This window comes from Thermobia domestica, chromosome 14, assembly GCF_964235325.1.
Source record: "Thermobia domestica chromosome 14, izTheDome1.hap1.1, whole genome shotgun sequence".
Classification (NCBI taxonomy): domain Eukaryota; kingdom Metazoa; phylum Arthropoda; class Insecta; order Zygentoma; family Lepismatidae; genus Thermobia; species Thermobia domestica.
In genome coordinates, this window is record NC_137467.1 from 131,696,627 (window position 1) to 131,768,715 (window position 72,089).

Genomic DNA, 72,089 nt, shown 5'->3' on the forward strand with positions numbered 1-72,089 from the left:
AAAACCTCAAAAAGTCCTCAAGAATATTCAGTCTGGAAGGTTGTTAAATGCAATATGGCCGCCGTTGGTGGTCATTTACGGCAGACATAATAACAAATGGAGTAATTATGTGATTTTGTAACAAAATTACAGGCTCAACATCCATCATAAAAGTTGTTCACCACTATGTGTCTTTTTGAATGAGGCATTGAACATATCTCTAATATACAGAGTGTCTCAAAAGTCCTCTGACATAGGGTAACTCTGCTATTATCAGAGTTACAACAAAATGTAAGAGAGTAAACCGTCTCCAAATATGATGTTTTCAATCTAAAGTGAAGGAATTTTTTAAAATCGCATGTGCCGTTTGTGCTGTACACTCTTTATACGCCCAACGTTAAATGAAAATGCAACGTTGCCATTTACCGGGGGGTGAATAAATTTTGTAAGAGTATTATGAATGGATGCATGTTTGAAATGAGGGCTGGCCATTGACACGTTAGCGTAAAAGACAGTAACTTTATTCACTTATGTTGTAGGTCCCGGTAAATGTCAACGTTGCATTTTCATTTAACACTAGGCGTATAAAGAGTGTATAGCCCAAACGGCTCGTCCGATTTAAAAAATTCCTTCACTTTAGATTGAAAACATATTTGAAGACAATAAACCTATTCCTTTTTACATTTTGTTGTAACTCTGATAACGACCGTGTTACCCTATGTGAGGGGACTTTTGAGACACCCTGTACTTTATTCATTATCTACACATAGTACGCTCTTTATATATCTTGTGTGTGTAAATGTAACTCTGTTTGTGGTTATTGTTTTCAAATGGCTGAATGGTTGAATACTGAACTGTAACTAATGATTTTAATTTTATTTATCTCAGAAGGAATGCCAGAAATTCAGTGTTACCGTATGTAAGTGGAAGAGAAGCGAGTGAGTTATGTGAAACTGCACTGACAGCCAAACCTGAAAAAGGTGCATCAAGAATACCGAAGGAAGTATGTGAATTTCAGTCAAATCAAGAAGGATATGCAATCTAGAATACCGTCCGATGGAAAGACATCTGCAAGTATTCTGTGTTCAAATTCGTCAGCATTTCATTTTCTCTTAACTGTTTGTTTTGTGGTTATCCTGATAGATATGACGCTAAGTGGAAGGATCACTGTCTAATTCCATTAAAAGCTAATACTTTTCAAGAAACAATATTGAAATTATGTGAAGAACGCAATGATGATTGGGCCATGACTATAAAAAGTTGTATTGAATATGGCAGAGATTTGTTTGTGAAAGACGAAGTGTACCACACTACTTGCAATGTAAGTTTTAGAACAGGAAAGGAGATTCCAGGAAAGATGAGGAAACGGATGTCTATTTGGGGATGAACGGTAATAGCAGGGCAGGAATCACTATAACTGAAATAAATAGTAAAGTAGAGTTGTTACTTTCAAAGAGACATCTGCTAGAATCCTTCAAGACTTTTATGAGGAGAACATCAGAAAAAAAGTACTGTGGAGGAGTAGTTGAGATTAGTGCAAACTGCAGCAGTTAATAAAACTATGCAATGAAGTCCATGGAGACATCAAAATAGTACTACCCTTGCACTGACGGATAAAATCTTGAAAGTGCTAAGTCATTTTTCCTGAGGTGTTAAGAATATTTCTGAAAAGAAATCGCTACAGTTGCGCACATTGAAACCAAAATCGCTTCCTTCGGTCAGCATATAATCCAGTTAACTCGACCAAAACTGATGCAAGCTTCACTACAGGTTGGTTTGGGCTTGCAGATGCACCACGTTTTTGATTTCCCCTTTCTATTGGACACCCTGTACCGTCGCTGGTTTTGCGTTTCATATTCTGAGATGCAGTATCTTTTCTGATGTTCTCCTCATAAAAGTCCTGAAGGATTCTAGCAAGAATCTCTTTGAAAGTAACAACTCTACTTGACCATTTATTTCAGTTATAGTGATTCCTTCCGCAAATAATTCCAATAATTTAGCTTTTATGTATCTGACAGAGTGCGTTTGCTCTTCTGAATAGCACAGCTCCTGTTCTATAACCTTTGATAAATCACATATGCTAACCTGCTATCATCATTCATACCCAAATACTCAACTACTCGCAAGAAAGCATAATCTTTCAGTCTGCAAGGGCCTGCCTTTTTCTTCCGTTCGTATTCACCTGATGACATCCACTTCCTCATCTTTCCTGGAATCCCCTTTCCTGTTCTAAAATTTACATTGCAAGTAGTGTGGTACACTTCGTCTTTCGCAAACAAATCTCTGGCATATTCAATACAACTTTTTACAGTCATGGCCCAATCATCATTGTCTTCTCATCCATTCATCATACTCTTACAAAATTTATCCACCTCCCGGTAAATGGCAACGTTGCATTTTCATTTAACAATGGGCGTGTAACGAGTGTACAGCACAAACGGATTATATTGAAACCATCATATTTGGAGACAGTTTACCCTCTTACAATTTGTTGTAACTCTGATAATAACAGAGTTACCCTACATCAGGGGATTTTTGAGACACCCTGTATATTAGAGATATGTTGAATGCCTCATTCGAAAGGACACATAATGGTGAACAACTTTTATTATGGATATTGAGCCTGTAAAATTGTTACAAAGTCACATAATTCCTCCGTTTGTTATTATGTCTGTCGTAAATGACTACCAATGGCGGCCATATTGGATTTAACGACCTTCCAGACTGAATATTCTTGAGGGCTTTTTGAGGTTTGCTTAGAATGTGCTCAGCATCATTTTGACGCATATTTCATTTCTATTGCAATTTGTTCAAAGTAAAGTGTTGTAAACTTAAAGAGAATCTAGAAAAAAAAGTTTTTGGTTCGGATTGCCAAACTGTATTATGACGTGATATTATGAATAAATAATGGCACGTGTACGGGCGACAAGTTTCTAAAGAGAGAAATTTGAGACATGTTAATTTTGGATTAACTCTGATTTGCACATTCAACATTAACTAGAAAGAATAATTAATGCAATCACGGATTAGCCTAACATTGCATAAAAAAATGAATAACGGATATTCTATTTAAAGAGGAATGGTATCGAAAGGTGGTGACTCATCTGTCTATCCCACAAATAAAAAAAATGAATGAGAGTTTGGAGAAGTGAAGTTGACTCCACGGGGCTCGAACTTCAGTTCTCCAAGTTTAAAGTAGGGGTTTCGAATAATTTCAAGTTAAAGGAAAAATAAAGTTAATACCGGGATCTAAAAAGGATTATGAATTAAATTTAATCGATTCTGTTTTCCCTATAACGGTGTCTCCAAGGCGCTGGGAAAACAGGTGCGTAGTTAATTATTAAATGTGTCCATCTATAATATTGCTGAATCTCACAAGCTGCAAGGCTGAAAGAAAGATATTTCGCTACTGGAGTTTTCCTTCAGGTTGGCTACACTGGCCATCACTTTTAACACTACAGTAATTACATAAAGCAGAAATTATTCAAAAGCAGAAAAAAATAAATAAGGTATATATAGAAAAAAAAATAAAATTGAAAGCTAGAAAGGTATGAGTTAATTCGGAAAAAGGTTTCTGATGGTCAATGTAACCGTACTTTGATTTACAGAAATGCTTTTGTCCTAACGTCAATAGTTTTTTTTTTTTTTTTTTTAATAAATTCAACGAGAAGTAAGATTATTTTCCACAAAAATAACAACAATTACATACGAAGGAGATGAAATGAATGAATCGAATTTGCCGAGAATGAATCAGATTTTTCTACTGTTTTGATAAAGTGATCAGGTTACTCTCAACACATTTTTTAACTGAAGAATGCAATGTTTAAGTTATTCAATTTTACAGAAAAATAGCAACAATCTTACACTGCTTAATGAATTGACAACATTCGAAATTTTATAATTACTGTTTAAGTAGCTCTACAAAAGATAATTTCTATCAAGTTAAAGGAAAAATAACAGTTATTATGTAAGCCACTTATGATTAACACCTTTCGAAACAAGAAATGAAAACGAAATAGGTCAAATGATCAAGGTGACCAGAACTTTTACTTTTAAAAACGGGACGCATACGAATCGGCGATGGGGGGGGGGGGAAACTTCCACATTGCATTTTGGGACTCAGCAGTGCTTTCAATTTACAAAATACACAAGAAAGAATGATAACACACCGTTTATAACTTAAGTACTACCCAAAAATACTTTTAACTACTTCAACACTCAGAATTACCATTCAATTCCCACTTGAACCACAGAACACTCAATGTTCATTTGAATATTCAGAAGTTCTAGGCACGGCTGAACCTTCCCAATGAGTGTTGGTACGGAGGAGAATATAGAATTAACATTGGCCATTTATATTTTGAATAATAATTACGGGACACCTGGGTCATGTTAGCTTTAAAACGGACATTTAGGCGTCCCGTTTGAGAATCAGAAAAAAACGGGACAACGATTGAAAATAAGGGACTGTCCCGGCTAAAACGGGACGTCTGGTCACCTTGCAAATGATCGGATTGATGAATGAAAGAAATAATAATTCTGTTTGCTTGCAAGACTTATGTACGAAATATATTAAGTGAGAAGTGATAGACTATTTTGAGAAAAATTAGTGCACTTGTCTCTAATGAGTTTTTGTGAGTATATGCAATTTTTAATATCAAAAGATTCATGACTCCTTTTACACAAGCAATATATAACTTTATACACATACAAAATATACACATATACAAAATAAATGACGGTCCTTGAATTTCAGAATTAATTGAATTTAAATATTTGTTTTCATCTAAATACGTGAATAGTGAATTATGTGAGAGTAATTGTCAGTGTCTTTTTTACGTACGTTGACTGGACTATAAGTTAAGGAAACACCCCTGCACGGATTTCGCACCCTAGAACTTCAGTAGATGTTTGAAGCATTACTTCATATTCATCATACTTGTTCAGAGTATTAATGATAGACATTGGGTCACCTCCTATGTTTCACAAATCTTACTGTTTTCATATATTTATATAGAGTATACATTCCGGCATATACATTCCTCTGATCTGCAGCTCAAATCATTCATTGAACCGAGTTTAACTTATGAATTTTAAGTTATGAATTTTCTCGTCTATCCTTCCTGTTTTCGCTCAATGAATTTGGCGAGAATTAGGCGCGCACCGAGAAATTTTTGTTGGGAGGGGTCCAAAGTTTGAGGGATCCAATACTACAATTGCTTGGCGTTTTTTTTTTTTTCTGGGGGTCCAATACTACAAGACATTATGTCATTGTAGTATTGAGCCTTTGTTGTTCTACACCAGAAAAGAGGAAATAAAATGAAATTAAATCTTCGACTTTTACGTCCGACGATTATACCGGCTAGGCTAAAGAAGACGGTAATGATGAGGCATGAATGAAATGGTGGAATGAAGAAGGAAGAAACGGGAGAACCCCGAGGAAATCCACGCACATGATGTTTGTTCACCACAAAGTTCACTTGGCGCAAGCTGGGGTCGAACCATGGACCCCATGCACTAGAGGTGAACGCTCTACCACTAAGCCATCACAGCCCTGCCCGAATTACAGCGACAAAATACAAAATGGTTATACTAGGATAAAGACGAACTTTTAACAGTTCTATTGGTATAAATTAAAAGATAATTAATTTAGTTTATATTTCCAACATGGACAATGGATATTCTAAATTTTATGAAAATAACACTTTTTACGATGCGAATAATTCTGTCAATTTATTTATCATATTTCTAGATGGGAAAAAACCGAAAACGGAAAGAGGAGTTAGCGATCTGGCAACACTGTGCTAAATATCGCGTACCATTTGTAACTCCTCATGTTGCTTGTTATTTGGAAAGAAGTGTTTCTTCATTTCGTTATTCTTTGCCGTTGTGGCTGAGATTATTCTGGGCCTGGCAAAGGCGCTGATTTCTCTGTAAATTTGAGGGGGCCCATTCAGATGCAGAAGGCATATATGAAGATTTTAAGACAAATTGCATTCAAACTATGCCAAGTATTGTATATTCTTAAATATAATATGGGTATCCACATCAGCTTTGGGGGGCCGGGCCCCCTCGCCACCCCGGGATCTGTGCCCTTGTTTCCTGGGCTCTTTCCTTCAATGCACATACTGATGAGAGTAGCCCAAAAGTCTCAAACATTTTAATTAATGGTATGGAATATCTGGGATACATTGTCAAGAAAACTCGGTGCAGATTGATTATACGAATCCACATATTTGTAAAATTTACGGAAGATATTCGTACACCTCAAAAGTGATTGCTGAAGATACAGAAAGTGAATGCAAAGACAAAGAAGTATGTCTTTCATGAATTTTTGTATGGATCCGTATAATCAATCTGCGCAGAAAACTCTACCTGCAATAAGAAGTAGAAGACGTAGATTGTTAATGAACAAAGCATTACGTTGATTTATAATTTCAAACATATACATTTTTGCAGCTATTTCTTCAACTTTTCCACCATACGTGGTAAACCAAATTACAGTAGTATGGTGATGCCATTGCAAATTATGTATTTGTTCGACCACTAGTGTTACACTTGCCGCCAATATATTTACTTCTATTCAGTGATTTATACAGAATTTTGAACTTAGGGGGGTGTTCAAGAAATCTGGGGGGTGCAATCTTGCATTAAGGTCGTATACTATTATGATCTTTTAATTAGTTTTTTTTTTTTTTTTTTTTTTTTTGCACAAACTAAAATTTGTTGATTCAACGAACGTTTGCATTGGATTTCTTTCTCAGCAAGAGCCAATTAGCGTCGACTTTCTCATGCTTGGTGTAACGTCGAGATGAAATCGTTGGTAATCGATTGATCAAACGTTGTTGTGACGATCACAGGCGTGTAAAGGTTGATTTCCATTCATTCTTGCGTTGCGTGCTTTGCTTGAAAATTTATCTTTTCGAAAGTAAGTTGTTTTATTCTATTGGCTCTTAAAAACAAGAATTCAACATCTTTTAAAAACCAAAAGAGCAAGTTTTTAATGGTGTCTTCCCGTTCTGCCTAAAGGCCTTCCAGCACTTTGTAGAAAATATTTTAAATGATCTTATCTTTAGGCAGAATGGGAATTCCTGTTCTGCTTAATTTTTGGAGACAAGAAATTCTGTCCAGGGAGGGATTTCTTCAAGAGAATTTTTCTTTAGTAATTGTAACATATTCTCTAAAAAATAATATTTATTTAAGTTCTATCGTAAACTTTAGATGTTGTTTAACTTGTTCTTGGAAAAATGATTACATACAGATCTGTTATTAACAGTGTTATTCACATCTATTTCAGTAAAAATGAGTGTGATTTTAAAAAAGAAAAAAAAAGCTACCTGCAGAGAAATGGAAAATTCATTGACTCAGTTGCAAGAAAGCTTTTTGACATTGTAGCTGAAACGAAGAAATAACAAACTTACTTCGGTCTAGTACGAAGACCGAATATTGTATTCATCTTTTCAGTAGTTCACCTCCAACATGCTAAGGCTCGCAGTCAGGGGCGGCTTTAGGATTTTAATTTTGGGTAAGCCCGCTCCCTCGCTTATGGATACATATACACATTTGATTGATTAATAACTGTAGGGAATTACTTTTACAGTAGTGGTTGATGCTGTTTATTAAATAATTATTTACCATTAATATAAAAAGTAGAAAATATATTTACTCTTTATTGTATCTTTTAGTGTTTATATATTCTTCAAAATTTTTGGGTAGGCCCGTGTCTACCCGCTAAAACTGCCAGTATTTCAATATTGATATTGATATTTTGTAATGCTGCTATTTATATTGACAATATAAATATGAAAATAGAAGTATATATGATACTATTGCATATAGTATAGAATTATGTATATAAGACAAATCAGCAGCTGATAAGCTGATGCCGAAAAAGGAGTTGTGATATAGAACACTAACATTCTTTCTTAAGAGTCGCCTTACGCATTCTCTTGCATAGTTTACTTAATATATGGCCAAACATGTCTTGAGGATGTGAACTGTGGCATCTTTTACGTACTGCGATTCTTAGCATGTTAGAGATGAACCACTGAAAAAGTGAATAAGATCTTGATATGAAATAATTAGATATTACACCGAATTAAGTTTATTTTATGTTCGTTTCAGTTACAATGCCAAACGGCTTTCTTGCAACTGAGTCAATCAATTTTCCATTTGCCCGCAGGTATTTTTAAAAAATCACGTTCATCTTGACCAAAGTAGATGTGAATAACACTGCTGATAAAGAACTGTATCCTCGTCATTTTTCCGAAAAGAAGAAGAAGAATAACACCTAAAATTTATGATGATACTTGAAGAAATGGTTATTCTTCTTACAGCCTCTGTTAGAATTACTAAATAGATTATTTCGAATGCAGGACAAAATTCAAAAGGACAAAGCCCGAGGAAAATTCAGATAAAACGGGTTAAATTCAAGCGAAGAATCATAAGCGCAGATCAATAAAATAATTAATATTTTTTTATTTCAATCATAATGCATCTAAAATGTTATCTGGAATTCTTCACTTTACGGAAATAACTTAAAAAAAAAAAAAAAACATGCTGAAAATCCAATAAAAGACGTAAGACTGTTACAGTAAGTATATATATTTCGCACTTCGATCTTTGCTTTAAAAAAAAATCTTGACCACTATTTCAGAACTAACCATTTTAGGATTTCCACTTTTCGAGGTAAATTTTAGACTTTCACTTAAACAGCTACTGATTCCTTACTATTTAGCGTAGATCATGGTTCATACTTAGTGTTTTTCAGGATAGAGCATACTATCCACCGGTATTACTCGCTTGTCCGTATTATACACCAGAAAAACATGAAAGTCGGTTAAAACCGGGAGATTTTTCGAAAAAGAACGTTTCGAAATTTTTGCGGCTCTCTGGCCCAGGCCTGGGTTCACGTAGGATCTGATTTTTTTTTTAAAGAGTACATTGTTATATACACAATACGTATGCAAAATTTCAATCTTGTATCTTGGAAACTAATGTCGGGAGAAATTTTTGAAAGTCTGAAGGTGACCCATGTTTTTTTCATTTCTCTATATATACATATATAAAAATAATTCAAAAATATACTGCGTCATTACTACTTGACCTAGAGTCATGGTTTAAACGTCATTTCCTTCAGTATAATAAGCCCTTTCCTACGTAGGTCCTCATCGTCCTCATCACTCATAGGTCCGTATCGTACATCTGAACCAGAAAAATCGGGAAAAACCGGAATTTTTTCTGAAAAACAAATCACCTCCTCGGAACACCTGCGTCCGTCGGGCCCGGCCCGGTTTCGCGTAGGGATCTTTAAAAGAATTTGAGAAATACCCAGAGGTACACACAATCTGTATGCAAAGTTTCAATCTGGTATCTTGAAAACTAAAGGCGTGAAAATTTTTTGAAATTTGCCTAAAGAAAAAGTAAAGTCACGCTCCTCCGCCCTTACTTGGCGCCGCAAAGTTGATCATCCGGTTTCGAAACGCATCTGAGGTGTTCTTTAATCCATCCTTGACTTGACCAATAAATAAAAACCTGGCTTAAATACCTGTTGTAAAACGATACTACGCCATGGTAAGTGCTTGGCGTCCCGGGGTCGATTCTAGCCCCACCAAGCGAACTTGGTGGTGGACAAACACCGTGTGCATGGGTTTCCTTGTGGTTCTCCCCTTTCCTCCTAATGTCTTCATTCCACCATTTCATTCATTTATTTTTCATCATCACCGTCTCCTTTAGCCTAGCCGACATAAGCCTGGGACGTAAAACTCAAAGATTTCATTTTACGCCATGGTAACAAAAGTTACCGAAAATCCTAAAAGGGTTAAAATAAATATATATGTATTATTCAAAATAAAAGACTGCAATATGCTACTACACAAGAATGACGTTTTTAAAATTAAATACCATCACAGTTACTTTTCGTAATTAAAACGAATAGTATTACTGCAATATGCTAAAAGTATTTCAAACGTATAATAAATAGGAATACCCAGAACTTTTAATATGGGCATGTGTGAAAGTAATTAAAGCTAATCTGTCCTTTTATTGTAACATTTTTACGTTTTATTCAGTTTTCAGCATTTTAAAAGAAAGAAAAAAGTTATTTCAGAGAAAAATACAGATAATATTTTAGAATATATGACAATTGAAGAGCAAAAATAATAATATAAGGCGTGCACTGATACATCCAACATATATTCCTGTGATTTTGTGCTTGTCAGAATTTTCGTTGCATTTTGACCGCTTGGATTTAGTTCCCACCCTCGTTACTACAGCCATTTTATACATGAGTTTCGATCTGCATACAAACACGCTAGGAGTCAAGCTTTTCGGTGCTGCATATCCCTAAAAAATTCCTCCTCACATAGAATTCCCTGTCTCCAAAGATTAGACAGAACGGGAATTCCCGTTCTGCATACAGATAAGATCATTTAAAATATTTTCTACGAAGTCCTGGAGGGCCTTTAGCACAAGGTGACCAGACGTCCCGTTTTAGCCGGGACAGTCCCTTATTTTCAACCGTTGTCCCGTTTTTTCTGATTCCTAAACGGGACGCCTAAATGTCCCGTTTTTAAGCAAACATGACCCAGGTGTCCCGTAATTATTATTCAAAATATAAACGGTCAATGCTAATTCTACACTCTTCCGTACCAACACTTATTGGGAAGGTTCAGCCGTGCCTAGAACTTCTCAGTATTCAAATGAGAATTGAGTGTTCTGTGGTTCAAGTGGGAATTGAGTGGGAATTGTGAACGTTGAAGTAGTTTAAAGTATTTTTGGGTAGTCCTTAAGTTAGAAACGATGTGTTATCATTCTTACTTGTGTATTTTGTAAATTGAAAACACTACTGAGTCCCAAAATGCAATGTGGAAGTCCCCCCCCCCCCCGTCGCCGATTCGTATGTGTCCCGTTTTTGAAAGTAAAAGTTCTGGTCACCTTGCTTTAGCAGAGCGAGAATGAATCTTTTTAATATTGCACCCCCTAGTTGGGGGTGGAAGGAATTTATTTCCGGATTGTGTCCGAAAATTTTAGGAGGGTGTTGGGGAGGAGGGGTTAGGGGCGTGTAGATAAATCAATGCTTCTATTACAGTAACAACAGGGAGTTCCGATTACATAATTTTTATGTCAATAAAAATGATTATAAAAAATATACAACGAAGTTCAAAATAATTACAACTTTTTAATCGTTTGACACTTGAAAGGTGCTACAAAAATATATTATTTCTTTCCATTTTTCAATTCGTGTTTTTAAATGGATGAATTGTTAGGTTAGGTTTTGTGAATAGAAAGATGGCTACATACATTCAGCTTTAACGTGAGTCATCTGTACACTATAACTAAACAATGAATAGTAAAGATAATTTATGTGGCATTCAGTAGCTAAACTACAACAATAAGAAACAAAATAGAAAGAAAGAATTCGATTGTCGATTGTGTTTCGTTAGAAGAAAAATGCGACGCGTTAAGCTAAACCATAATTTATGAAGTATTTCTTTTTTTTTTTTTTTTTTTTGTTATTTATTTATTTACCACGCGATGTAATAATGTGGCTTGTTTTCGCTCCCTTGTACAGTTTCCGTTTTGTCCCCTTGTACTTTTTTTCTTTAAAACTTCCTGGTAAAGGAAGCTAAAAACCAAAACTGCTACTGGTGTTACGCCATTCGTTATATCTTTTTTCTTTTTCTTTCTTCCATACTGCTATTCAACTTGCCTGTTAGGCTGTTCCCCCTTCTACGAAACCACTTCTTTGTTCAATTCCAGTAGCACGGTTCATCAAATCACTATCTTGCGGTGTTGTATTCTTTTTTTTCGTCTTTCTACTTTTCTATCCAAACCAAATGATTCAACGTGGTCAAAAACAGGTGAATAACAACCTGCTTCTTCTTTCTTATTTAAGTTTCATTATTTTTTTTTAGACTGAAGTCAACACAGGTGGCTGTAATTTTCATTGTGGTTTGGCGTTTAAAAATCTTCTGGAATATTATCTTTTTGATTTCTCTTCTTCTTCTCTGGTGATAATTAAAAGTTGATTAATGTTGTTCTCTTTTGTTTAATTTGCTTTATTCTTTTCTAATTCATTGCTATGTGTAGTTATCAGATTAGCAATTGATACGGGTAATTATTTTAAGGCCTTTTCTCGCCGTTTTTGTCTGGGAGATCCGATGTGCCACACGATATTATGTCAGATGGCCCGGACGAAAGGGCGAGAACAGAAAGGTCCAAGACAAAACAGCCTCGCAACAAAATGGCCCGAGCGAAAACGGCTCCACATCAAAAGGTCCCGATCCAAAACGGTTTGGTCGCAGAAGGGTCCTACAGTGAAAAAGCCCTACGTGAAAGAACACCGATGAAAATTGCCTCACATCAGAAAGGTCCAAGTTAAAAAAAAAGGAAAGAAAAGTGGTTTGTGGTGAAGGTGACCCAAGTCAATGAAAATACTAGGCCAAAAGCGTCTAGGGTTAACTCAGAACAGTCATTTCAAGTTTTCAATTGAAATGAAAATATGGAGTTTTACTTCGTGTTGTATTTTCGTCCTACAGTTTTACATCTTTCTTTTAAAATTTTTAAATCAAGTTTAAATTACTTCATATATAGGGTGGCCCAAAAGTAGGTATACAGTCCCGTGCTGATCAGCTCACCGTATTTCATATCATTTCTTATTATTACCAAACAAGTAGCTCTAGTTTTTTTTATTATTATTATTTGTTCTTAACGTCTTTTTACTTATAACTTAAGCTCGGAAAAACCGAAGCAAATAAACCCATAAGCTAGAATGTTATACTTGATCAATGCATTAGTGTATGTATACCTACTTTTAGGCCACCTTGTATAATATGTACAGCCCGGATTTATATGCAAAATGCATGTTTATATTAACATGCAGAACGTATGGAAAGTACTTTTTTCTTTCCGACGGACTTGTAAGAATTCGTTTGAGACGAATATGTTAGTGCATATAAGTGCATATTTTGAGTGAATCTCGATGTGTATGCATATTTCGCGAATTTTGCGGGATACTACATATTTCCGAATTTTATTGCTGCATACTAGCATATTTCAGAGTATATCACAAGAAAGTAGGTTATATTTAAAGTGAACTGAGTCACTTTGTAAACGCAAATATAGAACTTTTATTTTTCTTAAAGAAAAATAAAGTGTTGAGTTTGTTGTTTACGCATATTTTAGCGAAATAGTGTTGTGAAAATAGAGTCAGATAAACTTTGCCAAGTATTAGGCAAAAATCCCTGGTACAAAACAATCTGTAACATTGTACTTAATGGTGAAAACATAGAATTGGAAGACGATCTTACACAGGAAGACATTTGGTGTTTTTTCACATGCACCAGTAACTTCTGCTGATACAGAAATAAACTTTTCAATCTACGAAACGTTTCTCACTGATAAACGTAGAGGGTTTACAGAAGAAAACCTAAGGAAGGCATTCATAGTTCATTGCATCAGAAATCATTAGGGTATTGAAATAAATTGAAATTTTATTTTCTTAATACATGTATTTCAGTGCATGTTAAAATTTTAATGCATATATTTTTTTATATTTTCGTGCATATTTGCATGCATATTTTGGGGTTTGTTTGTGCATGGAAATCTAATAATGTAAATGTATTTCGTCAAGGCAAGAGACATTTAATAACACTTGAAGAAGAAATCAATAAAAATTCACTAAAATTCTTATTCATTTCAAAGAAAAAATAAAAGTATTTTTAGCATACCAATCAATAAGCTAGAAAATAAATATGACACATACTTAACACAACTAATATTATTGATTATTTTGCACAAGAAAAGAAAAATAAAATATAAATAATAAAATAAAAAAAACAATAGACTCAAATACTGTGTGTAGGGGATTTCTGGAGCCTCTCCTGTATCCTTTCATTTTCTTCATGCCATTATTTCATTCATTTTCGTCATTTCCTCCTTTAGCCTATACGGCATAAGTGTGGGACGTAAAACTGAAAATTTTGGTTTCATTTCAATAAAAAAAAGAATAGAAAATATTTATATTTTCTTAGTTATTCACTTTATTGTTATTAGATTTACTTTAGTTATTGCCATGTTGCACCCACAACTTGAAATAATATATTACATATAATTCTTATTAGTTGTTCTTCCAGAGCCTTCGGCCCGGTGTACTCTACAGGTTAAATCGTGCGTAATTAAAAGCTCTAATTGTTCACAATCAGTTTTTTTTGCAATAGTTCGCCCATTAACCACTAGAAAATCCATCATAATATGCAATTAATCAGGTTCTTCGTTATACATGTAAGCGATAGAGAAGGCTGCGACATCCATCAGCGTCAAACAGTCAAACAATAACGCAGATAGCGACATCTATTACTCATTATTAGGATTACCGTTACGAACACACTGTGACGTTTGTCCTTTATTATTACAATGCATCATTTCTGTCTTTTTTTATGTTTACGTACTTCATTACTTTGGTCTCTCACGATTTATGAATTCTGAGCTCCTTTGTGGCTATGTGGATAGCGTACGCACCTTTGACGTGGGAGACCTGGGGTCGGTTTCCAGCTGGAATTCATGAGTTCAGATTCCACGTTAAACTAAAGATCCACGTCTCATATAGCCTTGCTGCTGAACGTCAAAGCTGCATTTAAATCAGATAACTAAAAGTACCTAACTTTACGGGCTATGGAGCCCGTATGTTCAATGCTGCGTTCACCAAACCTCTTCATTGACTTCTGTCTTTAGCCAGCTGGATCCAGCTTCAACATTGTATTCCTACTTCTGGGAGATCCATCCTAATATTGTCCTCCCATCCGAGCCTAGGTCTTCCTAATAGTCATTTTCCGATTGGACTTTCAGTTAAAACTGAAAGCGTTTCTACTTTCTTCTATTCTGGCTACATGAACCTAACTCGAACCCCTTTTGACTTGACGATGACCCTAACAATGTTTGGTAATCGGTATAAATTATGCAGTTCCTCGTTATGAAGTTTCCGCCATTCCTCATTCCGTTCCTCTTGGGTCCAAATATTCGTCTCAGAATCTTATTCCCAAATATTTTCAGTTTATATTCTTCCCTCAGAGTAAGTGACCATGTTTCGTAACCATCCATACAGCACAACAGGTATGATTATCATTTTATGTATTTCTAAATCAGGTAACAAACATTAACAATTATGCCCTTGATCCTTCACAACAATACTATTTTAATACATAAAGGGATTTAGAACCAATTCTCACATTTCTGCACATAGTCCGTATCTCTGCTGTTGACAAGTTTTCATAGCAACTTTTCAGTAGGCAGTACCTAAGAACAACCTATCGCAGTTCAAAGCAATTTGATAGTTAAGTAAAGCCTGCCGGTATATTATTATGACCATTACAACAACTCCTTACATACTGTTGGAGATCAAATGTAGGCGGAAAATGTTCCGATTACGAATGTTGAATTTTGAGAACTTAATTTTACGTGACGAAATTAAAATATCGTTTTTCGATAATTGTGATTTTGTGGACGAGTTGAACCTTTACTGTGAGGAAAGAAATATGTGTAGATATTGTTTATTAACTGCGGATCATAGTCTATTTAGGACAAAATAAAAGAGGTGCTTTAAAACAGTGCAGAATTTCTTATTAGTCTTCGACCTATCTTACTAGTAAGGCTGTTCATCTAGTGTTCTATTGAAATTAAGGTGACACGATTACAATGGCGCTCTGCTAGGTAGTAACGTACCTACAAGTGTAGTAAATAAGAATAGTCAACTTATATTGGCTGGTGCAGGAGGTAAAGAAACAAGACACATTGATAGCTGAAATTAAGAACAGGTACTGTCATTACAACTTAGTGTAAACAAGGGAAGACAGAGATGCATTTACACCGAGAGTTAAATCCAGCGCCTCACAAAGATAATGAATGCATGGAAGCAATGAAACACTTAGATATCTTGGAACAGGATGATTTGAAAGAGAAGTGTCGACAACAGAGGGAGTTAAAAGATATTAGAATTAGATAAAATGGTTGTTCCATTTTATTAAGCAATGTCCAGGTTATAGAAAAATGTTTCTGGTGAGGAAAGTTGAACCATTGAATGGGTGGATGAAGCAAAAACAATCGTGTCCAAAGAAGAGAAAAGAATGTAACAGAATGCTGAAAGAATGAACTTGCGTTCCACCAAGATAGGTGATATCAATAAAATAACAGCGACACATTTACCAATTTGCCAGGGAAGGTAAATTTGAGGAGAAACTCAAAAGAGATAGAAGTTGATGTTGGGGACAGAGACGTATAAGCTGCTCACTTGGTGCGACAAATTGAAGTTGTGAAAGTTGTAGGACACTATTAATGTTCGAGGTTCGGCAATATTTATATGAGAAAAGTTATGAAGCTCACGAGTAGGGAAGAGACCTTTTCCTCGGAAGAGTTACTATTATGGTCTATTAGAAAAGTATTACAGGGTAATGGAGAGAGCGTACAACTAAATAGGATTAGGGATGTTGGAATATGAGAATGATACAAAGTGCTTAAGAATGTGATACTGACTGTTACTAGGTAAAATGAGAGAGAACCTGTGCAAATAGAATGCATATTAAATACAATTTTTGAAGATAGTTTGATCTTGTGATTCAAGATTACGCGGAAGTTTATGAATGTTAGAAATACGATTACTATTGGAAGATATGTTAAGATAGTGAATTTATGAATGGTTAAGAGAGTTAAGAGATTCAGAAGATAGTCAAGGTATAGATTGAAAATAAAGGGATTAAACAAGATATTGCCTTTAGTGGCTATAGAAGAGTTTTGGTAGTGTCACGATAGTCATACACTTTGTGTAACGCAAAAGATTATAGAACTGATCTTCCTTTCTCTTTTTTTGGTTAGAATCAAATAGATTAAGAAGGGAGAAGATTAAAAGAATCGTACATGGAGATTTAACTTACGGAGAGAGGAACGAGAATATTCATTTGTTTATTCGCTAAAGGGAGGCGGTGTTGCAGATAGAAAGTAGACGGAGAGTGTTCTGAATACGAATGCTGAACTTTTGAGTACTTTAGGTAACGAAATTAAAATATCCTTGTTCAGATGTTTTTATACATCGATGTTGGTGTATATAACAATATAAGGTTCTAATACATTGTAATTGTAAATATGTGAACGGGTTGAATTTTTTATTGTGAGGAAACGCATATATGTGTATTGTTTAATTGTGGATCATATTTAGAACATAATTAAAGAGGTGCATGAAAATAGGAAAGAATTTCAATTATATAACAATCTTAAGCCTACCTTACTACTAACGCTATTCATATAGTGTTTTCTTTTTTAGATTGAGTGCGACACGACTACAATGTTAACATTAAATAGGCGTTCTTTTTATTTTTTGCTTTGCAGTTTAAACCATGGCGTAACGACATTTCATTGAGGAAGAAAGAAAAATAGCCGACAGGATGGAGGTTTTTTAGTCCCCAAGCATCGTACAAGGAAATTTCATGACCTGGACCGGACGGAATGCATCTTCGCGCCTGACAATTGGTAGGGCCTACGAGAAGTGTGTAAGGACGGAGTCCGTTCAAGACGATTGCAAGGGAAACGGTGGTAAAAACAGACTGCCCGAACTAAAAAGAATATCATACTAATCCAGGAAGCGATGGTAGCCAGCGTAACAAGTCCTCGCTCAGACTTCCCTTAGAGACTAACATTTCTGAAAGGTTAGGGGTTAGAATTTTACATCGTGGTTTAGGAGTGAACATACCACTTGCAGATTGTGCAACATCTCAAAAACGCATACAAGCAGGCACGTGCGAATGCTGCACAAATTATCTTGGAAATGGTGCGCATGGAGCCGGACATTCGTTCATGTTTTCTGAAGAAACAACATTCCACATCAGCGGTCTTGCGAATAAACACAACTGACACAGTGACCGATCCAGGAAATTCGCGAGCACATGCGGGATTCCCCCAAGGTGAACGTTTGGTGTGCAGTGAGTAAATTTGGAGTGATTGGGCCCTTCTTTTTGAAGAAGAGACCGTCATGGGTGAGAATTATCTTGTCATGCGCAGTACGTTCATGGAGGAGAATGTAACACTTGCCATTCTCCAGCGCGGGTACTTTCAGCAAGATGACACCCTTGTCCATTAAGTCAGATGGTTCGAGTTTACCTGACCGACACGTTCGGTAAACATTAGATTCGTAAAGGTGTTTCTTTCCCATGGTCAGCATGTTCTGCGGATCTGGCGCCATGTGATTTTTGGTTGTTGTGTATGGTCAAGGATAGTGTATACACCAGCAAGCTTAGCAACTTGGACGACCTGAAGCACCGCATCACTCAGGTCATCGTTGTTAGCAATGCCGCAATGGACAGACTACATAAGTGCATTGAGTGGGAAGGGTGCCAAATTGAAACCCTGTAACCAAATCCTTGCTAAAAATCGATAATTTCACGTGAGTAAAACCCCATTTAATGTTAACATCTTTTTCCCTAATCCAGTACTGAATATATACATTTCTATATTTATCACCTAGGCAATTGTTTCATTCCCCCGAAATATAAACGTACTTTCGAAAGTAAGTTTTTTATATATACATATGTCAGCGATGTATAGGTAGATTAAGATTGATTGATTGAATGAGGTTTAATGGAGACATCGGCGTCTAGGCTATTTGTCCCTGTCACGCGGTAGATTAGGAGGGTTGATACTACTGGTGGGCACAAAAACCGGTATTTTTGGTTTCCAGTTTTTAGAAAAAAACGAAACCGGTATTTGAAAAGTTTCAAAAATCGGTTTTTCGCCGAAACCAGTTTCGGTTTTCTCCAAAACCGGTTCGGTTTTTCACCGGATCCGGTTTAGTTTTCTCCAAAGCCAGTTTCAGTTTTTCCAAAACTGGTTCTATTTCTGACCAGAATAATGCTTCGTTGTTCTCCGGAAACCGATTCCATTTCCACAGAAATAGTTTTGTGTGTTTCCCAAAACAGTTTTCACCGAAACCGGTTTCGATGAAAAACCGAACCGTTTTTGGAGAAAACCGAAATTTCGATTTTTCGGATTTCAGATTTTTTAGAAACAGGTTTCCGTTTTTTATAAAAACCGGTTTTGCCCATCCCTAGTTGATACACTCTAAAAATGCTAAAAATATAACTGCACGGTTTATTCCTCGGCAGCAATGCCACCAATACCCTTACGTTTTAGTAAAGTCTCAGTTTTTAAGGAAGAGTCAATACTTTCTTTGCTTACTATGTATGGGATTTTTGTTTTAAAAAGAAAGAATTTTACTTAATTTATACGAAATCACTATAGTCACTGCGGCCGAGAAATGCACAATAAAGTCAACCATTATTTTTTAGTGTGGAGAATCATTAATAAACAGCTTTGCCTCATATGACAGATTAGGGTAACAGAAAGTTAAGTCCTTAAGGTGTATGATCAATTCCAAATAATTACAAAATACAAGTTTTTTTGCAAGTAAAAATCAACAAGATAGAAAAACTTCACCAATTTATACTTGAAATCATTGTTTTGGAAGTATGTTTCTTTTTTTCTAATGACTACGAAACCATACCAGTCAAAAAACGAAATGTTTCAGGGTATAACAAATGTGTTCAAGAGTCTGGTCTTCTTTACGTAGAATTGTCCATTTTGGGATCAAAAGATCTAATATATTTCAGTCAAAAATTTTTTTGTAGGCCTTATATCTGGAGAACTACATATATTGTAGCCAAACCCAAACTATCACTTAACTCTGTATGATGTGCTTATTCCCTAAAAATACGAAAACTCGATTTAGGGGCCGTTTAAAAATTTTGTGGCCCCTGATTCAAAAACTAATTATTGGCCAAGATCTCAATCTTTTGATCCATTTCTTAGATCATTTCTAAAATTCTTGTTCAAACAGTGGCGCAGGCTGACTCTAAGTTTTTTCCAAACAATGTTTTTCGCTGGAAGCTAGGTGTTTTTTTTTTGTGTGTGTGTGTGCAGATGACATCACTGTTTCAATGGTTTTTTCTGTGTGTCTTTTTTTTCGTATTTCACTTAACAAAAATGCGTTAGTTCCTAAGACGTAGATCTTTGATTTTATCAGCTTGTGTGTTCAATCACTTAAGAGTTCACATGATGGTTCGTGTAGGAAGACAGAGAAGTTGGCTATTCGCGTATTTCGATATGGAATTTACATTTCTTACTTCATATATGAGTGTCGTACTATAATGATATATATTTTCTTGTATCGTTCCAGGTGTAATGCATCACTGAAGTTCGTAAGGCAATTACAGGCACCTAGGATTTTCACCTACAAATTAGGAGCGTCACTGGCAACAGGGATGAAAACAGCGCCCTGTACAGTTTCACGGTCTACATTGTTCGTGTGCCTGTTCGCGGAGCCATTTTTCACGATTACCTTTACCGGGGTTTGAGTCCGACTGGAGTCGAACCTCGGTTCAGCTGAAAACGCTACAGATACGGGGATTCGTCCGCTGGGCCGTCTGAATATGACTTCCCCTCCTACTTCACTCCTAGACCAACCCCTCTCCGAACGGATTCCAGGGCTTTGGAGAAAGGAAAGTCTTAAAAGTGGAATAAAAAAAAACTGCGAGCGCCAAAGAAAATGCTTTGCTCCCGATCTTCTCTCATATTACACATGCTGCATAGCTGAAAAAGGAAAATGTTTTTCTAGTTTTGACTTTCTGGAAATAGCTGCACTGACTTTCATTGTGCTGTATAATTTATACAAAAAGGAAAATGGGTAGCCAGAAAAATTATTAGAAATTAATTAACGAAGAATATTGTCAAGTTACTTATAAAAAAAATAATGTTTTAAGTGAAAGTCAGTTCAGCTAGATCCCTATGTAGCAATACTCAAAGTTTTGTTGTTCTGCCTAAATTGAGATTAGAGGTAATCTGAACTTGATTGAATAGAAAAGATAACACTGAATTTGGATAACATTGATAGAATTTTTAATTTAGATAAGAAAAATAGCAACAGGTAACAACATCTGATGAAAACATTTGCATTTTAAAAAAAATGACATACTTATTCCATTGAACTTTTGCTGCAAAGGTGGTTAGTTAAAAAAATGAATTTACTACATGGACATTGAAATATCTTTCTAAATTTTGAATGTCTGCAAAATAACATAATGCTGATATGTAATATTAATACAAACGGCATTTTAAACCAAATTACGATTCTTTAATTAAAATTCAAGTTTGTAATTAGATTTTACATTACAAGTTAATTATCATAATTCCATTTGATAAATTTGAATAGTTTTCCTATCATATACAAATTACTTGTATTGACAATACCAGAATCGAATCTATGAAGAAGCTGATTGATTAGTTTGATCAGTTACTTAAATGACGGAAAACTTTTAGAAAAGTAATTGAAAAATAGTAAGATAGAATATTGCTTAATGAAAATTTAAAGATTATACGGGTCATGACCTTTAATTTTGAGAGTTACTTGGAAGAAGATTGACAAGGAAAAGAAAGTATAGTGAATGATATATTCTTGGGATATATAAAATTCAGTTTCATAATTTGCTTTATATTTATGAAAGCAAACTAATAATACTAGTCAATACTAATACGAAAATACCATAGTTGTATTTACACACTTCACATAGATGATTCACACTTGACATAAACATACATTACTATAGATCAATACACAGGAAATTAAATCACAAATCTACTTCTAGAGATCGATCTTTCTTGGCCAATATTTATACTCTAAATTACTTTAGGTCGTCGACGCCTAGTTTACCTAACAACTATCTATAGAAAGACTAAAGTCTAAATATGATTTTAAGATTAAACGTAATATTTTGTTCGCTTACAAACATTCCGTCATATGTTCTAAACATTTTCTTTACTTCGTACAATAACCAAGAATCATCTGTAATATTTTCTTTCCAACATAATGAAAATGTAGTAGTAGTCTATAATAACAAAACAAATATTTCTGATTTTAAATAAAATCTATTCCTCTCCCTTGAAATACCTTTATCTTAGCGGACTGAATAACTTAATAGTGACCAATTGTATTCGGAAGATGTTTAAAATAATTTATCGTGAGTAGGTTACATTTCGATTTTTTTATATAGATAATATTAATTAATAATGAATATGCATAATAACTGATGTTCCTAATCTTCTAAAGTAAAATGATATTTTAAAAAAATAAAACTAGTTTCCGTAGTGATGAAGATACACTGCACTTGAAAATTTTATAACTCATTTCAGGATTCTCTCTAAAATACATACAAAAATGTATTTCAAATTAGTTTATCACTGAATGATCAAACTATGAATTAATAAAAAAAAATGAGTAGCGTTTTTGGGAAGTTTGCCACTAGAAATCCCTCAAACATTAATGTTCTTTCGTCACTTCAATCGTGGGCAAAGGACTGTTGAGTCAGTAGCAGTCAACATCTGAATAAGTGTGCCAAGAATAGGAGTAATGTAAAATGATAACAGAAGTCATGAATAGGTGCGGCAAAATGCACTGAAATGGATGATAACCACCGTGGCCATGAAACCGTGATCCATCGCACATCCAACAGTCTGATTAATGACAAAATATTTAAACAGCCTACCTCAGTTTTAATGTGTGAAAACTCTTGATCCCTTACTTCGCTATTACTCGTATACACTCGAGATTGGAGGCTGGGGGCTGAGTCCTCTCCTTCCCTCTGCGACAAGCAAGTCGTAAGCTCTGGTACTGACATTTCTTTGAAGCTTACTAGCCAAGCCATGTTACTGCACACAAATACACTGTCCAATACACACATCATCAGGAGAGAGTGAGTCTAGATAATCCAGGACGTTCGGCACATTAACTAGGACGACACTACCGTCTGTAACTATTTATGCATGATGATGATGTTTAGAATATATATATAAAAAATGCACTACAAACAAAGAAGGCACTATCCACTGTGGTGTCTTTTCCAAAGTTTCCGTACAACTGCCTTAGTTTTTAAAATTTTGTCTTTCTCTCTCTCTCCTGTTTATTTTAAAATTTGTGTGTGTGTGCGTGTGTAGTTCGTTAAGATGGCTGGGGTTTCTTCGTCACCCGAGAACAATAAATTACCCTAGTGACAAGCGAGGGTGACCTGTTGGATGCTGAACGCGATGACCACTGCCCAGTTTCGTGAAAGAAAACGTGGACAAAAAAAAATACATCCAAATTGAAACAAAAATAGGAAAACAAAAATACAAATTTTTAATTAACACTATATATACAATTGTGGGAGGTGACGACCGTCATAATTACCCCCTCCTAAGATGAAGCATGAGATTTAGTGTAACGGAAGATCTGCTTCATCTCAACGGAGTCTTTGTAATTGACAATGAGTCATCTACAACAATTGTTGCATCAAACCAAAACAAATATGATAATATTGTATCCCGACAAATTATTCCTTCTGTGTTTGCTGGCTAGTGGATGCTTCCGGATCCAATTGTTTGTTCATGTGCTGCATCCAATGCTCTTTTCTCTCTTGTGAGCACCTCCAAGCCTTCATATTTTCTACATGCTGTAGCACTGTCTGTTTCCCTGTTACACAATCCATGAGTGTGTATACGTTTTGTCCAATTTTATTCTTGACATAGTATGGGCCGGAGTATAGATCAAAGAATTTTTTGATTGTCTGATCTACCATTGCACTCAGTTTGTGAGATGGAAGGAATACTAGATCTCCTGGTTCTATTGTTGGTCCAGCTCTGGCGAGTCTCTGATTCCTCTTATTCTTTATCTCTGTACTCCTTCTTATTGCATAAACTAACTTATCCTGCAACGTTTGACTTTCTTCCCTGGGAATTCCAAAATGATCAAATATGGGGTTTCTTCTTAGGGAACCTAGAAATAACTCTCCCGGCGAGTAAGATAAACTTTCACTCACCGCATAGTTCAACAAGATTACTATCTTGGGTAGATGTTGTGCCCAAGTATTGTGATTTCTCTGACAAAATATTCGAAAAAGACGATGAAGTTCTGCGTGTGTCCTTTCCACGAGATTGGCTTTTGGATGATAGGGTGGAGCGTAGAGCACTTTTATTGACAAGCTCTGCATGGCATCCTTCCATTGTGTACTTGTGAATTGCGGGCCTTGGTCGCTAAAGATTGCATTTGGTACACCTACTACTGCAAAAACATATCGCTGTAGGTATTTGAGAATCATGTTCGTGGAGATATTGCGAATAGCTAATGCTACCAAATATCTTGTACATCCGTCCATTACTGTGAGAATATATTTTTCCCCCGTAGTTGCCCTAGGCAAAGGTCCTACCAAGTCAACGTAATAGATATATCTGGGCTTGGTGGCTACCAGTGAAGTGAGAGACCTCGCAGGAAGACGGCGATCTACTTTAGCTTTAGCACAGACTTCGCAGTCACCTATCAATATTTTCAGATCGCGTCTCATTCCCTTCCAGTAATAGAGGCTACTAAGAGTCTTCCACGATTTATAGAAGCCAAAATGTCCATTTGCATCGTGTGCATCATGTAAGGCCTTCTTTGTAAGTTCTTTCGGAAGACAAATAATCACCATTCTTGGATTGTGAAAGTTTTTGAGACAAAGAATTTCTTCCACTAATTGGTAACTCTGACTCTTGCATTTGTTTTTCATTTGATCTCTGCAAGTTTTGGGTCTGCGTCTCTACGTTCGAACAGATCTGCCGCACATCTTGCAGCAACTATTCTTGCTTCCTTTCAATCTGCTGCACCACCCTTTTCTCCATTTCTCTAATTTTCTTGCTTAATCCCTCTTCAAACTGTTGTAGCTTGTCTTCTAATATCTTAATTTGTTCTTGCCGTTCTTTCTTTCGTTTTTCTTCTTGCTGTTCCACGTACATGCGAAACCATACTGGCATCTCTATGTCGCTCTGTGTACTGTTGTTCGGCGTGACGCCTTCCTCGGATGTATCTCCTACATCCATAGTGTTCCCTACTTGTTCGTTGCCTAGCTGTGCCGAATTTTCCTCTGGTGACAATTTTCTGCGACTTTGTCTTTTCCTTATCTCACCACAAATGACGCAGTCAAAGTTTAGCTCTGTGCACTCCGAATCCTGCTCCCACAAGTCACGTTGACATTCCGAGCAACGTTGTTTTTCTCCGAATATTATTTTTCTTCTTTCTTCTCTTGATGAAGATCGCAGTTTCGGCATCTGTAACTTTTTTTAAAATCAGGACCGTTATCCCTTCACACACAGTATCATCACGACAAAAATTAAAGTAATATATATATGTATATATATGCAAGCGTATAGTTGCACTGACCAATTAATAAAAATGATTTCATAAAATAGGTAGTGCCGCCTTCGTTCCAGTGCCGTTTGAACATCATAAATTATCTAATCTCTCTCTCTCTTTCGTGTAAATACTTACTAATATTAGATATTTCTTACATCATATACAAATGAATCAAGATATCCTAGCAGTAACTACTGTACATTTAACATACTAACAGTCATAAATAGAAAATATAAGACCAGTAAATATACAATACTTAACAAAAGTAAATAAAGATATTGGTGCTTTTTTTTAATATAATGTGGAGCATAAAAATTAATGCTTAAACCTAAAACGTTACTAGACTTACGAGTATACAAATACCTCTCGAATAGAATAATACTAATAAATGATTAACTGGGTTCGAAGTAGATACATATAGCAAAAGATAAAAAGAATAAATCAACTTAGAGTTAATTCTACTTACTTTTTTTATTTACCTGTTTTTTTTCGGTGTCCCGTTCATTTTTGTCTTCTACTTTTTTTTATCCAGTCAAGTCCAGGCAAAGGACAGAAACACAATGGACCATTTTAAGCTTAGCCAATACAGTTCTCTTTATCTTACTTTTTTTTACAACGGTCAAAAGGTTCACCCCCTGTCGCAAACGAAGTCTTCTTGACATGAGCTTTCCTCCCTTCTGTGGTTCAAATACTCAGAAGAGTAACAAAAAAAATTGAACGGTCGACAGAATGTGATCCTTTTTCTTTCTTTCTTCTTTTTTAACACGTAAGTCTTTCTGGGCTGTTACGCTGAAACTGTTTTATCCCAAATAAATAGAAAAATTTTAGATTACCGAAAATAAAAGAGCAATGTAATGAGTGTTATGACACTCGTCGAGTTTGTACTTAGGAGAGAAACTATTTTTATTTACTGCGAATCAACCTAATATTCCCGAAGACTTTTTTCTTTTTTTTTACAAAATACACGGGTCCCTGTTCGGGCGCCATTTTTCACGGTCTACATTGTTCGTGTGCCTGTTCGCGGGGCCATTTTTCACGATTAGCTTTACCGGGGTTTGAGTCCGACTGGAGTCGAACATCGGTTCAGCTGAAAACGCTACAGATACGGGGATTCGTCCGCTGGGCCGTCTGAATATGACTTCCCCTCCTACTTCACTCCTAGACCAACCCCTCTCCGAACGGATTCCAGGGCTTTGGAGAAAGGAAAGTCTTAAAAGTGGAATAAAAAAAACTGCGAGCGCCGAAGAAAATGCTTTGCTCCCGATCTTCTCTCATATTACACATGCTGCATAGCTGAAAAAGGAAAATGTTTTTCTAGTTTTGACTTTCTGGAAATAGCTGCACTGACTTTCATTGTGCTGTATAATTTATACAAAAAGGAAAATGGGTAGCCAGAAAAATTATTAGAAATTAATTAACGAAGAATATTGTCAAGTTACTTATAAAAAAAATAATGTTTTAAGTGAAAGTCAGTTCAGCTAGATCCCTATGTAGCAATACTCAAAGTTTTGTTGTTCTGCCTAAATTGAGATTAGAGGTAATCTGAACTTGATTGAATAGAAAAGATAACACTGAATTTGGATAACATTGATAGAATTTTTAATTTAGATAAGAAAAATAGCAACAGGTAACAACATCTGATGAAAACATTTTGCATTTTTAAAAAAATGACATACTTATTCCATTGAACTTTTGCTGCAAAGGTGGTTAGTTAAAAAAAAATGAATTTACTACATGGACATTGAAATATCTTTCTAAATTTTGAATGTCTGCAAAATAACATAATGCTGATATGTAATATTAATACAAACGGCATTTTAAACCAAATTACGATTCTTTAATTAAAATTCAAGTTTGTAATTAGATTTTACATTACAAGTTAATTATCATAATTCCATTTGATAAATTTGAATAGTTTTCCTATCATATACAAATTACTTGTATTGACAATACCAGAATCGAATCTATGAAGAAGCTGATTGATTAGTTTGATCAGTTACTTAAATGACGGAAAACTTTTAGAAAAGTAATTGAAAAATAGTAAGATAGAATATTGCTTAATGAAAATTTAAAGATTATACGGGTCATGACCTTTAATTTTGAGAGTTACTTGAAAGAAGATTGACAAGGAAAAGAAAGTATAGTGAATGATATATTCTTGGGATATATAAAATTCAGTTTCATAATTTGCTTTATATTTATGAAAGCAAACTAATAATACTAGTCAATACTAATACGAAAATACCATAGTTGTATTTACACACTTCACATAGATGATTCACACTTGACATAAACATACATTACTATAGATCAATACACAGGAAATTAAATCACAAATCTACTTCTAGAGATCGATCTTTCTTGGCCAATATTTATACTCTAAATTACTTTAGGTCGTCGACGCCTAGTTTACCTAACAACTATCTATAGAAAGACTAAAGTCTAAATATGATTTTAAGATTAAACGTAATATTTTATGTTCGCTTACAAACATTCCGTCATATGTTCTAAACATTTTCTTTACTTCGTACAATAACCAAGAATCATCTGTAATATTTTCTTTCCAACATAATGAAAATGTAGTAGTAGTCTATAATAACAAAACAAATATTTCTGATTTTAAATAAAATCTATTCCTCTCCCTTGAAATACCTTTATCTTAGCGGACTGAATAACTTAATAGTGACCAATTGTATTCGGAAGATGTTTAAAATAATTTATCGTGAGTAGGTTACATTTCGATTTTTTTTATATAGATTATATTAATTAATAATGAATATGCATAATAACTGATGTTCCTAATCTTCTAAAGTAAAATGATATTTTAAAAAAATAAAACTAGTTTCCGTAGTGATGAAGATACACTGCACTTGAAAATTTTATAACTCATTTCAGGATTCTCTCTAAAATACATACAAAAATGTATTTCAAATTAGTTTATCACTGAATGATCAAACTATGAATTAATAAAAAAATGAGTAGCGTTTTTGGGAAGTTTGCCACTAGAAATCCCTCAAACATTAATGTTCTTTCGTCACTTCAATCGTGGGCAAAGGACTGTTGAGTCAGTAGCAGTCAACATCTGAATAAGTGTGCCAAGAATAGGAGTAATGTAAAATGATAACAGAAGTCATGAATAGGTGCGGCAAAATGCACTGAAATGGATGATAACCACCGTGGCCATGAAACCGTGATCCATCGCACATCCAACAGTCTGATTAATGACAAAATATTTAAACAGCCTACCTCAGTTTTAATGTGTGAAAACTCTTGATCCCTTACTTCGCTATTACTCGTATACACTCGAGATTGGAGGCTGGGGGCTGAGTCCTCTCCTTCCCTCTGCGACAAGCAAGTCGTAAGCTCTGGTACTGACATTTCTTTGAAGCTTACTAGCCAAGCCATGTTACTGCACACAAATACACTGTCCAATACACACATCATCAGGAGAGAGTGAGTCTAGATAATCCAGGACGTTCGGCACATTAACTAGGACGACACTACCGTCTGTAACTATTTATGCATGATGATGATGTTTAGAATATATATAAAAAAATGCACTACAAACAAAGAAGGCACTATCCACTGTGGTGTCTTTTCCAAAGTTTCCGTACAACTGCCTTAGTTTTTAAAATTTTGTCTTTCTCTCTCTCTCCTGTTTATTTTAAAATTTGTGTGTGTGTGCGTGTGTAGTTCGTTAAGATGGCTGGGGTTTCTTCGTCACCCGAGAACAATAAATTACCCTAGTGACAAGCGAGGGTGTCCTGTTGGATGCTGAACGCGATGACCACTGCCCAGTTTCGTGAAAGAAAACGTGGACAAAAAAAATACATCCAAATTGAAACAAAAATAGGAAAACAAAAATACAAATTTTTAATTAACACTATATATACAATTGTGGGAGGTGACGACCGTCATAATTACCCCCTCCTAAGATGAAGCATGAGATTTAGTGTAACGGAAGATCTGCTTCATCTCAACGGAGTCTTTGTAATTGACAATGAGTCATCTACAACAATTGTTGCATCAAACCAAAACAAATATGATAATATTGTATCCCGACAAATTATTCCTTCTGTGTTTGCTGGCTAGTGGATGCTTCCGGATCCAATTGTTTGTTCATGTGCTGCATCCAATGCTCTTTTCTCTCTTGTGAGCACCTCCAAGCCTTCATATTTTCTACATGCTGTGGCACTGTCTGTTTCCCTGTTACACAATCCATGAGTGTGTATACGTTTTGTCCAATTTTATTCTTGACATAGTATGGGCCGGAGTATAGATCAAAGAATTTTTTGATTGTCTGATCTACCATTGCACTCAGTTTGTGAGATGGAAGGAATACTAGATCTCCTGGTTCTATTGTTGGTCCAGCTCTGGCGAGTCTCTGATTCCTCTTATTCTTTATCTCTGTACTCCTTCTTATTGCATAAACTAACTTATCCTGCAACGTTTGACTTTCTTCCCTGGGAATTCCAAAATGATCAAATATGGGGTTTCTTCTTAGGGAACCTAGAAATAACTCTCCCGGCGAGTAAGATAAACTTTCACTCACCGCATAGTTCAACAAGATTACTATCTTGGGTAGATGTTGTGCCCAAGTATTGTGATTTCTCTGACAAAATATTCGAAAAAGACGATGAAGTTCTGCGTGTGTCCTTTCCACGAGATTGGCTTTTGGATGATAGGGTGGAGCGTAGAGCACTTTTATTGACAAGCTCTGCATGGCATCCTTCCATTGTGTACTTGTGAATTGCGGGCCTTGGTCGCTAAAGATTGCATTTGGTACACCTACTACTGCAAAAACATATCGCTGTAGGTATTTGAGAATCATGTTCGTGGAGATATTGCGAATAGCTAATGCTACCAAATATCTTGTACATCCGTCCATTACTGTGAGAATATATTTTTCCCCCGTAGTTGCCCTAGGCAAAGGTCCTACCAAGTCAACGTAATAGATATATCTGGGCTTGGTGGCTACCAGTGAAGTGAGAGACCTCGCAGGAAGACGGCGATCTACTTTAGCTTTAGCACAGACTTCGCAGTCACCTATCAACATTTTCAGATCGCGTCTCATTCCCTTCCAGTAATAGAGGCTACTAAGAGTCTTCCACGATTTATAGAAGCCGAAATGTCCATTTGCATCGTGTGCATCATGTAAGGCCTTCTTTGTAAGTTCTTTCGGAAGACAAATAATCACCATTCTTGGATTGTGAAAGTTTTTGAGACAAAGAATTTCTTCCACTAATTGGTAACTCTGACTCTTGCATTTGTTTTTCATTTGATCTCTGCAAGTTTTGGGTCTGCGTCTCTACGTTCGAACAGATCTGCCGCACATCTTGCAGCAACTATTCTTGCTTCCTTTCAATCTGCTGCACCACCCTTTTCTCCATTTCTCTAATTTTCTTGCTTAATCCCTCTTCAAACTGTTGTAGCTTGTCTTCTAATATCTTAATTTGTTCTTGCCGTTCTTTCTTTCGTTTTTCTTCTTGCTGTTCCACGTACATGCGAAACCATACTGGCATCTCTATGTCGCTCTGTGTACTGTTGTTCGGCGTGACGCCTTCCTCGGATGTATCTCCTACATCCATAGTGTTCCCTACTTGTTCGTTGCCTAGCTGTGCCGAATTTTCCTCTGGTGACAATTTTCTGCGACTTTGTCTTTTCCTTATCTCACCACAAATGACGCAGTCAAAGCTTAGCTCTGTGCACTCCGAATCCTGCTCCCACAAGTCACGTTGACATTCCGAGCAACGTTGTTTTTCTCCGAATATTATTTTTCTTCTTTCTTCTCTTGATGAAGATCGCAGTTTCGGCATCTGTAACTTTTTTTTAAAATCAGGACCGTTATCCCTTCACACACAGTATCATCACAACAAAAATTAAAGTAATATATATATGTATATATATGCAAGCGTATAGTTGCACTGACCAATTAATAAAAATGATTTCATAAAATAGGTAGTGCCGCCTTCGTTCCAGTGCCGTTTGAACATCATAAATTATCTAATCTCTCTCTCTCTTTCGTGTAAATACTTACTAATATTAGATATTTCTTACATCATATACAAATAAATCAAGATATCCTAGCAGTAACTACTGTACATTTAACATACTAACAGTCATAAATAGAAAATATAAGACCAGTAAATATACAATACTTAACAAAAGTAAATAAAGATATTGGTGCTTTTTTTAATATAATGTGGAGCATAAAAATTAATGCTTAAACCTAAAACGTTACTAGACTTACGAGTATACAAATACCTCTCGAATAGAATAATACTAATAAATGATTAACTGGGTTCGAAGTAGATACATATAGCAAAAGATAAAAAGAATAAATCAACTTAGAGTTAATTCTACTTACTTTTTTTATTTACCTGTTTTTTTTCGGTGTCCCGTTCATTTTTGTCTTCTACTTTTTTTTATCCAGTCAAGTCCAGGCAAAGGACAGAAACACAATGGACCATTTTAAGCTTAGCCAATACAGTTCTCTTTATCTTACTTTTTTTTACAACGGTCAAAAGGTTCACCCCCTGTCGCAAACGAAGTCTTCTTGACATGAGCTTTCCTCCCTTCTGTGGTTCAAATACTCAGAAGAGTAACAAAAAAAATTGAACGGTCGACAGAATGTGATCCTTTTTCTTTCTTTCTTCTTTTTTAACACGTAAGTCTTTCTGGGCTGTTACGCTGAAACTGTTTTATCCCAAATAAATAGAAAAATTTTAGATTACCGAAAATAAAAGAGCAATGTAATGAGTGTTATGACACTCGTCGAGTTTGTACTTAGGAGAGAAACTATTTTTATTTACTGCGAATCAACCTAATATTCCCGAAGACTTTTTTTCTTTTTTTTTACAAAATACACGGGTCCCTGTTCGGGCGCCACTTTTCACGGTCTACATTGTTCGTGTGCCTGTTCGCGGGGCCATTTTTCACGATTAGCTTTACCGGGGTTTGAGTCCGACTGGAGTCGAACCTCGGTTCAGCTGAAAACGCTACAGATACGGGGATTCGTCCGCTGGGCCGTCTGAATATGACTTCCCCTCCTACTTCACTCCTAGACCAACCCCTCTCCGAACGGATTCCAGGGCTTTGGAGAAAGGAAAGTCTTAAAAGTGGAATAAAAAAAACTGCGAGCGCCAAAGAAAATGCTTTGCTCCCGATCTTCTCTCATATTACACATGCTGCATAGCTGAAAAAGGAAAATGTTTTTCTAGTTTTGACTTTCTGGAAATAGCTGCACTGACTTTCATTGTGCTGTATAATTTATACAAAAAGGAAAATGGGTAGCCAGAAAAATTATTAGAAATTAATTAACGAAGAATATTGTCAAGTTACTTATAAAAAAAATAATGTTTTAAGTGAAAGCCAGTTCAGCTAGATCCCTATGTAGCAATACTCAAAGTTTTGTTGTTCTGCCTAAATTGAGATTAGAGGTAATCTGAACTTGATTAAATAGAAAAGATAACACTGAATTTGGATAACATTGATAGAATTTTTAATTTAGATAAGAAAAATAGCAACAGGTAACAACATCTGATGAAAACATTTTGCATTTTTAAAAAAATGACATACTTATTCCATTGAACTTTTGCTGCAAAGGTGGTTAGTTAAAAAAAATGAATTTACTACATGGACATTGAAATATCTTTCTAAATTTTGAATGTCTGCAAAATAACATAATGCTGATATGTAATATTAATACAAACGGCATTTTAAACCAAATTACGATTCTTTAATTAAAATTCAAGTTTGTAATTAGATTTTACATTACAAGTTAATTATCATAATTCCATTTGATAAATTTGAATAGTTTTCCTATCATATACAAATTACTTGTATTGACAATACCAGAATCGAATCTATGAAGAAGCTGATTGATTAGTTTGATCAGTTACTTAAATGACGGAAAACTTTTAGAAAAGTAATTGAAAAATAGTAAGATAGAATATTGCTTAATGAAAATTTAAAGATTATACGGGTCATGACCTTTAATTTTGAGAGTTACTTGAAAGAAGATTGACAAGGAAAAGAAAGTATAGTGAATGATATATTCTTGGGATATATAAAATTCAGTTTCATAATTTGCTTTATATTTATGAAAGCAAACTAATAATACTAGTCAATACTAATACGAAAATACCATAGTTGTATTTACACACTTCACATAGATGATTCACACTTGACATAAACATACATTACTATAGATCAATACACAGGAAATTAAATCACAAATCTACTTCTAGAGATCGATCTTTCTTGGCCAATATTTATACTCTAAATTACTTTAGGTCGTCGACGCCTAGTTTACCTAACAACTATCTATAGAAAGACTAAAGTCTAAATATGATTTTAAGATTAAACGTAATATTTTATGTTCGCTTACAAACATTCCGTCATATGTTCTAAACATTTTCTTTACTTCGTACAATAACCAAGAATCATCTGTAATATTTTCTTTCCAACATAATGAAAATGTAGTAGTAGTCTATAATAACAAAACAAATATTTCTGATTTTAAATAAAATCTATTCCTCTCCCTTGAAATACCTTTATCTTAGCGGACTGAATAACTTAATAGTGACCAATTGTATTCGGAAGTTATTTAAAATAATTTATCGTGAGTAGGTTACATTTCGATTTTTTTTATATAGATTATATTAATTAATAATGAATATGCATAATAACTGATGTTCCTAATCTTCTAAAGTAAAATGATATTTTAAAAAAATAAAACTAGTTTCCGTAGTGATGAAGATACACTGCACTTGAAAATTTTATAACTCATTTCAGGATTCTCTCTAAAATACATACAAAAATGTATTTCAAATTAGTTTATCACTGAATGATCAAGCTATGAATTAATAAAAAAAATGAGTAGCGTTTTTGGGAAGTTTGCCACTAGAAATCCCTCAAACATTAATGTTCTTTCGTCACTTCAATCGTGGGCAAAGGACTGTTGAGTCAGTAGCAGTCAACATCTGAATAAGTGTGCCAAGAATAGGAGTAATGTAAAATGATAACAGAAGTCATGAATAGGTGCGGCAAAATGCACTGAAATGGATGATAACCACCGTGGCCATGAAACCGTGATCCATCGCACATCCAACAGTCTGATTAATGACAAAATATTTAAACAGCCTACCTCAGTTTTAATGTGTGAAAACTCTTGATCCCTTACTTCGCTATTACTCGTATACACTCGAGATTGGAGGCTGGGGGCTGAGTCCTCTCCTTCCCTCTGCGACAAGCAAGTCGTAAGCTCTGGTACTGACATTTCTTTGAAGCTTACTAGCCAAGCCATGTTACTGCACACAAATACACTGTCCAATACACACATCATCAGGAGAGAGTGAGTCTAGATAATCCAGGACGTTCGGCACATTAACTAGGACGACACTACCGTCTGTAACTATTTATGCATGATGATGATGTTTAGAATATATATAAAAAAATGCACTACAAACAAAGAAGGCACTATCCACTGTGGTGTCTTTTCCAAAGTTTCCGTACAACTGCCTTAGTTTTTAAAATTTTGTCTTTCTCTCTCTCTCCTGTTTATTTTAAAATTTGTGTGTGTGTGCGTGTGTAGTTCGTTAAGATGGCTGGGGTTTCTTCGTCACCCGAGAACAATAAACTACCCTAGTGACAAGCGAGGGTGTCCTGTTGGATGCTGAACGCGATGACCACTGCCCAGTTTCGTGAAAGAAAACGTGGACAAAAAAAATACATCCAAATTGAAACAAAAATAGGAAAACAAAAATACAAATTTTTAATTAACACTATATATACAATTGTGGGAGGTGACGACCGTCATAACAGCCAATTTCTTGAACCTTTGTGATTGTTACTAACAGACAATATTGAAAGTGATTTTGGAGGACAGCACTGGAAGCTGGCACGTAGCCAGGATTTCGTAATATGGGGCGGGGTCCGTGACATGAAATACTGTGGTTACACACCAGGGGCTCGATCAATCTAAACTATTTTACTGGCAACATACCCATATTAGTTTGTTAGGACAATAAAATAAGGATATGTTAACATTTTAATAACAAACTATAAAGAAATCTCGAGTAAAAGTATATTGAAAAAGATGTAGTCTTCCGAGGTTATTCGAACTCGATTTTTCTTGTCTTCTTCCTTCTTCTTTTTCTTATCTTCGATTAATGCCATCAAAGATCACAACGAGATCTCTTTCGGCGGTAAGCACATCCTATAAAATGGATTAGTGTTGCCGCGAAATTGAAAATTACTTTAACAAGTGTAATTGGAATTTATGTTGCTAGGCTCATCTTATTGGTGATTGTGGGCATTTATTAAGTTCTACCTGAGAATCTATTTGATAGAACATCTATATCGATTGTCATTTGTAGCCCATAGGATTAGCATGGAGCTAAATTGGATTCGGAACGGTCCGTTCCAATAATATCAATTTTTAGATTGAACCCCTTCCGTTTCCTCCATACTAATTTCGTCATAAGAAAGAGTAACCAAACGTTTGCTGTAGTTTTATATTTTTAATGCTGATTCTTCTCTTCTTTTTTTCATCCTTCCTTATTTTTTTGTACATTTATGGTTTCGAGGGTGGGGCCGGACCCCCCGGACCCACCCCTTGGTTACGTGCCTGGCTGGAAGTCATAGTTTCTGTGGAAAAGGGGTGAGGTCACTGCTGAAATCCATAGGGAATATGTGGCAGTGTGTGGAGAACTTGCACCGTGGCGGAAACCATTGTACAACTGTGTAGAAAGTTGGAAAATGAGTAGCACCTCAACGAAAAAGAGAGCAATTCCAGTGCCAATGACAACATCAACCATATTCGCTGTGTAACGGAGGACCATTTAAGAGAACAAATTCATCACATTCTATGCAATAGAGGCTACCACAAGATAACCAGCAGCACATCGTGCACAACCACTTCAGTTGGGGAAGGTCAGTGCATGATAGGTTCCAAAACTCTTGTCTGCAGAGCAAGAATAATGTGGTGTGGACGTGTGCAATGGACTTTTGCAACGCTATGATCATGATTCCGAAGATTTCATGTCTCGGCTTGTGACTAGTGATAAGACTTTGCTCCATTACCATCAGCCGACGACGAAGTAGCGATCAATGCAGTGGAAATATAACGACAGTCCACCGCCAAAGAAATTTCGAAGAACACTTTCAGCGGGGAAATGTATGGCTACAGTGTTCTGAGACGCGAAAGGCATTATCCTGATAGACTTTCTGAAAGGTAAAGCCACGATTAGCAATGCAGCGTATGTGGAGCCCCTCAGACGCTTACGTCATGCCATTCAACGGAAACGGTCACGAAAATGGGCGAAAGAAGTGCTTCTGCAACATGATAATGCACGTCCTCACACCATCCGGGAAACACTGCTGCCATTGATCAACTAGGATTTACAGTCCTGGCAAATCTCCTTACTCTCCGAACTTGGCTCACACCGATTACCATCTGCTCGGGGCAATGTAAAAGTCTCTGCGTGGTCATCAGTTTGCAGATGCTCATAAACTTGAACAAGCTGTGCAAACATGGGAGCGTGGGACTCCAGCTCTTCTGAAGCTGAACACCGTTGAAAAAAGTGCATGAAGATAAATGGAGATGATATTGAGAAAGTTGACATATTAGTTGCTGTGTAACCTATAGATCAATATAGTAGCCCCTCGTATATGTAAATCAATATTTAGGTGCAAATTTTGGGATACTGTAGGTAATAACATTAATAATTGTATGACAGGAAAGGAATTGATGAGTCTTGATTTTAAAAGATCGTATATGTAGATACAAGTCCATGATAGTCTTGTTTTTCGGAGTGAAATTAACTATGTTCAGCATTGAGTAGTAAAGTTTCCCTGTGCGAAATTCACCATGATGACGTTGAATGAAAATATTTTGCTTCTGGTTTAATTATTTTACACAAATGTTTAACAAAAAATATTGAAAATATGTCAGTAAATTTTTCTCTATTGAAACCAAAAATTTTGAATATACAAACAAAACTGATAGTTTTGATAACACACATCATTTACAAGATAACGCGATAGTTTTTTTTTTTTACACATATGCCTCTAATGAAAATAATTTTCATTGTTTTCCGTACAAATGAAGATTGTGCAACCCACTTAGGTTCGAAAGTAATTTTTGAACCTAACAACAAAAGCTAGCCCTTTTCAGTTTTAGTCTCCCTCCAAAAGTACTGCAGCCTTGTAATTTGAGTACATTCGCGTCTGTGTATCAAGTCACACAGCCTTCTACACAACGGAAGAGATTTTGTTCCTGGAAATTATCTAGAAGAAACTCGACAAAAGCATATATAAAATTTACGCTTCTTCGCTCGATTCCATATTTGCTGCACACAATTCATCTTGATGCAGACCACGACAATCTATGAGTCTACTATTGTTATTCATCAGCTCAATATTTACTTGTCTCTTATTCCTCATGGTTTACCTCTGATCGTGATAATTGTGTAAATTTCTGTACCTAGTACTCTGCAAAGTTTCACTGCATACTTAATGTATCTTGGTCTGGTCAATTCTCACCATATCTATCCTTGAAGAAATCTATGAAATTACCTAAACATGCTTACAGGAACGCTAAAGTTACCAGATTACTCGTTTTTGTCAAATACCTATATACTTCTTCTTTCAGGGCCGGATCTACGAAATATTGCGCCCGGACCAAAGACGTATCTCTGCCCCGCTTCCTTCCAATTGTGCATCGAAATAGCAACCGTTACATACGCTCAACCAGCTGCGCCCCAGGGCAAATGCCCCGAATTGAGCCTCCCTAGATCCGGCCCTGACTTGTTTCACCAATAATAATAATATAGGATGATAAGTTAAAGCATTGATTTTTCGGAAGTCCAATTGTGACCGGACAAGGCAACGTTCAGAATCACATGCATGCAGAGAGTGAATTAGGAACGAGTTACTATGTAAAATTTATTATTGCTTCGTATAACACAGAATCTAGAAACACGGTTATAGGAGTTGGAAGAAGGATATGAAATATCAACTGGAACGTTATCGGATTAAGCAAAGTAATAAGGAAAGAAAATGACTAATACAAGTGGAATACGTGTGCCTAACTTATTACAGATGATCAAGAGTGTAGCAAGAGAGGGGGTATTAGATTTCAAGGAAGAAGAGAAATGTTTCGGAAACAGAGAGTACATTTAGTCTAGTAGTCGAAAACAAAAAGTGGGGCAGCGTATCGCATAATGAACTGAGCACGGAAAACTTTCGGAACAGGGGTAGCCCCTTTCCCCCAAGTGAATCCACCACTTTATACTCCTACTACTCTATACTATACACCACGGACATAAGCAGGGGAGTGGGTCCTGGAATCCGACTTCTCTGTAAATTTTGTATAATTTTAGAGGTAATTTTACAAATTTTAATATAAATGATCCTGATATTGAATTTGGACCCACCCTAAAATCACCCCTCGAAATAAGTTTCTGCATCGTTCTTGCTATACCCACTTACAACTTTTAGTATTAGTCGGGTGAAATTTCTTTGCTTATGTATTGGCTAAAACAAAATATCCTTAGTACGAATGTATTGGAAATGAAAATTGCTATGAACATTATAACTATGCACAATATGACGAATTCAATGACGCATACAGGATAGAATTATGACCCCGCGTAGCGTAGTCGCCAACGCTCTCGCTTTCGATGCGAGCTGCCCGGGGTACAATTTCCGGTGGGAACACTGGGTCGAAAAGTTGTGACAGCCTTTTTTTTTAAGGCCAGCCATCTTGAGAGAGGTTGTTTCTGGGTTTTCCTCATTCACACCAGGCAAATGGCGGGACGGTACCTAACATACAGTAATAGTCCCAGGGTGCTTCCTTCCTTCCCCATTCCTTTCTTCCTCTTCCATTCCCCGAGCAGTGTGATCGCCGAGGAACGTCATTTCCTCATATGTGTGACGGTTAACATGGCCATACATGCCGAAAGCCCAGAAATCTAGTTCATAATCCTAATCCTAGAGGATAGAATTAAATGGTCAATGGACAGATGAGAGTTACCACTGTCAAATGAGAACTTGAAACATACAACACATCTCCTAACCTAAATTTAGCCATAAAAATATGAAGTAAGTAATTGGGTTTCAGTATCCATCTGTAAATTAAAAGCTACAGAAACTGATTGTGTATTCCAGGTTGAATTTGAATGCCATATACGAGGCGACGCGTATTCGTAGGCAGGGCCGGATTTAGCATTTTGGCGCCCCTAGGCCCAATATTTTTTTCCGCCCCCTAGTCTGGTTAAAGTTGCTTTCCTGAAAACCTTTATTTAAAAAAATATATCAGGCCTATATGTTAATTGCTTAAACACCACTCCACGATGCAATTTTATCATTGCAAGTTTTTTGAGGAATTTACTTGGTTCTGGGCTTAACAAAATACCGTTAATGTATTAACAAAAGATTGGTGAATAACTTTGGTTTTGTTCAATTTAGCCATTTGGGCAAATAAATAAAAAAACTCTGTAGTAAAAAAATAAGTAAAAAAAACAGCCAGTTCTCCCGTGTTTGAGATCAATGTTGTAACGAAGTTGATGCATAATGTTGAAAAATAGTTTTACATTACCAAAAATTATTTGTTGCAATGAACTTCAAAATCAGAATGCTTTATTAGCCTGATTTTTAAAAATCAATTCAAAAAATATGTTCAGTTATGGCTATTTATTTTTATTTCTACATATTTTTTAATTTTTTTTCTCTTGGCCGTGCGCCCCCTGGGAGCTTGCGCCCATAGGCCTGGGCCTACCGGGCCTATTGGGAAATCCGGCCCTGTTCGTAGGTAGATATAGGATTTACATCCTGTATCGCTCTTCATTCGATGCGGTTTGTACTTTACGAACAGAAGCATAACGAAGACTCCACCAAAACAAACTGTATACATGGTCCAGGTACATTTTAAGGCATGTTTCATTGTCAACGACATCAGATTGACTCTAGCAACAAAATAGGGTGTGTGGCATAGCCAGTATTACACAAGTAAAAAAATAAATAGAAATTATATTCCGTCAGTTCTTTCGTCTTAACATCCATAGTAGGCTATACCCAAATACTTTCTTAGAACAGCACAGTGCAGTGCTGGAGGAAGACAAATGTTTGGTTTCTTAGAAAACTGTTTGTGGTGCCATTACGAACTTGCCAACCACCTGCATCGAAATGGATTGTTTATGGCGTGTCATAGGCTAAGGAAGAAGGAACCGCAACATCCATTTCAAACACCCACACGCCACAAATTCCATTCAAGGTAACAATGTACGGAAGAATAAGGACTTAAAGGACAAGGACACAAATGCAGTTGATACGTGACATGTGTCAAGTACACACAATGCACATACATGCAGATGCATATCAGTATATTCATACACCTCGTTTCGAAAGATACCTGTAAATCTTCTAAATCGCTTATAGTAACTTAAGAGGAAATACACTTTCAAAATCACATGTTCGAAGAGACTTGTATTTTAAGTTCCGTGATCAAAGAGCTAAAGAAAAAGACATTAGAAATGTCATCTAAAATAGTGAACTAAAAAGTAAACTCCCTGGTATAATTACAGATGTTTATCAAGCATGGATATTATGATAAAAAGGCCTTGTGTCCATCTTAAACACAAACTAAATACAACTTTCTTACAAGGCTGTCTATAATCTTTATTATAAATTAATTAGAAATGTTACAGTGTCGGAAGTATATCACTTCCTTCTTCAGACTACTATTCCAACTATACAAAGAATTGGAATAGTAGTTTGAAGAAGGAAGTGATATACTTCCGAAATTGGAACATTTCTAATTAATTTCTAATAAAGATTATAGACAGCCTAGTAAGAAAGTTGTATTTAGTTTGTGTTTATCAAGCAATAGAAACACTTGAAAAAGGCACAACTTACGAGATTAGTGTAGCGTTGGACCACCTATTACCGTCAGAACAACTTTGATCAGACGTTAAATGAAGTCATAGAGGTCGTGAATGGTAGCAAGTGAAATATTACACCATTTCGGGTGCAGCGCATCACTTAGTTCCGTAAGAGAATATGTAGGCAGAAATCTAAGCCGGATTCTTGCCTCCAAAACGGACCATAGATGTTCAATTACTTTCACAACCGTTGATTGGACGGGTCAAGTGAAGTATTCAACTTCATCTCGATATTAATCAACCTACAGCAGTGCAATAGCTATAGCAATGTGAATGAGTATTCCTGGAACAACATCTGAACCATAAGATGCACATAGTACCCTAAAATGATGATATAATCACGGACAGTGACGAAACCGGCAAGTGCCAGTACAGGACCACTAAAAACCAGAATATTGCAGTCCATACCTACAGCATCACAGACTTGCCGACATATTTCAAGGTTAAATGTACATACTGTGGACAATACGGTTCTTTGGGCTCCTGCCACATACAAACAAGACCAGTAGTTGGAAATAAGGTGAAAGACGACTCATCTGACTATATGACACGTTTTCAGTCATTAGCAGTTCACGTTGCATGTTTACGGTACTATTGGCGTCGTGCTAATGAGTGTTGTTCCTTATCAGCAGTTTCATCCATGTAATCCGATTCAATATTTCCATTTCATATAACTCGTGGCGGGCTGTGATTGTCCACACAAGCTGTGGGAACTGCTGCTTCAGTTCCTCTGTCATTTTGGAGCGTAGGCTCATCACAGTTGTGAGTGACAATCCGCTTTACTGTTCGGCGGGACCTGTCACTGAGGGTTTTCGCCCGATTACTGTTCCTCTTTGCCAATGTGGTTTTGGCGAGAATTTTATAGGTCGTTATAACCTTAGGCACTGTGCCTCGTGACACATAGAACACACTTGCGACTTTCGACACGCTCGCACCGCATAATTTTTCCTCTTTGGAAATCAAAGAGATCGCTCATTTTATGCTATTAGTTTCCTCAATTCACACTATTATTCTACCGCTCCTCCGTAGTACAGAACACAACCAACCCCTCGATGCTGACATGTTTAGAACTCCAGGCATTTTTTTTATTATTTTGAGAACCATCTGTACGAGTGTGCCAACCAGTTGGGCACATTCAACTGAATGATGTAATGGACAGCGCACTATCCCCTAAACTTTTGTCCTTTATGACTTCTAGGACTGGAATTCGCTATATTTTAGTTAAATATTTCAAAAACTGCCTCAAGATACTAGGTTAACGACGAAAAGTCAGTAGTTCATCTGGAAAGTAAGGTTAAGCATAAGTATGGTCAAGTTAATCCATTCGAGGCCAAGAATACGGCTCATTATCGACCAGTGTTGAAGAGTTGGCTGAGGAACCAATCCGGTTAAGGTTAGCAAAATGACTGACTCACGTATAACTGAAATACATGAAATGTATCTCTTAGTTTAAAATTAAAGTTGATGAGTTAATAAGTATTAACATTATTTTCTAAAAGTTTATTGGTAGTTATTGTACAGTGCCTGAATTGAAATTATATTCGAAATTAAAATATACGTTGAATCCCATTTGAAAGAACAGGAACATTATTTGAATAATTAAGATCATATTTCACACTGTATACGTCAATCAGGAACTGGGAACGTAGCTTTTGCTGCGTTTCCACGAGCTACGTGTACCATTTGTCGATAATAACAGGATAGCTCTGAGAAAGTAATTCATGACCACCAAGCATTGATTCTAACTCGCTTCCAAGGCCTGGTGAATAATTTCTATCCAATCCTATAGTGAATCAAATTCCAACCTACCGGCAGTAGGATCTTGGGGTTTCTGCCCTTCTTTGTTTGGCTTTCAGCTGGGCATCACAGTTTTACCAGAAGTTAGAATCTAGACGTGAGATAGTTTTATTATTCTACAGCCACTAACGTTATTACTCACTGTTTCTTCTTTTTTTTCAGAACCCTGGTAAAAAGGCACTCGCGAATGCTACATCATGACCCTGCATGCTCCTTAATAGAGTAAGCTTCATGTGGAACGTAGGAACTAGATTGACGTCTTTGCCCAGGAGAATCATTTAACTATTCTTATTAAAAGTATTGTGTATTCCAGTTCCAGTTCGAAGAAGAGATATTGTTGACCAAAGGAAAACTGGCTAAATGCTATTTTCTTTAAGTTGCACTACTTACGGACCAAATCTGAGTTTGGGACCAACTGTCATATCATTTGACGATGCTTTCGACTTCTAGTCGAGAAAAAAATGCACAATAGTATACTGATTGTCGAAAATACAGACTTGCAGAGAGAGAGAGAATAATAATGTGAAGCCTTCGAAATGTAAATATAAGAATGTACTAGAATTAAACTCGAGGATGGATAAGAAAAGTGAGGAGGCTAGAATACTGGAGAAATTAGAAAAAAAGGAACTGACTAGGATACTGATTGAGAAAGATGTGATAGAAAAATTAAAGAAAATGAAGAAATTTACTGTAGATGAACAGTAGAGTAAAGGTAATTCTTGGAGATTATCGTATAACATAATGTGTAAACAATTGTCAACTCACTGGAAGTGATCCGACAGGAATCAGGTACTAGAGCAAACTTACGAGGACGTTTGTTTACAACCTCGTTAAGTCCCAGAGGAGAATTACGTGAAGTAGCGAAATGTGGATAAGCAAAATATGTGCGTTGGAGTTCGCACATCCTACACACCAAAATACAATCTGAGCCATTCAATCGTTGTGGAGTAGGAAGCATGAAAACACACCGGACGCATTCGAAGCTCTCGCCAAGTGGGAACTCAGTAATGTAATTAGATTTCAGGCGGCTGCTGAGTTCCCTGAAATTCCAAGATTAGATAGTTCGGAAACCATATTCTACATCTTCCATGAACTACATGATCCATGCGTTCATCAGGTTGTCCTCCGTCACAAATTTCCACTCTTGACTGGTCTCATTGTATACGACGGTAAGTATTTCTTTAAACTCTCTGCGGCTCTTATTCACATAGCAATCATTTATAGAGTTCCCGTTGTACTTTTTAATCATTCAACGATGAATTGCGCCATTGCGGCTATAGCATGTCCTGTCGCCTGGAGAAATTGAATTATCGATACATCATTTGGTGGTGCTTCGATGGCACACGATAGGTTTTCAGGCTTACGACTCCACAGTGATTGAGCGGAAGAGCCTGTTTTTAGTATGGGAATGTGGAACCTCCAGTGAAAAGATCTGGCTTATCGACTTCCCCCCCATCTTACATGGTTACTCTCTGAGGGCTTAAAGGAGGTTGAAAAAAAACTTTCTCGTATATATAGAAGTGTTAGAGGAGCTAGATTTATTCATTTGATAACCCTAGTTCTATAAACCAAACATACCGAATCCTTTTTTTACATAAAGAACCGAATTTATGATTTGTTTTTCCATTTTCGAAGAAAATGCACTCTTGTCAATCTGAGATCTATCTATAAATTTAAGTCTGGTTTGAGGATTCTAGTAATTTCATGCATACTGCTGTTGTAAAATTGATTACTGCAAAAGGTGGATATATTAATGCACATCTAGAATCACACCAAACTGGAATATGGAAAGCATGTAGTCATAAGAAATACATGATGAGTCAAGAGTCTTTGAACATTCTTTTATTTTCAAACCAGAGAGAAAAATGTGAAAACTGTAAATGGGAGATGGTATAGAGGGACACAGCAATTTAGAGAGTACATTGCAACCATAGCAAGGGAACGTGATTATTTATTTCTAATGAGGAATTTATATAATGAGTTTATCTTCCTAACATGGTAGACTTGTGAGATACTACAGTATATTTCTGGAGTATATTTTAAACCTTTTTTTAAGCATAGGCATTTTAACCCTACAATGCATTGTGTATCATATGTGATACAAAATAAATTATGGCTAGTATTGGTGTTCACATCGTGAGCTGTATCACAAATGCATATTATATCATATCTGATATTTCTCGTAAGTACGTAGCTCACCATATATCCGGCAGAAGTCAGGAAATTGTTGCTTTAGTACAGAGAGAAAGAAGTCGTGCACGTACTAAGCGAAGGTGAGAATAGAAGAGTTTTGACGGCATCTATTCTGAAGGACAAAGAATAGTTTCGAAGTTGCAAAAATTCCAAGTTCATGACGTAAGTTTCCTAGTTGTTTTTACATATGCTACAATTTAATTTACTACCAGAAATGAGCATAAAATGCATTCAACCTTTTGTTTCATGTATGATACATCATGCAATTACGGGTAATTTGAGAGTACGATTGAACAGAGACTGTCATTTTTATTGAACTGTCTACGAACATTATTTGCACTGTTTTCTGCACAGATTATCAGCAATTTGGTTGGTTGGTTGGTTGGCCACTAGAGGTAAAATGTGATATTCGGACTGGACAACACTGTGTTTAGGGCAGTGTGCGATAAGTCACAGACTGATTTATGGGATGGATTGAGTGAGGCCTGTAATCAGAAAATGAGTACTTTTATTTTGCATAATAAAACCTGTAAATAATTTGTTATATTACATTATTGTGTTCAAAATTTCGCACAAAGTTTTTTGATCCTCAAAATCAGTTGATGGGCCCCAGTGATGGCCTCAGAGTTTCACCTGGGAGAACTGTACCCCCGAAGCCACGAAATTTTCCGAGTACCTCAGATCTCCGTCAAACTTTCTTAAAACACTTCGTTTTTAATCTTTTCTTTTACGCCTCTGTGTACTGAAGTTTCTTCCGGAGGAAATGCTCTGAAATCATCACTGTGGATACCAGATTATTGGGAAACATGGTATATAGTAGGAGTTACGTTTATAACAATAGAATAACATTTGCAATATTGATATCATGGCATATATTTGTAATACCTCTTATTTTCTGACAAGGATGGTGTATCTCTAGAATGCCAATTTTGTATAAATCATTTAGAATTTTTATATTTTTCTTCTACTTTTTCAGAGTTGGGGGCGCGGTGGCTCAGTGGTAGAGAGTACACCTCCGATGCTTGGGATCCCTGGTTCGATCCCAGTTCGCGCCGTGTGGACTTTGTGGTGGACAAACACCGTGCTCGTGAGTGGGTTTTCTCGTGGTTCTCCCGTTTCCTCCCACTTTCTTCATTCCACCATTTCACTCATCTCTCATCATCACCGTCTCCTTTAGCCTAACCGGCATAATCGTGGGACGTAAAACTTAAAGATTTCATTTTCTACTTTTTCAGATCATGTCTCGAAAAAGAAAATCGATATTTTCCCAAGATGAAATCATGTTGGCTCTAGATGTATATACCAAGTGACAGCGAGGATGTATTGGTTTCTGACAGTGATGAAGACTTCACTTTATCTACTGTATTTCCAATGGAGGAATATGATAGTGAAAGTGCACATACTATCTTGAGAAATACATTAGCATTTATTTCTCCTCAGCCTAACTTCTTATGTAGTGATTTAGCTGTGTCAACATCTAGTGTTCTGTCTAAGTTCACATCTAGTGCTCCCTGTACTTCGTAGTGCCATCGAACAAGATGAACCTGATTTAAGAGCAACTGGTAATGTAGTGAAGAGGTTGACACGATGTGTACCGAACAATTGTAATCACAAGCTCTATTTCGATAATTACTATACTTCGTTTCCACTAGCAACATATTTGTCTCAGCGTGGGATTCAAGTAGTAGGAACCATGAGACATTCAGTATCTGAATTCCTAATTATAAACTTCCAATGGGAAAGGATTGGCAAAAGGAACCCAGACGATCAACTCTTGAGTACGTAGCTAATGTTTCCCATGTCGATGTATCCAGTCATGTGGAAGGATAACAAATTCGCTGTGTTGATGTCAACATTTGCAGCGAAGCTCCCACATCATTCTGTGCAACGATAAAACAGGAAACAAAAAATGCAACATGTTACTGTCGACTACCCAGAACTTGCAATTCAGTATAATAAGCATATGCGTGGAGTGGATCTCGTGGACAGTCTGATGGAACGATATCGTATCCTTCTCAGGTCCAGAAAATGGTATATCAAGATTTTCTATCATCTGCTTGATATGACTGTGGTTAACGCACGGCTCCTTTACAGGTGAATTCAGCAAGCGAAAGGTACTTGTGATAAAGATATCATGAAACTGCGTGTTTTTGGATATATGTTGCGGATGTCTTTGCAGAAGTGGAGAAGTGAGAGGTAACAAACGTGGGCGACCAAGCAGCGAAAATGAACCAGAGGTGTAAGGAAAACCGAAGAAAAAATAGTTCGGATGGACGGCCTACCACCTAAATAGGTCAGTCAGATGGACGGGATTGGACACTGGCAACTCTGGTGAGAAAGCAGACAACGATGCAGGCTACCCACTTACTCATAAAGAACGTTAAATGCCTAACCTTTTTTTTTTTTTTTTTGTGTGTGTGTGTGTGCTTCAACGCAAAGCAAAACTGCTTTCGAGATTTTGACATTCAGTAAGGGAAGGATGTAAAAGTGCAAGGGTGAAACAAATTCCCAGGAAACTATGCAAAAGGCGTTAAGAGACTTAGGGAATTCTAGGAATAGAAACAGACTTTATCTTCCAGGCCTGTACGTCTAGAACTGAGTGTAGATTATGTAAACAACTAGGAAACATATACAAATATATTACAGGCTACGTATCTAAATATTGAGGTTTACGAACTGCTAATGCATAATGTATCATAAGTGATACAAAGTATTTTTATAGTATTTTAGCGCGAAAAAATACTTTAGGACTTTTTTCTATTCGGATATTAATTAAAAGTGTCATCATATACCTGTATAATATTTCACTTAAATACAAAAAAATCATGCACTGTAGGGTTAACAAAAGAGACATGATACATGCCAACCCATGCCAAGTTCTATGTTCAAAAGTTCATTGGAATGGGTTCAGCTATTTTCCCGTAATGATGAGACAACGTTGATGCCATTTTTATATATTGAGTATTCTTTTCATGTAATCTTCCCCTCTCCCCTCCCCCTTAGAAGCAAAGTGTTAGAAAACGCTTCGACATTTGCCCAATTATATTTAAGGGACAGTTTATATGCCGAGTTTCATCTCTGTAAACTTAGGGGCTACTTAAATACTCTAATTTTTAATTAAATATTGAACCTCCTGTTAATATACACATTTAAATCAAAGTGACATGATAAAGGCTTAGTTTGAGTTAAGTACTACGGGTAACTTTGTTCAAATATTCATTTCAAATGATTCGGATATTTTCTCGTGATGGTGAGACAGGCAATGTTGATTTAATTTTTCTAATGTATATACTGGTAAATATATTCTAGATACATATAGATACATTAACTAACTAACTAACTGTATGGCCTATGAAGCCCGGAGGTACAATTAAGCGTTCACAAAAGCTCTCTATTGACTTCTGTCCTTAGCCATCTGAATCTAGTTTCTAATTTGTATTCCGATTTCTGCGAGATACATCTTAATATTGTCCTCCCATCCACGCCTAAGTCTTCCTAATGTCGTTTTCCGATTGAACTTCCAGATAAAACTTTGAAAGCGTTCCTACTTTCTTTCATTATGGCTACATGAGCTGCCCACGTGAGCATCCTATATTTGACGACTCTAAAATGTTTGGTAAACGGTATTAATTATGTATTTCCTTGTTATGAAGTTTCCGCCATTTTCCATTTCCGTTCTTCTTGGGTCCGAACACTCGTTTCAGAATCTTGTTCTCAAATACTTTTAAAATATAATACTGAAACTTCCAGGGTCGCTTGGAGGCGAGATTGTTTGATGAGTAACGGCCTAAACTGTCCGGGTTGATCTTGCATCTGGAACCTGCCAAATGTAGTGGATTTAAAACCATTTTGTGGTTCGGAGCCCACATTAATAGAAAGCACTGTTTCTCGTAACCTCGACGTTCCATAAAGGCTCAAAACGAACATTTTAAAAACTGAACTCAAGTATATATATAATGAGACTCACTAATTTAATGTTCGCACAATGGGATCATATTATGAAGCAATTATTTTCGTGCTGCAACCAATGCTTTTACGTTGAAAATCCAATGATGAAATGAAATTTTTCAGTTTGATGACTAAAGTAAATGAATGATAATGGAACAAATGGTAGAATGAAAAAGTGGAAGGAAATGGGAGTACTCCGAGAAAACCCACGAACACAATGTTGTCCACCACAAACTTACTTGACTTGGGATCGAACCAGAGCCCCACGCACCAGAGATCAGCGGTCTACCACTAAGTCACCGTGTTACCACAAAACCAAGAAATGAGTGAAGACTCTTGGCTATGTGAATGTCCAATCGTATTTCGTTTTCTTCTTTTGAAATACTTTGAAAAAGTATATAATTTTAAAAAATGCATTTTAAAAATAGTAAATACTTTCTGTGAATAAGTACTCTCCCACATGCGACATATGTATTTCATACATATTGTTTAACCACGCAACAGAAAACTTCAAGATGAAGAATAAGAACCACCAGCCCGATTGTATATTATTTATTCACAGTGTGGCATCATGAGATTCAACTGTGTAAAAATATAAACTTGAAGAAATTGAACAGGAAAACTTCAAAAATTCTTCATTTAAAATGCAAGATAATATACCAAATAATTCAACTTCACAAATAGTGCTCAACCGTTACTGACAATTTTTAAACAACTTTATGACAACCACAAGTCTTCTTAACTTAGGTCGTAAATTATAATTTAAGTCCTTTCCCGGTTTTTCTTGAAAGACGTAACAAAGTTAGAAGCATGTCTTACAACACCACTCTTGTGTACGGATAAGGTAATATAGTACACGGCATATAAATTTAGAATGAAGTACTGCCATCATTTCTTCTGTGATAACCAAGAAGGTCGCATTTTTATATTACAACGCGTACTATTATGAAAGGAAAGAAAACTTTATAGTTCACCAGCATCTTTTCAAGGCTTTTGTACTTCTTCTGGCCTCCCCCTTTTGCTCCTTCTTCTCTTCCTCAAGTTTTTACGATTTCTGTCTTCTCTTTTGGCTTCATTCTCTCTTATGTGTCCAGTTTCCCCTTTCATTATTCACGTTTACAGGTGGAAATTGTAGATGAAAAGTTGAGAAACGAATATCTCCTTTCTTCGTCCCAAGCTGTGAACACTAGGGGACCATCTTTTTATGTCCCATCAAGTTCTCCCTAACTGTCAACTGTCTCTCCTTTGGTCCATTTCTCAAATAAAAAGAAGACACAGCGAAGAAAGAATGTTTAGAGAGAGAGAGAGAATCAGAAAAAAAAGAGTAGTATGAAGAAAATATAACTCTTCCAGAAATAAACTTTATCGTAGCTTTTATTCGTTACTTCTATTTCGGAGCTTTGTTTATGCTTACAGTTAGTTGCAATGGGAATCAAAATTGCTGCAATATTATGCACCAGAGGACGCTTACTTTTATGATTCACGTTGCTTCTTCTGGATATATAAATATATAAAAGTTATACTATAAAAAAATCATAAAAATAGGTATATAATTCAGTTCTCAACTGGCTGTTTGGTTATTGCATTGTTGAAAGCGAAGACGTTATACGAGTTAATTCCAACAACGATATTGAGTAACTGGTATTTTTTTTTTAAATGAAATTATTAATAAAACTTTTATTTCACTTTAGTTCAAGTTTTAAAGTTCTAGTCTTCATCAGTTTCTTTCAGATGCCTTTTTATTATTATTATTCAAAATTCTTTTTTTCAATGTTATTTCCTTTAATAGTTTTATTGGTCTTTAAGACAAGTTGCAGTTATACTTGATTCGTCTATTAAACATTTCATTAATTTATTTTAAAAAGAAGAAACAGTTAAATGACTTTTCTTCTTATTATTATTATTCATACCTGTTGGCAAAGATTTATCAATAGAACTGGAAAGCAAGATTTTCAGGTTGGAATCAAGAATCAAGACTCTCACAATAATTTAAAGCAGTGTTTTCCAAAGTGTGCTTTTGATGGGTCACGAGAAATTAATTATGAAAATTTTGTTTTGATGCAGAAACATATGTTATAAAGTAAGTGCCATTCAGGAAATGAAAATTCGAAGCGTTTGTTAATGAGGTGAAGAGTAAATGATTGACCAGAGCCCTGCCTTGCTGTACAGTCAGTAGAAATGTTGGATTAGGATGGAAAGAGAATGGGCGAGTCAAAATCTGTCACGGGGTAGGGCATTGCGTTGGGAATATTGTTAGCTCTGAATTACCTTTCTATGAAAAAAAAAAATAGAAATATAATTTACAAAATTTAATTGGTTTGGAATGCACCACGATGTGTATTTGAATAGAAGTAGGTGGACCACAAAATAGTTTTAATATTTGATGTGGGTCGTGGTAACAAGAAGTTTGAGAACCACTGCTTTAAAATATTGTTTGTCGTAGAATGCAGAAGCACATCAAGTGGACGTCATCCACTGGTTAGAGCTCTTGATTTGCAATCGCGAGGTGGCATGATGGAATCCGGTAACCGGCTAGCTTGATTGGGGACTAGATAACTCTGTTACATGAGGAAAATACCTAATTGATACAGTAAAACGTAATTCCTATCCACCTTTCTCAAATTTTTATCCATTGCCGTTGTTATTATTAATTTTGATTGTTTATGATTTTAATGCCAACTAATCCCAGAGGCTGAATCTGAAACTTTAAATATATTTAACATTTACACATAATATGATACAATTTATTGTATTTTAGCTAGAATGACAAAAACTTTTAACGAATTTAAAAAGATCAAGATATTCAAACATTTCATTATGAATTTGTGACAAAATGAAAGAGAAATGCAGAGTTGATTAAAAATTTTGTATTAGAAAGAATAGAAGCAGTTAGTGATGAAATTATAGTAAATTAAAATCGTTGCATTTGACTATGAATTTTAGTTATTTTTTTTAAAGAATATGCTCTTATCAATGTGTGGTAACATAACACTTACAAAATGTTGATAAATCAATTATGTCTGAAAATAATGCCAGCAATTTATAACAATTAGACCTAACTTGATTAAGTTAAAACAGGGGTGTCCACAAGGGGGGGCTATGACGCAAACTGCGTCATTGAAATATTTGAGTGGGGGTTAAAAATCTATATAAATATGTTTGAGGAGGTGTAAAAATTAATCGATGTTTTTTTTCATGGAAGAACACCTACGGATAGACAATTGAGGGGGGGTGCGTCATGGACATGAGGGGGGGGGGCACCACTGAGTTAAAATACGTAAATCATAAAGATTTCATAAATAACTTGTGACAAAATATAAAAAATGAAGATTATTAAATTGAGTTACAACATACAAAGACTTATTTGATGAGAAACTTAAAACTGATTGTTAATTGACTGTTAGTGTGTATTACCTTACAATAGGTGCTAAAAATTGATTATCTATTACTTAAAAATAACGTATGGACAGTTGGTATTTTTTTTTTTTTTATAACCAGGAAAAAAGGCTCAAACATTTGTTTACAATTTTATGACTAGAAAATAAAGACAATGATAATCTTGCGATAATTTGAAACCCAATACGAGTAGTTAGTTCATAACTGTTGATGACAAACAAAAAAAAAAACAAAAAAAGACTAAAATTTTTTTTAGCACCGCCAATGATGTAATCCAACCTGCATAATATACCCTAATCTCTAAAAAGTCCTGAGAAATTTTAACAAGTTACAAAACGTTGTTATGGGCATGTAAGGATAAATTCCAGTACATACGAGATAGGATGTAAATGTGACCAAATACTCATAGGCATGCAGAAAATAAATAAATATTGACATGAAAATAAGGAACACATCAGGGACGCCAGAAATATAAAGCAAACAATTTTTGGGTTATCAAAACATTTAAATGGATCTTAGCGTTCCATCAAAGATGTTGATATTAATGTGCCTAGGTATATGCTTATAAGATATCATCGTAAATGAAAGATTGGTATACGAATCCTTTCTTATCAGGACGATGAACCGTAAATAAAACTTAGACAAAGATAGTCTAGACAGACAATGGGATTATATGTATAAATAACTAAACTCAAAATCTTTGATTTAAAATATTCTGCAAATATAACTTGATACCAAGATATCAGGATAAATTATGTTTAAGTAAAAAACTAGAGATGCTAGAAAAGAGTGAAAAACCTCATAAATTCTAGGTAAGGTAACAGTGGATGCTAGCGTGAAAAACAAATGAAAAACACTTTTTTTTTTTTGACTAATAGTTTTAGTGTATTAAAATCTCTACTTCTTAAGTTCGGTACTTACAGCTACACAATTTCTCGTTTGGCATTTCTACAAATAGGAGAATAATTGAAGGGTTGGAAGCAAATACCACGTAAGTCCATTGTTAGAAATGTTTCCTGATTAAAGTGTATATATTCTTCAAACTCTTGGGGAAGAGCAATTGCCCCCCCCCCCACTGTTTCCCCTAAATGACGCCCCTTTTCTACAGGTGAATTGTGACGATTTACATTGATTGCAACTTATATTGTTATTGTTTCAATTATTATATTATATTGTATTCAATTTAACGATTATATTGTTCAATTTATCGCTATATTGAAACAATAGCGATTATATTGTTTCAATTTAACATCTTGCGGACGGGACTTTAAAATATGGGATTTTTTCGGCAGATGGAGGTCTTTTTAAAGTTTTTCAAGACCATTGAAGTTGGTTTTATTTTAAAGGGCTTGCTGTTTCAAGATATGTAACTTGAAATAATTATGATAATCACCTTACTCCTGGAAATATTTTTCGTTAACTTTTCATCTTTTAAACCTTTATCCCAGTTAACTGCGGTCGGGTTTTCGGATAACTATTCTTTACCTACTTCTTTCTTGTGTCATATTCACTGTGACACCACACTGAACCATATCGTTCTTCACACAATCTCTTTACTTCTTTCTTCTTTGGTCGGCCTCGAGCTCATTTCCCACTCACTTCGTTTCACATGTTGGTTGGTAACGAAATTGAAAGAAGAAAAAACGTAAATGTAAGCAATTTATATATACTGTATGCATGTCCGCTATAATGTACTGCGGACCTGCGGTTCGGGCGCAACTAGTATGTTGCTAACAAGGAAAGGACATGAACCTGTCAACGGGACTTCCTAATCAAACCTAGTCCATTCGATAAACATAATAAAGATATGTTCATACACAAAAAATTAGGTGCCATGGACAACGGAGTAAGTCCCTGGGGCCCATTAACCCCACGGTTTAAAGTATAAGAAAATCGTAAACTCGCACTGAAATAGCTATTCCATCAACACTGTTCATTGGAAAGTCATGGTTTATAGTTCATTCTCTTCAGCATGAAAGAAGCTTTCTAGAGAGCTATGTATTGGGGCGCCTAATAGGGAAACCTGGGAGAATGTCGGGAAAATTCCCTCCAAAAATCTCTCCCATCAACTTTGGACCTCTCTGGAGTGGCCCCGGGTAAAAGCACACAATCCAAATATATCTTAAAAAATAGTATAGGGGATAAGAAACGTGTATACCAAATTTGTATTGATAGATGAATAGATATGAGGGAAAAGCTTGTATACCAGATAGAGATCTTATAGATGAAATATGTCCAAAATTACCAAAAAGGGACTTCATTCTCTTCTGCACTGAACACATCATATGTAAAGTATTCCGAAAGTTAAGCGACATAAAGTGAAAAAATGATCTCGGTAAATCCACAGCAAAGTTCTGAAACTCTTTAGATAGAAGCAAATCATTACAAATCCATGCGAGAAAAGATAACCCGAACTCTGGACACAGTGAAATTATAGCATTTATGAATTGGTTTTCACATTTAACCTCTGCGGCATTGCTTTATTGATACAGTACAATATTTATTACAGTTATATGGGAACTTGTGCAAACTATAGACTCTTTCTTCTTTTCCTTTTTTCCTTTAAAAGGCAAGTTCCCAAACTTACAGCAAATGGTAGTGTAGCTGCTGGAGGGAAGGGAGAGAGAGAATATGTCGGCAACACAAAGTAATTTTAGACTGTGAAAAATATCCCACCTTAATTTCCACCTGTTCGCCCCGCCTCCGAAACAACTTTACAATCATGCTATATGTAACAGAATAATATAATGCTTATTAAAAACAATTCGTGAGCAATCAGACTCAATTCCGATGCTCAATTGTCACGCTGGTCAAAGAAAGAATGTTACAGTAAAGCTGGACAGAAGACTACAAAAGTACATTTTGACGATTGCCTCTTTTTCGTTATGTTAGATCAAATGTTGGGAAAGAAATGTTGAATTTCTCTCAAATCAAATGGATGATTATAGCATTTTCCTTTGTTAAAAAGGGAAAAAACCTTCCTTCACTAATATTTTCCTTTCGTTTTGATAATATGGAGTCGTGTTTCACGGTTTAATCAATTGATCATGCTTTAGGTTACGACCTTTGTGCCTTGTGTAGCTAAAAACCTTGTGCGTTTAACGTTTAGAATATTTGTTAGATGGGTCCTTCCTACCATTTTTACTGTTCCTCTCCACGTGAATTTTTAGGTAACTTTTTTTCTCTTTAAACCCATTCTGGTCTGTACTTTTCTTCATACATTTTTATTCTTTTTTGTTTTCTCCAGGAAGCCATTAGTGGCAAACAAATTATAAACTCCCACATCTTGTAACAAAGATTTTTCTTTTCCCTCGACACTGCACGAAGGAAATATATTTTCGTTCTTCGCAGCGCAAATGGATTTACAAGGCATGAAAAGTTTTTAGTTCTCCTGAGAAGATAGAGAGTAACTAAAACTGTTTGTTCCTTCTTTCAATAACGCGTTTTACAATGTTATTGCTTTCCAATAATGCTAAAATAACCTTTTCTTTTAACATAGTGCAGACTGATAGTAATCATTTCAAAGTAGAATTATGAAGCCTGTATATTTATGTATGAATTGTAATGCAATGTATTTTAAAAAAGACGTAAGTAAAAGTTACTCGACTTATTTATTTATCTTACTTCTGTATTCCACACCTTAATCGCTAAACTTCCCGCCTGGTTTAAAGGAAAAATAAAAATAAACATATTCCTCACATAAATCATTGTATTGAGGAAGCGGGATGACGCAAGAACTCAACAGGCTCCATCACAGCGAAATTAAAATACCGCTAATTTTACAGTAATTATGGGTATTTTCAGATAGGTAAAAAAAAAAAAAAAAGGTTAATCGAAATGTGGAACAAGAGCGCCCTAGACAATATTATTTTGAATGAGGTGCTGTTATCACGAGTCACCTAGTACCTTTCCGTTTGCGACCATTTAGAAACGCGAAAATAAATGACGATTTTCTAAATGGCTAGACATCGAAAACAGATAAGTGAGTGGTGATAACGGTATCACATGTAAAATAATATTGTCTAGCGAGCTCTTGTTCCACTTTTTGATTATTTCTTTCTTTTTTTTAAAATCTATTTGAAGATATCACGTAATTACTGTAAAATTAGCGGTATTTTAATTTCGCTGTGATGGGGCCTGTTGAGTTCTTGCGTCATCCCGCTTTCTCGATACAATGATTTATGTGAGGAATATGTTTCTTTTTATTTTTCCTTTAAACCAGGCGGGGAGTTTAGCAATTTGAATTTGCAAACTTCTTCTTCAAAATCAGTGATGACTTCACAGGATTTTCCTCGGGGAAGACGTCCAATACTCAGAGGATGAAAGTGGTGCTGCGAAAATACTGGTATCCCACGTTAAACATGATCGGAAGTGTACTCCGGGGGGAAATTTCGTAGTTTCGGAGGAAACTGTCCCTGGAGCATCCCCGAAAATCATCAGTGCTTTAATTATATTTAAATGCTCTTTATTTTGTGCAAATTAAATTATATCGTATATACCTATCTACTCGGCAGTCGTAGAGTTCTAGCGGCTGAAGTTTTCCTCAAGCTACAAGAACTCCCAGCGATAATCGTTTCATACCGTGACAGTATAAATCAGCTTTGCTTTATCAAATAATGCACAGTACCGGAGCCATATGTTCTGTCTTCTAGAAATTGCTCATTTAGAAAACACATATTTCTGTTTATATATATATATATATATATATATATATATATATGAAGATCTTCGTGAGACATAATACAGTTAACATGTTAAAAAAAATCATTAACGATCAGTATGATACCTTACTTAAGTCTCTAGAACTATTAAATCTCATGGAACAAACTGGATACCAATGATTTTAAGATTTTAATTCACTGTCGTCTGTGCAATATATCGATTTCAGAGTGAAACAAGGGGATTTTTTCATTGAAACTTTTCCAATGATACCGTATATCACCTTCCCTTTTATATATATATATATGAATCGGTCATTTGAGAAACACCTCATATCCAAAAAAGTAAACTTTTGGGAAATCTAAAAAAACCCAGTTTTTCCATAATTTAACATCATATATTTTTTTCAAATTTTTTATATGTTTCTACAAGGGTTTGGTAAGCTAATTCTACCAAAATAAAATTTTATTATTTTTATTTTGATATTAAAAAAAATTATAAACGTTGTTGGAGATGTGTTGTTTCTCAAATGACTGACTAAACGATATGTTGTCAGGTATGAAATAAAAGGTAAAACAATTCAAATTATTAATAAAAATTAGTATTTTGTTTTTCAAATAATGTATACACATTTTTTAAACATTGTTTCTTAAAACAGTTCAATGTCATCCATATCGATAGTTGGCCAGTCATAAATTTTTGATAAAATTCACCAACAATATCTGCAGGTATATAGGCTTCGACTTTCTTGAGATCATTGATTATGTTGATGTTGATAGGTACACATTTTTGCGGATAGGCACTGATTTTTGGAAGCTCTGGTAAACCAGTTCCCGGTTTTTTCAAGTCAAAAGTTTGTTCATTGAGTCTACCAATAAAGTTTTTTACTTTAACTTGGCCTACATGTTTATTAGAGTAATGAAACTCCATAAATGTTGAAATGTTGAATTTAATTGTGTTTTCCCTTGGGATGTTCCTTGCTTGAGTCTCCGTAGATATTACATTTTTTTATATAAAATTGACCAAACCATGATTTAAAATCCTTCACTTTTTCCCTTTCTACTATTTCCACCAGGAACTTCTCCTGAATAGCAGCAGAGTGCAGCATAAGTTCAGCATACTGTTTTACTGTGTAAATCCTGTCAGTTGTTTTAATTTTTTGTTTGATTTCACCGAGGCTTGAATGACCTCGAATAGGAACATAGTGATGAATACTGTCGAATCGGGAAGTTTCTATTAGGGCAAGAAAAAACCGCACAACCACGGTGTTTTTTGTTTTGTCCAGGTGTACCATCGGAAAAACCATGAAGATGCCTAACACCAGCATCAAGAACGTCATTGATATAATCAACTAAAATTAACAAATTTATTTTGGCCCCTTCTTAGCTAAGCCCTCATGATATACATAAAACTTGGCTTTATTGGTTGCAACATCATGAATATTAAAAACATTCACTGTCAACTGCCGTAAGTAAAATATTTCTTGAACTGGTATTTGAGGAAGTTGGAGGTTTTGCATAAAGTCCATGCAGATCACACCTACTTTTTCATCCGTTAAACACTTTTGTCTAATATTTTCAATGGCTTTGAAAATCTTTTGTGATCTTTTATGCACAAGGAGTTCTGCAACATAAACTCCTTTAGCTACATCATTTAATGATGGACATTTTATTTTGACAGACAGTTCCTCACATTTACAACAAGATTCAATCTGAGGCCTCCCAAAAGTTAGGTCAAAATGCTCATGAAATATTTTCAAATAAAACTTGTAATCAACACTCAAGTCTGGATGTTTTTCTTTGAAAAGTTGCCACATAATTCTTACATTAAGGTTAGCGTTCAAGTATCTGTAAGACCTGCTGGTGTAATGGGCTTCTTTCTGCGGAAAAGAGGCTATGTGGTCGTCAATAGCCTTTATGATATGACCTGGCTTAGCGTTCCCTGGAGCATTTGTCATTTGAGAAACAACACATATTCAGGAGGTGTTTCTCAAATGACTGATTCATATATATATATATATATATATATATATATATATATATATATATATATATATATATATATATATATATATATATATATATATATGTATTGAAATTACCTTCTCCATTTTATTTTTCTTCATATGGAACCAAATCTTAATATGAACACGCAAATTCATTCTAAGATGAATCTCTATGATTCGGATCGTGTTTTCCAAAGAACACCATATATTAATCTCAATATTACTGTCTATGTATGTATTATTTCTTTATATACTGTATGTTTACAGAAATAAAAATTCTGACCACGCATGAATCAGGAAATGCTTGAAAGTAGACGAAAATATCAAATTTAGAACAACTGCTGGAAATAAGTTTGTAAATGATTACCTCCATTCAGAGACCTTCTCCAATTCTCCTCATTCCAACATATTTTTTTTTTCTGGAGGAGAGAAGAACTTGCTTGTCACACTGAATATGTATTGAAATTGAAATTAAAACATTTCAAAAAGTTTCAACCTGGCCGAGATTCGAATCCGGGTCCACCGAATAGAAGTTCAATACGCTAACCACTTACCTACCGCGTTACTTCATCCTCCATTTAAAGTATTATCTAGTTAAAATCGTTCCATGTAAGACTATACAAAATACTAATGCTCGTATAAGGAAACGTACCTTACGAGTGTCACAATGCCTTACTCAAGATTTCCTTCTTTAACTCAAAAACAAGTTATATAGACCTTCGCCAATGAGGAAAATATCACGAAATGTTCTTCAAGTTGAGGCTACCTCATCGTTTTTAACTGCTTCCGATTTACATTAGGCTACTACTATTCTTCCTCATCGTAACTTCTAATTTCCAAAGAAGAAAAGACGGCAGAAATTAATTTCACATTCTTTGAATTATATCAACACGTATAGAAAAATGTGTGCTATGTTTATCTAACATAACTACTAGTTTATTTTTTATCTTTGTATGAGGAATTGATGACAAAGTGTGAAAGCAGAGATCTGTTGGTACAGCGACCCGAGTTCGAATCCCATCGTGAATTTTTTCTTTATTGGAAGGTATTGTTTACGTAATTGATATTGTAATTCTGTTATTCCTTTATAATAATAATAATAATAATAATAATCATAATAATAATTTTCTGATTGGATTTCAAGTTTTTGTGTTGAATAATCAACACACTCCATTGTAGGGTGTTTGGGAGAGGGAAATATCATCCTGTTACTTTTCATTTGTTTACTTGCACGCTACACCAAGCCTGGATACTACATTTCATCTTTCTATATCTACGGAAAGTAGTCTAAAGGTTTTGATGATCATAAGAGTAAGTGAATAAGTGATGAGATCAATGAATTATGCGTATTAACAACATTTAAAGTATCAGGTTGTCTGGAAGGTCATGTTGTATTTCGGTAAAATATGACAAATGATGATTTGTGGATATACTAGAGTTATTCGGATCATACAATAGTTATGTCATGAATACCTAAAATGTCGAGCATTTTGTGTGTTAATATTTCTCTTTCTTTGGTTTGGTTTTACAGATTTGACCAGAGATGACGTGGGTCAATGGAAACTTGATACACGACCGACTGATGCACCACCCACCGTGACCCACTCTGAATGACGACCCACCGTAACCACCCTGACCCACCACGCACCATGACCCACTCCGACCCAAGTCACACCATGAACCAATGACCCACCAAAACACATCGTCATCAACACTGAGACATGGTCCACGGTATCTTCTCTACCGACTAAAAAGCAATAAAACCAGGTTGTGAAATTCTAACTAATCGGAGTTTGAATTTCTACGGTCAATCGCTGAAGCACCGCTCTGTTGCAATAACGGTGGATCTTACCTTTACGACATAAAATGGTAAAGTGTTTGTCATGGGCAAAATTACGATGAATTTCAATTAAATTATCATGGTTTAATTATTTCCTTTTTGAATTATCGATACCTTTCTGTGGAAAAACGAATGAAATTTGAAAGCCCAAATCAAGGTAAGTGGACCAACGTACAGAAGCTTACATTACAAATTTTATTGTCTATTTTCCTCGCAATTTTATGTGTTGATTGCTCTATGCTCTAAGCGCTCCAAACAATAAACAAGCTTCAGCAATTATTATAGTAGAAAGCGCATGGTAAGCATGTATGGATATATGATGCGAAGCACTGTATTTTTTGTTTCTCAATTTCTTTCTCAACTAATAGCGATCCTTTTTGATTATTTTTACAAACTAACCCACTATCAATTTACAATGTACAGAAAGTGCCGTCCCTACCCATAAAAGATAATTTTAAAAAATGCTAGGAGACGTTCTGTTCATTTTCAATAAAGAGTTAATATACTGAATTGCAGCTCCGTAAGTTTAACGGCTTGTGAGACATTCATTTTTTTCCGCAAAACTTCGGATACCCACTATTCCTTAGGATAGTATTATAATGTAAGCAATATGATAAAATCCCACACCAAGCCTGGATTTTGATTGAGGTCTAACTATATACCAAAAGTCATTTCATTTGACTGCAATTTGGCTGTGATGATTATGCACACATAGTTACATTCAATTTTTTATATAATAATTTATATATTACAGTGATTCAAAAATGTATTTTTTCCAGTAGTTAGCTCCTCTAAAACTCACAGGTGGTGTGTCTCGAAAGCCAAGTAGTAGTATAAGTCCTATTGCTATTATTACAATTATAAATATCAATATCCAAAAATGCCTCAAGTTCTTTTAGCACTTACAAGGAGAAAGCAGACTAGTAAATGAACTTCGGAGCCATTTTTTGCAAGGTGATAGTGCACAATCAAAGTGTTCATATTACAAACTGGGAGTGCGCAATGGCCTAATATAACAGAGAAAAGAGTCTTAAAGTTTTCAACTCGCCGGATACGTCGTACGTTGCGCAAATTTGTAAGGTAAGGCGTGGCAGAACCAGTAAGGTCTGTGACTCACGTGCAAAGAGTCCCGGGTTTGATACCTGCTGGAGTCAACTTTTTTTGTTTTTTGCGTCAACCAATGAAATAGCCTTTGTAGCTACAAGTAAAATGTTAATTCACCATGTTTGTAATGACTTAAAACAATAGAATCAGTTGTTCAAATCAGTTGTAAAATCTTTCAATGTCCATGTTAACTAGCAACAAAATGTTATTTATTTCGTAAATATATTGATATCACTAGTTATGGTTACCACAGTTGTTGTGTAAAAATATTCTTGACCCTTCGTGTCTACATCTGTTGACAGTGTGTGTATTACAAGCACTGGCGCAAATGCACGGGGGGATGAGGGGAACATGACCTCCCAATCTTGGAACTAAAGGACTGTGCCTCTAATAATCCAATCTGAAATCTGTTTTTGGTGAGAAAAATGATGATTTGTGACCGATTGCCACGAAGGAAAATTATATGAAATTGATATTTCCCCAGAATAAGCCTCAAATCTGCCCGCCTCCCAATCTTGAAGACAACTCTGCTCCCCTGATTCTCCACATTATTGTTTTTTTTAACTTCATAAATATTTTGAACACCGCTTTAAAAATATGTGAACGGTGTTAACCGTCCTCCCCCAATGTTGGAGACAGATTTTTGCCGCTTATTACAAGGGGAATAAGGGGAAATCTTCTTTGGTTATAGTAATATCCAGTATTTCCCAAGGGGATTTCCTTCTCATCCCCCTTGTAATTCTTACACTGTCAACAGATGTGGACACGAAGCGTTAAGAACCTTTTATACACAACAACTGTGGTAACCATAATAAAACTCGTGATATCAATATATTTACGAAATAGATTACGTTTCGTAACTAGTTAACATGGAACATTGAAAGATTTTACAACTGATTTGAATATCTCTATTGCTTTAAATCATTAAAATACATATGATGAATTAACATTTTACTTGTAGCTACAAATGGCTACCTTATTGGTTGAAGCAAAAAGATAAAGAAAAAGTTGACTCCAGAAGAAATCGAACCCGGTACCCTTTGCACGGAAGCCACAGATGCTACTGATTCTACCACGCCGTCACTTGATAAATTTGTGCAATGTACGACATATGCGTCGAGTCGAAAACTTTAAGACGCTTTTCTCTGTTATATTAGGCCATTGCGCCCTCCCAGTTTGTAATATGAACACTTTATATGTGCACTATCACCTTGCAAAAATGGCTCCCAAGTTCATTTACCGAAGTCTGATTTCTCCTTGTTAGAGATACTCACCTCAGGTAAGTAAACAGAAACAAATGAAAAAGGAAAATGGAGGTCTTAAAAGTAAAACGTATACAAATTCACCAGTGTTCAGCAGCATATTTTAAAATCACGCTCAAACCTACTCACAGGAGCTAAATACGTAGTTCTAGTTAGTTGGAGTCATCCGTTTCTCGCCACCTAGCATAGATATACCAGAAATCAAGTGCCTGTTATTGGCGGTCATCATGGCCGAGCGTACTAGCTCAATGGGCTAGTAATTATAATTGCTTTTGGTGTGGGTTCAAACCCGTACCATAGTGTTTTTTTATTTTTATATTTTATTTTTTAAATTTTTAAAATACTTTTTTCACTGAAGTAAGATGAAAATAATACTCAAAAAAGTGATAATGTTACGTGTGCAGTTTCGTTATACGAATCCACAGTGTAGGTAGTAGTAGTAATAGTAAGAGTAGTAGTAGTAGTAGTAGTAGAAACAGGTTAGAAGCCCCGCAGGAATCATTTTGTTCCACCTTGAGTGCTATGATATAAATTTAACCCTAACTGCTTCTTTAATTTTCTTCTTCAATTCCAACAAGGTGACAATTTTATTCTATTACTACTATAATACACAATACATACACCAGAAGGTGTGGACAATCGCAAGCTGCAACCAATCAGACACGTGTTTTTAGTTTCTATGGCTAGGGTCGAGGATGAAAAAATATGGTGTTCAGCAGATGCTGTCTACAATGCAGTGAGCAGAGTGGGTCGGTGGATCATAGTGGGTGGTGGGTCGCAGTGGGTGGGTGGCGGGTGGCAATGGGTCATGATGAGTGGTGGATCGCAGTGTGTCACATGCTGTTGACCCACGACTCACTGACCCACTCAGAAAACTGGATCCATTTGATTCACTGACCCACTCCAACTCTGGATTTGACAACATATAGAAGATGGAAAACCAAAAATTGCATGTTCACCATAATTTATTGTTTTACTTCAGGCAAGGGAAGAACGCGCGAATATGTTTATGATTTTCACTGTCCTCAATGTTTCTGTAGTTTTGTCCCTGTACTTAAAGTTACTGAAAAAACTAAAAGTGAGTAAAACGCGTAAAAGTACGAAACAAAGTACTGAGGAAGATCCGTTAAATCAGTTAACTTTAAAAATAATAATCAATGCCCAGAAACACCAGATTCCAATCAATATAAGTATCTGTCCAATGCCGTGCCATGAAAAAAGGGTCTGAGGCGAAAGCATACGGCAGCGCCTCGTATGTATGAGTTGTCAATTTAAAGTTGAATTCTCTGGACCATTCTATCTGCATAATACTTTACTATTTTATAATGACTCAAATAACAAAGTTTCAGCATTATTACTCTGGAATCGTAAAAGTGTGAAATTACTGAATTCACTTCACATCTCGTTTTTACCTTCTCGTATAACAGTGATGTCTTAAAAGTAGTCGCTTGAGCGTTAGTTTCATGATGTTGGGATCGCGGGTTCGATTGCAGCTGTGGCAATAAAGAATTTTTTATAATTTGCAATATTGATGCTTCTGATGTATACCAACATTAAAAATATTCGATTTCTCAGGGTCTAAGAGTTGAGACGACTTCCTTCACAGCTGAAATGCCAACACAGAATTACGTCATCCGTATCAACCTTCATTCGTAACTGTCTGGGAAATAACGTGTTTGGACAAGAATTGATGAATACATAAGGACTAAACACGTCCTTACAGCTGTAGTATTGGTCAAAAATGAGTTCCAAAGAATTGTTCCTAGCTATGCACAAATTGCAAATAGTGATCCAACTTACAACGCTAGTTACGGAAATGATCCTATTTAAGATATCACCTCACCTTTCTACCTAGAAGAAGGGAGAAACAAAATGTATTTCTGTTATCAGCTATCAAATATTTATATTCCATTTCTTGTTATAAAATGATAATTCTATCTGTAAATCCATAAACGTAATAATATTGCTGCGTTCATGTGTAAACCTAAGAAACATCTGACATACTGTATATCTTTTCTGTTCCTATGAACACCTTCGACTATGTTACTTTTTCTTTCCTTCTGTGGTACTACTACTACTACTACTACTACTACTACTACTACTACTAATAATAATAATAATAATAATAATAATAATAATAATAATAATAATAATAATAATAATAATAATAATAATAATAATGTCTATATAACTTGTTTTTTAGTTAAACAGGGAAATCTCGAGTGTCATTAAGACACTCACACAAGCATTAGTATCTTCATTATATTTTTCTATGAAACGATTTTACCTAGGGTTAGTTTGCGTGGAATGTGAAGTGGCGCGGTAGGTGAGTGGTTAGCACATTGAACTTGTAATTGGTAGCCCCGGGTTCGAATCCCGAGCAGGGAGAAACTTTTTCACGTGTTTCAATTTCAATTCATACTCAGTGTGACAAGGAAGATCTCCCTTCCCTAGAAAGAAGCAGATGTTGGAATAAGGAGAATTGGAGAAGGTCTGTCAGTGGATACAGTTATTTACAAACTTATGCCCAGCAGTTGTTCTAGATTTGATATTTTCGTCTACTTTCAAGCATTTTCTGATTCATGTGTGATCGTGTTTTTAATTCTTTGAATATACAGTATATAATGAAATAATACATTACATACACAGCAATATTGAGATTAACATATAATGTTCATTGGACAACACACTCTCAACGAGAGAGATTCATCTCAGAGTGGAGAAATGTATCATGCTTCATTCACTCACAATTTTAGTTGCATAAAGACCTGACTCATATATTCGAAATCGTTTCATAGAAAAATATAATCAAGATACCAATGCTTGTGTGAGTGTCTTAATGACTTACTCGATATTTCCATGTTTAACTAAAAAACAAGTTATATAGGCATTATTATTATTATTATTATTATTATTAGTAGTAGTAGTAGTAGTAGTAGTAGTAGTAGTAGTAGTAGTAGTAGTAGTAGTAGTAGTAGTAGTACCACAGAAGGAAAGAAAAAGTAACATAGCGAAGGTGTTCATAGGAACAGAAAAGATATACAGTATGTCAGATGTTTCTTAGGTTTACACATGAACGCAGCAATATTATTGCATTTATGGATTTACAGATAGAATTATCATTTTATAACAAGAAATGGAATATAAATATTTGATAGCTGATAACAGAAATACATTTTGTTTCGCCCTTCTTCTAGGTAGAAAGATGAGATGACATCTTAAATAGATCATTCCCGTAACTAGCGTTGTCCAGGCGTTCTCACAACTGCAAATTACTTGGATCCGAAGTAATGGAATTATAGCAGTCAGGGGTCCAGGTACTTATGTGAGTGACTGTACATCCAGTTTCAATAAAACGCTTATACCTGACCTATACGTTACTTATACCTGACAAATAGTAGGTCTACTGGGAGGATCTTTACCATACTTTGTACGAAAATTATGTTGCATGGTTGCCGCAGACTTGGATTCTTCAAACCAAAACACATAGCTAGCACACTCATGACCAGTAAAAGGAGCCATCTTTATTGCAACTGACGCTAGCGGTCATGGTGGCTTGTTTCTGATTTAGTATACTAATGAGTCAAAGCTTTATGTATTTTGCTACAGAATTATACCAAAACAATGTCTGTAAGATAAATAAATAAATAAATATGAATTTTCAAAGTTGTAAAGTCCTTTTTGATACACCCTGTATTTAATTTAAGAAGTGTTTCAGAAGAACTGGCTACACTAATATTACCTGCACTACATCGTGTATGATAGAGGGGAAGCACAATGCCATTACGAAAAGAGTTCGGGATGTTAATGCGTTAAAAAAAAAATGGAGAAAACTAAGTAGATGATACGAAAATCCAATACGAAAGTGTTTGCAAACGTTAGAGAGAGACGAACAATTTAAGGTAGTTGAAAATATGAAGACAGATTGGTTAGGACATTATTTGAGAAGAACTATATCATGAGAAATGTGATACAGAATATACTAGAAAGTAAAAAAGCAGAATAAGAGGAATATTATAATTGATAAACAATATTTCATCGCTCTGTCCAAGTGGTGACCCACGCACTGCAGACTTTTTTTGGTTCAAGTTTCGATGAGATATATGATCATTAAACGCATGTCGTATTTATATATATTTGTGGCTTGGGTCTAAAAAGGCCAATGTCAGCTTTCAATTTTAACGTCTATAAGTGGACGCTTTCTTGTGCAAGAAGAGCAAATACGAGATGGTTTGGAATATATACCATTCATATTAACAGTTGCTTTTCTTGCACTTAACGCCTATGCGTTAAAATTTGAAGAAAACCTACATTTTGCCAAAAAAAAGTGACATTGTCCCTTTTAGACCCAAGCCACACACAAACACACACACACACACACACACATATATATATATATATATATATATATATATATATATATATATATATATATATATATATATATATATATATATATATATATATATATATACAGTGAAACCTCTCTAAAGCGGACAGCCGTGGGGAATAAAAAATTGTCCGCTATAGAGAGGTGTCCGCCTTAGAGAGGTGTCAATATTTCCTTTCGTAAATTAGTAAACAATGTAATATCCAATTAGAAAAAATAATTGCAGGAAGCATGTACTTACGAATATTACCAAAATGATACTGAACCTGAATTATCCTCTGCCATTCAATACTCTATGTTCTAGACACAACATGGAAATAAGATGTTATAGTTTTCTGCACTTTACACTTATCACTACTTACTACGTTTACAGTATGTTCCTTTAATTTGTGGATTAATTGCAGTCCAGTAGTGTCTGTTTTTAGACAATATGCGTATCCGAGGGCAGAAGATAATAAATTTGTCTTCTGCTTGGTCAGAGATTCCAGAGGGACAGTAGAATAATGTGTCATCTCAGACGGCAGGCGACTGTCAATCACTTTTGTGTCTAAACCAAATTGAGTGGGAGTGAAATGCAAGCAAAGGGCATGAGGGTGTTGCTAAACAGATAATGCTTCGTCTGGATTGCTGAGTAGACAGTTGAGGTGGCAAAATGTTATCACAATGCTTCCTTGACGACACATGTATGAATTACTAAAAATGTATTTTTACTGTATTTTTCAACTTGTTTCTAGAGAAAGTGTCCGTAATACAAAGGTAAATAATACCTATAAAAGACAGAAAATACTGTCCGTGTCCGTACTAGAGAGTGTCCGTTTTAGAGAGGTTTACCAATATGATTTTTCCTATTACAGTGTTTGGGGATTACAAAATATGTCCGTTACGGGAGGTGTCCGCTTCATAGAGGTGTCCGTTAGTAGAGGTTTCACTGTATATATATATATATATATATATATATATATATATATATATATATATATATATAATTTTTCAAGTTAAGCTAGGTGTCCATACTGCAAGAATCTTGTAGTTGTCATTAAAAAATTTTGCAACCCCCTTTTTTATCTTTCTATTCACTGTTTACACAGTACAACTTTCTGAAAGCAAGAAAGATATCTCCACTCATGCAGCATTGTACGCTTGTGGAGAAATAGTGAACCTCCTCATTAAAAACGTGTATTTTTTTCGCGCTTCTCTTCCCAGTCCAAAAGAATTTGTAGGTTCGGAAGCGGCGAAACTTTTTTTTATCTTTATGTTAGTGGGAAGGCGATAGCAGGTAGCAAGCAAGACAACTCAAAAAGTTGCAGATGGTTTGACTCCTTGCAACATGAAAAATTGTTGCATGTCGTTTCGAAGACTTGATTTACATGGATAAATATTGTAGGCTTGCAAGGTTTTTTTAATGACAGCTAGAAAACTCTTGCAGTATGGCAACATAGCTTGACAGACGTACTAGTTTTTTTTTTTTTTTTTTTTTTTTTTTTTTTTTAAGTTCCGCTAGTTACACTATGATGAAATCCATGTTGGGTACGCCTCCGTTGTCCCGTTGTCCCGTTGTTATACTCCCTTCATTTTTTGTATAATGGCCAACAATGTTTGGCGTATATGTAAGAACTTTGTTTTTTGCGTACGACAAATAACAGTCTTGCCATAGTCCCACAAACTACGAGTTTTTAATTTTTTTTTACTTTCTTCTTTTTCTTTCTTTACGAGTTGGACATGGTTTGGGCACGGGGGTACAAATGTTATCTCGTTGGAATATGTGGCTCATAAGATTTCCAACAAGGTATGGCTTATATCTCTGTGACAATTAGTGTTGCCAACGTCAGGGTACACCAAAATATATTTCGAAAAATTTGTAGAGGGTGATTCTCGGAGAAAACACGTTTGCAACTTAGTATTGAATTTTCGTCCTTTATCCTTTTAGATGGTTGTACCAAATGTCTGGCGTACTCGTGAAAATATTTTTTCCTGCGTACGAGAAGTAACAGTATTGCCAGCCTCTCACAAATTTCCAAAAACAAAAAATCTCATTTTATACAAAAAAAAAAAAAAATATTTTCCTTCTTCTACAAGTTTGGCACAGGGGCCACAATAGTTAGCTCGTTAGAATCTGTGTTCCATAAGCTTTACAACGAGGTATAGTTCTTGTCCCTGTGTCAATTAGAAGTGGTACTAGAGCTGCCAACGCAAAGGTCTACGATTTTGTTGAAATTCCTATCCGCTCTGAAAAGGTTAAATTCCATTAAACTTATTGATACTTTCACCTCAGAAATTATATTCATCTACCGTAATATGAGTCTCATCTCTCCTCTCCTCCCAGAATAACCCTCAAATCTGCTCGCCTTCCAATGTTGAAGACAACCCTGTTCCCCTGATCGTACACAGCATTGTTTTTCAACTTCATAAATGTTTTGAACGTCGGTTAAAAAAAAAAAAAAAAAAAAAAAGGAAAGGTGTTACTCGTCCCTCCAATGTTGAAGACAGATTTGCGCCGATGGTCTTGGTGATGTCATAATGGAAAGATTCTTGAAGGGCATAGGCCTATTCCAGTATCATTTTTTTTTCTTACAAAAATTCGTTTATCTTCATTTTCTCGAAAACAACACATGAAAATTTACACTTCCACTTCCATATCAGCTCGATTAGATATATTAATTGCTATATGTCCGATCTTTGGACTTTTTTTTTTAACGTTAATTTAAAGCCCCCACTTTTTTTTGGTGCTTCGTGATTGCTCGAACACTCGAAACCCTTGTTATAATGACCGACATTCTACTCTTTAACACACTACGCAAAGAGCCCCTCCAACGGCAAGTAGAAAACATTTTTTTCTTCATAGCACATAATGAGTATTTGGTGCATAAGAAATGTATTGTGTTAGCTTGTATGTTCCCATAGCGTGTTCTAGATGTTTCTAGTTGGCACAGGTCATTTATTACGCTACCAGATTATTTGGTTCATGACATCCAGTCATCGCTTCTTATTCTCTCCACACTCCATTCCATTCTCATCCGTGAGATAGAAGACAACAGAAGAGAGAATAGGGTGGAAGGGGGGAGATATTTGAGTTTTAAAAAAATAAAAGAAACAAAGCCAAAAGGCGAAAAAAAAATGATAGGGAAAACAAAAAGGGTTCCGCAAGTCACGTTTGTAGCAAGAGTGCCATCTTTGTTTTCTTCGGGGGTAATGCTGGGTTCAGAGACCGAACTCAAGGCCAGAAGAGAAGCGAAGCCAAGAGCGGACCACTGCAATACAAGATGCTTAAAGCCATTGGATGATGTTGCTGGTATCCTCATCTTCTTCGTTGTAGCGATTCCTTCAATTGTTCTGCGTGGTTAGAGGGGACGCTACAAGATTCCAGAGATTGGCATTTCGATGCTAGCAAGTTGCCTTTTACTACCCCCAATATCATTAGTCTTTATCGGACGAATAATAAAATAAAATAAATAACAAAAATAAAAATGTCCAACAGTAGGCCATATGCTAATCGATAATTCTTATTGAACTAAACAAAATTATATTGGTGACTGTAAATCCTTATGTGTAGTTGTCGAGAAATTCTAAACATCTCTGACAACTTAAATAACTAGTTTTCGATATCTGCAGGGGTGCCCACAAGGGGGGGGCTATGACGCAAACTGCGTCATTGAAATATTTGGGGGGTTAAAATCTATATAAATATGTTTGAGGGGGTGTAAAAATTAATCGAAAAGATTTTTTTCATGGAAGAACACCTATGGATAGACAATTGGGGGGGTGCGTCATGGACATAAGGGGGGGCACCACTGATATCTGGGTAATATTATTGGTAATGAAAGAACAGGAAGGACGAAAGAAGCCTTTAGGAGGAAGAAAAGTCTGTTTTGGGGGACCTTGAATAAAGAGTTGAGAAAAAGACTTATAAAATGCTTCGTGCGGAGTACTGTATTGCATGGAGCAGAAACATGGATATTACGTTAAAAAAAATAAATATGAAAATTGATTGGAATCTTTCGAAATGTGGGTATAGAGAAGAATGGAGAGAATTAGCTGGTTCGAGCAGAAAACGAATGAGTGTGTGTTAGAAATGGTGGGGAAGAAAAGAACAATTTTAGATATTATTGAGAAGAAGAAGAGGAACTGGTTGAAACATTGACTAGGAAGGAACTGTATCATGAGAGACGTGCTAGAGAGAATGGTGTCAGGAAAAAGAGGGGGGTGAAGGAGGTTATAATTGATGGATTACATGAAAACAGAAAAATCGTGTATGAAGACGAAGAGATTAGGGGAAGACAGTGGAACATGAAAGCTTCTCGCTGCAGCAAATGATCTGTCAACAACGGGCAGAATATCTAT